This window comes from Lactuca sativa, chromosome 8, assembly GCF_002870075.4.
Source record: "Lactuca sativa cultivar Salinas chromosome 8, Lsat_Salinas_v11, whole genome shotgun sequence".
In the NCBI taxonomy this organism is placed as follows: domain Eukaryota; kingdom Viridiplantae; phylum Streptophyta; class Magnoliopsida; order Asterales; family Asteraceae; genus Lactuca; species Lactuca sativa.
The window spans coordinates 193,059,827-193,127,433 of NC_056630.2; the positions used below are offsets into that span (position 1 = coordinate 193,059,827).

General features: G+C 41.0%; 4 protein-coding genes across 4 annotated transcripts; 2 read left to right on the forward strand and 2 right to left on the reverse strand.

Annotated features, from left to right (window-relative positions):
* The first annotated feature begins 39,205 nt into the window (after window positions 1-39,205).
* Window positions 39,206-41,335, forward strand: LOC111900145 (uncharacterized). The gene is made up of 3 exons (XM_023896015.3): window positions 39,206-39,580; window positions 39,701-40,103; window positions 40,364-41,335. The coding sequence occupies exons 2-3, from the start codon at window positions 39,723-39,725 to the stop codon at window positions 41,156-41,158; spliced, it is 1,176 nt and encodes a 391-aa protein (XP_023751783.1). The 5' UTR covers window positions 39,206-39,580; window positions 39,701-39,722; the 3' UTR covers window positions 41,159-41,335.
* A 401-nt stretch (window positions 41,336-41,736) lies between these two features.
* LOC111900146 (transcription termination factor MTEF18, mitochondrial) lies at window positions 41,737-43,911 on the forward strand. Its single transcript, XM_023896016.3, has 2 exons — window positions 41,737-41,893; window positions 42,021-43,911. The coding sequence occupies exon 2, from the start codon at window positions 42,050-42,052 to the stop codon at window positions 43,811-43,813; it is 1,764 nt and encodes a 587-aa protein (XP_023751784.1). The 5' UTR covers window positions 41,737-41,893; window positions 42,021-42,049; the 3' UTR covers window positions 43,814-43,911.
* A 121-nt stretch (window positions 43,912-44,032) lies between these two features.
* Window positions 44,033-45,207, reverse strand: LOC111900147 (peptidyl-prolyl cis-trans isomerase FKBP17-1, chloroplastic). The gene is made up of 4 exons (XM_023896017.3): window positions 44,812-45,207; window positions 44,595-44,717; window positions 44,396-44,512; window positions 44,033-44,245 (listed from the first exon to the last, which is right to left on the reverse strand). Exons 1-4 carry the CDS (start codon window positions 45,148-45,150, stop codon window positions 44,123-44,125), a joined length of 702 nt encoding a protein of 233 aa, XP_023751785.1. The 5' UTR covers window positions 45,151-45,207; the 3' UTR covers window positions 44,033-44,122.
* A 776-nt stretch (window positions 45,208-45,983) lies between these two features.
* Window positions 45,984-49,978, reverse strand: LOC111900148 (exocyst complex component EXO84C). Its single transcript, XM_023896019.3, has 7 exons — window positions 49,702-49,978; window positions 48,703-48,797; window positions 47,598-48,588; window positions 47,001-47,516; window positions 46,737-46,928; window positions 46,528-46,664; window positions 45,984-46,424 (listed from the first exon to the last, which is right to left on the reverse strand). The coding sequence occupies exons 1-7, from the start codon at window positions 49,795-49,797 to the stop codon at window positions 46,136-46,138; spliced, it is 2,316 nt and encodes a 771-aa protein (XP_023751787.2). The 5' UTR covers window positions 49,798-49,978; the 3' UTR covers window positions 45,984-46,135.
* Between the last annotated feature and the right edge of the window lie 17,629 nt (window positions 49,979-67,607).

Sequence of the window (67,607 nt, forward strand, 5' to 3'; positions counted from 1 at the left end):
TATCATTGGTCATGTAGCAATCATTTTTAACCTTGGATATGGTGATGTCAGGAATCGACGTATGAACCCATGCGGTTAGAAAAAAAGGTTGTTAATGCCACAGTGGCATGATAACTAGTGGTAACTAGTTCCAGAGAAGGATTTCGTTCGGAAGTCGTGTGAGGCGACCAAGTGGGAATCCTTTGGCTCTGCAGCTGGGCCGAAACCCGATATTTCAGATGATTGGCGAACGAGTAGAGACCAGGGAGGTCTCGGTAGATTTTGGAAAGCAGCCATGTGGCAGCATACTGTTTCAGACAGTTCGGTGTTTCGGGCAGTTTCAGCGTTTGGGCACTAATAGTATTTGTGTTTTAGGTTGCAGTTATGGATGGGTAACAGATTGCTTGGGTTATGCTAAGTCACTCACAGTGGGATTAAATAATCTTAGAGTAGTCGATTTGATCATGTTATGCAGCTCTCGTCTGAGTCTAACCGTAGCAGGGATGGATCTTCTACTCGAAGGATTATTTGAGCCTTCTTTAAAGAATAAGTGTAATGGATTCAACATCAATGATTCAATATGGTCGGTCTGTCATGGAGTCAGGCCATCTTGAGTCTACAGATTTCATATTGAGTAAATGTGATTGTTGCAAGGAATGTGTTCATCTGCGGATTTATAGAACCTCGTAAGAGTTGGTTTTTATTGTCTTCGGAAGGCTGGGGTTATGCTCGGAATTGTGGCCATATCGTTCAAGTTGTCGGGCGTGTAAAGAATGGTAAGGGATGATTTCGAGGACGAAATCTAATTTAAGTGGGGGAGAGTTGTAACACCCCATTTAGTAAATATATAAATAGATAAAATTAATATGAACTGTGGCCCTAAAATCCATAATATTTAGTGGGGTGTTGGTTTTGGGGAGCCAAATGTTATAACTTGGATTATTCGGGGGTTAAAGTGTAAATTCGAGATTTATTTTGTAAAGATTTTTAGAAGACAGGGAGTGTTTGGTATCATTTGGACCTAATATGAAAGGATTTATGGAAGCAGGGGCTAAAGAGTAAATTTTGGACCCAACTTGAAAAGGTTTTATAGAGGATTGGTAATATAAGGACTTCTGTTGAAAATAATTTGTAGGGGGAGGGGCTGCATGGTAATTATTAGGACTTAAGTTGAAGGGTTTTTGGATGGATGGGGTTAAAAAGGTAAATTACTCACTCGCTTTGAAAGAAAAGGGGAAGGGAGGGACCAAAGATGGTATTATGGAGAGAAGTTTATGGGGCTCGGGGTATATAAACCCATCACCCCTGTAAACCATAACCCTAGGAACCATGTTACAGCCGCCGCCACCACCCTTATGTCTCCCCACCGGCCACCACCCTCCTTCTTCGTCTCCGGCGCCGTTACCACTCGACTCCCTCTCGTTCTCTGATCTTGTGAAGCTCCGAGCGACCGCCGACATCCATGCCGCTATCTAGATTCGTTGCCACTCCATTCGTCAACGAGGACACGAGCAAGCGCCTCCTTCTCCTGCCACTGCTGTTGTTGTCGTGACTTATTGTCTCTGTCTCCGCCTTGCTACTAGTTCATTCCGTCAAGGTGCTACATCTGTCGCCACTCTTTTCGCCTCTTCTTCTGTCTTGTCGTCAGCCATGACCTACCACCGCTATCTCCGGCCGATGGCGTTGTTGCTGTTGTTTCCATTGAAGACGAGTTGTCATCGGTTCATGGGTTTTCTGCTCGCGTGTGTTTATGTGTTGATGGGCAAAGTGCCATCGCAAAACCGTCGTTGTCGCCGCCATGAGTCACCAAGTGGGTGGTTGGGTCCTTTGTGCAAATAAGAAACATATGTGTGTGTGTGTTGTAGGTGGTGTTTGATGGCTGGAAAACAAAGAAGATAATCACCATGTCCACCAGCTATGGTGGCTGCCACCATGTACCACCACCTAGGGATGAGAGTTAGAACCGGAAAACCGGACCGGAACCGGAACCGTTAGAACCGAAATATATAGAATCGGTTCCGGTTTCAGGTTTAAAAATTGGCTTTATCCGGGTTCCGGGTAATTCGGGTTTGGGTCCATCGGGTCCAGGTAAACCGGGACTAAAAACCGGAACCGGTGTTTGGAACCATAACGACTTTTAGGGTCAGAACCGGTTCTTGTGAAATGTTTAAAAGATGCATATCTCATTCATTTCAACTCCGATTGACATGCGGTTTTTTACAACATTTAGTTTAGAGTTTGTACATGATTTTAGACTATAATTTTTCCATTTTTAGTTTTATATTCACTTACTTACAGTCCCCCAAAGTCGAGATATCAAAGCTGGAAGTTTTTAGTTTTTTAGTTTTTTTGTATTCAATGAAAATTTTAAAACATGCATATCTAATTTGTTTGAAGTCGGATTCACATGTGGTTTTTTCCAACTTGTATTTTACAGTTTGTTCATGAGTTTAGACTATAATTTTGTCATTTTTGGTTTAATATTCAATGATTTACAGTCCTCTGAAGTCAAGATATCAAAACTGAAAATTTTCAAACTTTCAACTATTTGTTTTTGTACTTTGTATTCTATAAAAATGTTAACAAATGCATATCTCATTTGTTTAAAGTCGGATTGACATGCGGTTATTTCCAGAGTGTATTTTAGAGTTTGTACATGATTTTAAACTATAATTTTGTTAATTTTGGTTTCAAATTTAATGAGTTACAGTGCCCCAAAGTAGGGATATCAATATGAAAATTTTCAAAGTTCAACCCACTAAGTAATAAGTAATTACCAAAAAATTACGATTTTTCCAGGTTTTCCGGTTCTAAACCCACCTTGTCCAGCTCCAACCTACCCACTTTGATGTTTCTGGGTTTTCCGGTTCTAGACCCACTTTACCCGGTACCGTACCCGAAACTGAACCGAAATCGGTTCCTATATACCGGTCCGGTTTCTCGTTCTACAAAATCCCATTCACCTGTTTTGGGTTTTCCGGGTCCGGGTCCATCCGGTCTGGCTTTGGACCCACTTTCATCCCTACCACTGCCGACCACCACAAGGGTGGTTGTGTGTGTGTGTGTGTTTATCTTAGTGTGTGTGTGTGTTATTTGGGATTTTGCATTGTAAATTGTAATCGGTGTTGGAATAACAAAAAAGAAAACTCATAACCACAACTGTGAGGTGGTGGATGCCGCCATCAGCTGCCACCAGCTGCCGTGTTGGGTGGCGGTGTGCTTTGCATGTGTTAGGATTGCTATTGGGATGTTTGGACATATTTGAACTAGAACCATAACCACCACCGTGAGGTGGTGGCCGTCACCGTAAGCCGCCATTGACCACCACTACCCGAGGTGGTAGTTGGTGGTGCCCAACTTATGAAACCCTAGTGGGTCTAATGAAACCCTAAGTGATCTAAAGAATTAGCTTTTGGGCCTATTGGGCTGTGATTGGGTTGGAAACCCTAATTAGGGTTTAGAAAACCCTAATTTTTGATATATGGATTATGGATTGTCGGGACCTGTATTTTGGATGACCGGATTAGGATTACGTATTAAGCCCGGTTACACTACATGATTAACCTAGTAGATTTATGGACTTAATGTAACACCCCGATTCTCAGGTATGGGTTTAAATGAAAGTTATTTGGTTTTGAGACCAACTTGACGAGTTTGTTGCCCTACTCGTTGAGTAACAGCGAGGTGGGATCGCGTATTTCGTGGCCTACTCGCCGAGTCCATCAAGGGACTCGACGAGTAGGAGCTGGTAGATGAAGCCCTAAATCTCAGGGTTTTGCACCCTATTTAAAGAAGCATAAGCCCCCTTTAGCATCCTTGCAGTCCATTGAGAAACCCTAATTTGTGTGGTGTTCATCCTTGTGTGTCTTGAGCTTTAGAGAGGAGTTTTTGGGAAGGAAGAGCTTGGAGGACAAAAGATTAGGAGCAAGGAAGGTGTGGGAATCAAAAATCTACCTCAGTTGGCATCATTTGATGGTATCAATTCGCCACCTTTACTTCATTTTCCTCCTAGACCTCATTTGGTTGAGATTTAGGGATTTGATGGAATATTTGAGATGATAATGTGGAGTATGAGCTAGATCTGAAGTTGTAACTTCAGATTTGGACCTTTCTTGGGTTCTAGAGTCAGAAAGCTATGAACTTGGCCATGTATGAAACCTTCCTTGTGAATGAAACCCCATTGTAAGCTTGAATTTGTCATTTAGAGCCTTTGTAGCCATACATGCACGTAAAGTTTGCAACTTTACGTGAAATGCATGCCTTATAAGCTTGGATCTGTAATTTGGAGCCACTGCATGGCTTAAAAAGAGTCTGTATGGCTTATGGAGTGAAGGAACTCGGCGAGTCGCAAGGACGACTCGGCGAGTCATATGAAGATAGGCCTGGACTCGACGAGTTGGATGAACAACTCGGCGAGTCCGATGAAGATTGCCATAGAACTCGTCGAGTGGTATGAACCACTCGGCGAGTCGGATGAGTTTTCCCCAATTTATGTATGCGTGTGTAACCGTCGAGTTGCAAGAAGGAAAACTCGACGAGTGGCCTTAGATTTTGATCGTAAACCAAAGGAACTCAGCGAGTGGACAAGTACTTCAAGGAGCTCGGCGAGTAGTCGAGGGTACTCGGCGAGTTAAGGTTAACATGGACGGTTGACCTTGACTGATGACTTTGATTTTTGACCAGGGTTTGCTTAGGTAACTGTTGGGGTACCTTGAAAGGTTAGGAATTTATGGGTATAATTATATTATGGTAATAGGTGGTGGAGCTTTTGACAGTGATCCGAGAGTTGGAGTTCATCTACCGAGTCGACATCTGCAAGGTGAGTTATACTCACTATATCAATATGGTTTACGACACCAAGGCCAGCCCTTAAGTTGTTATTGTTATGATGTGCTACAGGTGGTTATGATCTGTTAGATCGAAATCAGGATAGACAGTATATTATGCTCTTATGATCCGTAGGGATTGGTATGTTAGTGACCTGATAGGTCGGTACTCTAGTTACGAGGGATTTCTATGATCGATGATCAGTGAGATAAATATGTTTGATGTTTGTATATGCCAGTATATGATAGTTATACGCACTTGGTTATTTGCTTGTTGGATGGGTTGAGGCAATCTTGCTTTGTGCTGAAGGCCAACATACCCTATGAGCAGTCCGGAGAGACTGTAGGCCCACGTGGCGGTCCAGTCATGCCGAAGGCTCGGGACAGATTCTGTTAAACTATAGGCCTTGCCGGGTGGTCCAGTCAGGCCGATGGCCTAGTATGCATGTTGTTAATTGTCTGTTGTGAATATGGTATTATCAGTATGGTATTGGTATTTTGGGGGTAGCTCGCTAAGCTCTCGGGCTTACAGTTTTCAGTTTATTGTTTCAGGTACTTCAGGAGATCATGGCAAGGCGAAGGCGTGACCATACTGCTCCTCATCCTTTTAATCTAGTTATTAGGACACTCTGATGAATAATTATTTGAAAGCATTTTGTAAACAAATACTAATTGGTTTTATTTATGATTGAAAAAGTTTAAATTTGGCGTAAAATTTTTCGATGTTAAAAGTTGGACTCAGAGTCTTGGTTTGAGTGAATTGGAGTAACACTCATGTGAATCCAGTCTCAAATCAAGAGAATTTTCGGAATAAATACTAAAATGGTTTTCAAAATAAGGATGGAGGATGCAAAGGGTACGATCAGTCGGAGCCTGTAAGTAAACCCGAAAATACCATACAGCTATTTGATATTATGATATGATAGAACAACAGCTAGTGCTAGGCTAGGAGTCTTCAGGAATCGCATGATAAGATTTGCCTGATTATATGATGCCTACTAGCCTAGGGTTTCTTGTGTATGGAATTGACATCATAACTGTAGATGTTTAGTGTGTGCATCACGGCTGTGTATAATCAAGCTCTTATAGCCTGAGAATGTCTGATTCGACCTTAGTGTAGGATTGGATATTTGAAAGTCTATTGGGTCCAGCGTTATGTGTGGCTAGCATACACTAGTACTGCTGGGTTGGTGAAAGTTCCATGGATGTGTGAGCTGTGAGAAGCTGTGAGACCAGTTGTGAGATAGTCGATATTCCCCTAGGAGCGAGGGTTGAGCGCATATTATGTTGATGATAGTGTTAGGGCGTTGTGATGATACTTAAGACAAATATGGGTAGGTGTGGAAGGTAGTATGGGCCTGTACTACTGAAAGCACAGGACCTATATGCGTTCCAAGGAGGTCACAACCCCTAGGGTTGTGAGAATTGGTCTCCCAATATCATGTCATTTATCGGACGTCTTGGTTATATTTTTTAGTATGGTGGTGACGATACGTTTTGCTACTGGATTCGGTTCAGGGTCAGAATCAGGATCAGGATCAGGAGACGGAGGGTCGGAGGTGCCGGTAGCACCTGAGCCCGTGATACAAATAGGGACAGAGGAGTTGGATGCCAAGATCCAGGAGATTCTGCACGATGAGATTGTTGCGGCGTTCCGAGCGTAGTTGTCGGAGATGTTTGGGTCGATTAAGAACGCGATGGTTGAGCACTTTGATGAGCGGTATGCAGCTCTAGCAGAGACAGCTGCCGCAGCAGCCACATCAGCTGTAACTGTGGTAGGGGTTGGAGGAGGATTCGTCAGGGCTTTCCAGTATTGGGACTTCGATAACACGAAGCCCCCGATGTTTGGTGGTACGCAGGATGCGATCAGGGCTATGAGGTGGTTATCTGACGTGGAGGGTTGTTTCTTCACGTGTTCATGTCCTGCTGACCAGAAGTTCAGGTGTGCCTTGAACCTACTGAGGCTTGGGGCAAAGGATTGGTGGAGATTGACAACAGGGTCGTACACTGATGATCAGCGAGCTGCTGTTACTTGGGAGCAGTTCCGGGATATGTTCTGCACCCGCTACATTCCACGCGTTGAGCGGGAGCGGCTTGCTCAGGAGTATTTGTCATTAAGGCAGGATGGGGAGTTAGTGATGGAGATCACTCGTATGTTCACGGAGAGGGCTATGTTTTGCCCGGAGTTTGCTTCAGAGTAGTCTCAGATGACTCGATATCTGAGTATGCTCAAGATGGATATTCGACAGTTTGTTGCTACGCAACGTTGTGAGACTCTTTTGGATCTTCAGGAAGCCGCGAGGCGGCGTGAGTTAGAGATAGAGCTGTAGTTGAGGGAGCAGCATCAGGTTCCGACATAGTCTCAGCCGGCACCTAAGCGGTCCAAGACTGCTGATACTCGAACGATCAGCACTGTCGCACTTGTGGAAAGTGTGGAAGGGGTCATTCTGGGGTTTGTCGAGCAGGAGGTGGTTGCCACAAATGTGGCAAGGAAGGACACTATGCCAGGGACTGTCGCCAATCCGCCCCTCCAGCAAATATGAGGATTTGTTACCATTATCATCAGGTTGGTCACGTGAAGACCAATTATCCGCAGCTCGTCGCCAAGCCGGTGTAGGGATCCACATCATCTACTTTGAGGATTGGGGATGGGAGGCCAGTCAAGGTGGAGCCTCCGAAGGCTCAGGGGCGCACCTTCCAGCTTACGGCCGAGGAGGCCAAGGCAGCACCGGATGTGGTTGCTGGTATGTTTCTATTTTCTATTTCAGTTATTATATCTCTAGTATGCTTATCATTTGTACCTATGGTTAGGTACATTTCTAGTAAACTCTTTTCCTACTTTGGTTCTATTCGACTCGGGGGCGAGTCGGTCGTTTGTATCTCAGGCTTTCAGTAGAGAATTCAGGGTGTCAGCAGATGAGCTTGAGTGTCCGTTGCGAGTTTCGATTGCCAACGAACACGGGGTTTCTGCTTCTTCGGTCTACCGGGGATGTGAGTTGGAGATTTTTGGGGTGCCCTTCCCGATAAATTTGATTCCTATTACCATGGGGGATGTATATGTGATCGTAGGGATGGATTGGCTTAGTCGGTTTGGCGCTATGATCGACTGTGAGGGACAGCGAATGGTAGTTCGAACCCCAAGTGGGGGAGAACTGGTGGTGTTTGGTGAGGGCACCAGAGTGGGAGCAGGGTTTTGTTCGGCCTCCATGGCTCGATAGTTTATTCAGCACGGGTGTGCCGGTTATTTAGCATATGTGATGGATACACGGATTGGAGATCATGCTTCAGCTTCAGAGGTTCCAATGGTTAGAGAGTTTGTTGATGTGTTTACAGAGGAGCTACCTGGAGTGCCTCCGGAGAGGCAGGTAGAGTTCAGGATTGATCTAGTGTCGGGTGCGGCCCCTATCGCTAAGGCGTCATACCGTTTGGCACCGGCAAAGATGCAAGAGTTGACATCTCAGTTGCAGGAGCTGTTGGGTAAGCAGTTTGTTCGCCCGAGTAGTTCTCCTTGGGGAGCACCAATCTTCTTCATCAGGAAGAAGGACGGTTCGCACAGGATGTGCATTCACTATAGGGAGTTGAACAAGTTAACGGTGAAGAATCGTTATCCACTTCTGAGGATAGATGATATTTTTGACCAGTTTCAGGGTGCATCTTGGTTTTCCAAGATCGATTTGAGATCCGGATATCACCAGGTCAGGGTGAGGGAGGAAGACGTGGAGAAGACTGCGTTTCGGACTCGTTATGGTCATTACGAGTTCGTGGTGATGCCATTTGGGCTCACCAACGCACCGGCAGTGTTCATGGATTTGATGAATCGAGTCTGCAGACCGATGCTCGATCGCTCGGTCATTGTGTTCATAGATGATATCTTGGTATATTCCAAGACTCGAGAGCAGCACGAGGAGCACCTCAGGGAGCTGCTGGAGGTTCTGCGGCGAGAACGGTTGTATGCCAAGTTCTCAAAGTGTGAGTTTTGGTTACGAGAGGTCCAGTTCCTCAGACATCTCATTAACCAGGAGGGGATTTTGGTCGACCCTTCCAAATTCGATGCGGTTATGCAGTGGGAGATTTTGAAATCTCCCTCAGATATCAGGAATTTCTTGGGATTAGCAGGGTACTACCGAAGATTCATTCGAGATTTCTCCAAGATTGCAGTACCCCTCACTCGTCTAACGAGGAAGGGGGTGGATTTTCGGTGGGGCCCTGAGCAGCAGAGGGCGTTTAAGACCCTCCGGAAGAGTTTATGCGAGGTACTCTAGTTACGAGGGATTTCTATGATCGATGATCAGTGAGATAAATATGTTTGATGTTTGTATATGCCAGTATATGATAGTTATACGCACTTGGTTATTTGCTTGTTGGTTGGGTTGAGGCGGTCCTGCTTTGTGTTGAAGGCCAACATACCCTATGAGCGGTCCGGGGAGACTATAGGCCCACGTGGCGGTCCGGTCATGCCGAAGGCTCGGGACATATTCTGTTAGACTATAGGCCCTGCCGGGTGGTCCAGTCGGGTCGATGACCCAGTATGCATGTTGTTAATTGTCTGTTGTGGATATGGTATTATTAGTGTGGTATCGGTATTTTGGGGGTAGCTCACTAAGCTCTCGGGCTTACAGTTTTCGTTTATTGTTTCATGTACTTCAGGAGATCATGGCAAGGCAAAGGCGTGACCGTACCGCCCCTCATCTTTTTGATCTAGTTATTGGGACACTCTGATGAATAATGATTTGAAAGCATTTTGTAAACAAATACTAATTGGTTTTATTTATGATTGAAAAAGTTTAAATTTGGCGTAAATTTTTTGGATGTTACACATAATGAATTAAGTCCTTAATGGGGTAAGTAAGAAACACTTAACCCTAATCGTTATTTTATGTGAAAACCCTAATTTCACTTGGGCTTTGAGTTGGGCCTTCTATTGGGCTTTGGTGATTGAGCTATTGATGGGTCATCCAAGAATAATCATATGGACTAAGAATTTATGGATGGGTTTTAGGGTAAGGCCCATGTGAGGGTTTGGGCCCAATTTGAAAAATTAGGCCATAGATGGGCCATAATTGGGCCTTTATGATTATGAGATATTGGGCCATTAAAAATGCCAAATGTTTGGACTGGACAAAATGGTTGGGCCTTAGGGTAAGACCATGTAGAGGTTTCGACCCAATTTGGAAAATTGGGCCATATGTTGGGCTTTGACTCATAGTTGACTTTTGGGCCTTTGGATTGGGCCTTGGACTTGAGTCAAGCTAAGTTGGGGGTAGAGTAGTCTTTTATCCTAGACATGGACTTATGGATATGTGTTGGAACCCAATTATTAATTGGGTGTTATATTTATCATTGACAGTTTGGGAATCTGTCATCCAGCAGCCAGGTTTTGTTTGCGGGACTTCAGCAGTGTGAGGTGAGTTACCTTCCAATAGAAGTGGCTCGAAGGCACCAATTCTGACCCACTAGTAGTTGAATATAGTTGAGATGATTGTCTTTGTGATAATTGTCTCGTATGCCACTATCTATTATGTGTTATGTGCTAGTATGCTATGTTTTATGTGATAGTGGTAGTGGTAGGAGGGGTAGGATAGACCCCAGTATCAGTTTTAAGGACCGACAGGGTAGGTCGGGAACCTAGATATGCCTGACAGTATGTTTATGTTATGTTATTATGTAGTAGTGGTAGGGGTGAAATAGTCCCTGTAACCGATTGAAATAAACCGGAGGGTAGGTCGGGCACCTAGATATGCCTGACATGATAGGTCGAGCACCCAGATATGCTCGATCGCAGCGCATCACACTATGTTTTCCGCACAGGAGATCTTTGGGATTATATTCTGGTATTGTTTTATGATAACATGTTTTGATTATTGACACTTTGGTTTTGACATTGGATGTTTTTATGGATGTTTTTATATTGTTGGTTTTATGAATTATTAAACTAAAAATGAAATTTTTGGTCTTGGATTTTAGGATTTTACAAGGGGTGTTACCATCACCAGGGGAAGAGTTTGGCCCAAGGCCCGACCCATCGTTCTGAGCGTCTTGGCAAAGGTCATGGAGCCCGTCTATGTCCAGACTACCCAAGCGAAGATAGCCAACAAAATTTGTTTCAATAAAAGTCACTATGGCATCTTCCATCTCTTGGGTCTTGGTGACCATATCCACCTTGCCCTCTGGATCAAACTCCCCGACGGTCACCAGCTCCCCACCATCTTTTTTCCCTTGCTCCACACTTGTCGCCACACAAGCTGCCTGCACATGAACTAAACCCTAAAGAAACTAAGGGCTCTCAATGACCCTGTCCACCACCCCGCTGAGCCCATCGCTAAGCATCCACAATATATCCTTCTCCAGCACTCCTTTTGCAGTGTTCTCCCCAACCAGATTGACTTCTAGCTCTATCATCCGCCCACTTAGGCCGACATTCTCCAAACTTTGAGCTCCCACGCAATCACTCAAACACCTCACCTCTTCCTCCAGCTTTGTCGCCTGCTCTTTCAAGCTTGCCTTTTCGAGCAACGCCAACTCCCGCTCGGCCTCCCAGCTACGCTTGTTAGCTTCCATCTTTGTCACCTAGTTTTTTAGCTCTACATATTCAACCTCCACCTTATCCGCTTGGGATTGGATGTTCTTAATGTTAGAGATGCGATCAACAGGAGCAACCAAGTAGGATGACACTTGGGCAACAACGTAGCGGAGACCGTCCGTCATGTGCTAATCCCCCAAAATAGATAAAGACTTGGATGTAGCAGGGGGAAAAGTCATAGTGACACCACTCAAGAGCGGTGTCATGGTCGGATACTGATGGGTTTTATGCATAAGAAACATTCCTATGTGCTCATACAAACCCTAATGCTTGGATCTAGGTTTCTCTATTGTACATGCTTTGAATCCAAGACTTACAAACCTAGATCTATCATATATAATTCGAAATTACCATAAGGAAAACAGATCTAAGTGGTTTACCTCTTCTAAGTAGCTTGAATCCTTGTAGTCTTCTTGATCTTGAGCTTAGAGTCACAAATGTAACTCCTCTAATGGTTCACAAACCCCACAAGCAAGAAGGAAATATGAGAGAGGGTGAGAGAGGCTAGAAATCGGCCTAGGGTTCTCTTAGAATCAAGTGGTAGCCGATTTCAATACCCTAGGGGTCTTATTTATACTGCTCGCTGCTAGGGTTTCAGTCAAAACCCTAATTGACAGCTTATTGACCAAGCAGCCCATAGAACCTTCTGGAATAAGGCCTATGGACTAAATTTTGATGGATCCCCATCATAATTTCGTTCACCCTTTGATCTATTAGGTTTCCTTAGTCCAAAACTTAACTATCATACATTTGACAGTTTATACCCCGTTATTTAATTAATCTCTTTTAGTCACCAAATTAATTCCTAATTAATTTATGACCAATACTAATTAAATAAATATGATTTCTCCTTTAATATATTATTCTTATAATATATTAATAAACCATAATATTCTCTCTTTCTCTTTAAATTACCTTGTCAAGTTGCTTTGGAGAAGGCAACCCAAAAAGACCATGCACAACCGGGTCAAGTACACACCGAATATAGTTACGGGCTTAGACACTATTCCAACAGTCTCCCACTTGGATAAGTCTAGTAACTACATCTCACATATGACTACAGAATCCAATTAGCAATCGTAGCTCTTATACTTTGCTATCAACTCTGATCAACTTGTCCTTCAGATAAGGGATCGTATAATCCTCCGTTCTAGATATCATGCTGACAATGCTTATTGTCCAGCATTTGTTCCTCGATTTCTGATTTGTTTGACATAGAATTTAGTTGAACACATCAACTTCATTCTGACTGGGCCTGACACATAAGTCAAACCAAATCATCAGGTGGACAAGATATCGCTTTTATTCCCATAGAACAAAAGGAACATATCAACTTCGACTCATATGCATCTATTATTCACTAATTGAATCATGCACAACAATGTGTTTTATAACATCAAGTTACTGATGCGTTTACACATCATCAATGCACAACCAACTAGCAAACAACAACCATATCTCTAAGTTTTAAGACTATATGATATTATCGTTTTGCGATCACTTAAGGCAAAACACCACGAAGTGATACCAGCAAACGCGGGTTTATTCCAATGCTCAAATCACATTCATAAGCACTCATGAACTTTGCAGCAAACCTTTGCTATGCCCAAAACCTTTTAGACAATCTACAACCAATTCATGACAGTCTTCATTCATATCTACTTCCAAAATATGACCGACTGTGGACGTTTGAATAATCTTATTATTCAGGAAGTCAAAACATGCAAAATGGAAACAATAGATAAATCACCAACAAAAGATAGTAGCTTTACTCATAAATAACACAATTTTATTTATTCATCAAATGTCAAGTACAAACTATCTATTACACGTTTCCTATCTAATCCAAACTTATATCATCCTTTAGCCCAATGCTCCTAGCGTGCTGCAAGTGTTTGACCCTGCTCAGTCCCTTCGTAAGGGGATCTGCTGGGTTTTCTTCTGATGATATCCTCTTCACAACGAGGAGTCCCTCTTCTACCTGATGTCTGATAAAATGGTATTTTCTATCAATATGTCGAGATTTATCATGATCTCTCGGTTCCTTGGTCAAGGCAACCGCTCCTTCATTATCACAGAAAATTTCCACCGGCTCCTTTATGGATGGCACAACTCCAAGGTCTCCAATGAAGTTCTTCAACCATATAGCCTCCTTTGACGCTTCGCTCGCCGCAATGTACTCTGATTCGCACGTTGAATCAGCTACAGTCTCCTGCTTGGAACTTTTCTAAGTCACTGCTCCTCCATTTAGGGTAAAGACCCAGCCCGACTGTGATCGGAAATTATCCCGATCCATCTGAAAACTAGCGTCACTGTACCCTCGTACCCTTAAGTCATCACTCCTATCGAGGACTAGAAACCATTACTTGGTCCTTCGTAGGTACTTAATAATGTTCTTTACTGCAATCCAATGAGCTCTACCTGGGTTCCCCTGATATCTGCTGACCATGCTCAAAGCGAAGGCCACATCAGGGTGAGTACAAGTCATAGCGTACATGATAGAGCCCACTGCGGAAGCGTAAGGTACTTGGCTCATATCAGCTATCTCTGTCTCTGTACTCGGGCTCTGAGTGTTACTCAACTTGGTATTGCTTTGGATTGGCAACTCCCATTTCTTGGAATTTTCCATACTAAAACGCTTTAGTACCTTATCCAAGTATGTATCCTGATTGAGTCCTATCAGTCTCTTTTCTCTATTTCTTACTATCCTTATTCCCATAATATAAGCAGCCTCTCTGAGGTCCTTCATAGCGAAACATTTCCCAAGCTAGGACTTGACCTCCAGCAAGGTTGGGACATCGTTTCCTATGAGCAGTATGTCGTCGACATACAATACGAGGAAGCTCACTATACTCCCACTGGCTTCAACATACACACAAGATTCATCTTCGCTTCGCAGAAAGCCAAACTCTTTAACCTTCTCGTCAAAACAAAGATTCTATCTGCGAGACGCTTGTTTTAATCCATAAATGGATTTTTCAAGCTTGCATACTCTATTTGGATGCTTCGCATCGACATAACCCTCTGGCTGATTCATGTAAACATCTTCAGCCAACTTTCTGTTGGATAAGGTGTCTAAGTCCATAACTATTTCGGGCCTGTACTTGACCCGACCCGGCATGGTCCATTTGGGTTGCATGGCACCATGCAATTGGATAGACTAAATGAGAGAAATAACACTTGGAGATTATTAATATATTATAAGTTCTAATATATTAATAATAATATTTGATTAGTTGATCAAAGAATTAATTTGGAATTAATTAAGTGATCAAAGGATAACTAATTAAATATATGGGTTGATTATGTAAATCATCCATATCTTGTATAGTGGGCTAAGAGGCTCCATGGATTATCAAGTTGGGTTCTACCCATAGGATGCTCCATGGATGCTCCATGGGAGTTACAAACCCATGGGTCATGGAAATGAAGAGTCATGACACATTAGGGTTTACATGGTGTAACCCTAGATGTGTCAACACTATATAAGAAGCATATTCTCCACCAAAATTGGCACTACTAAGAAACAAGAGGGCTTGGCCGATTTTTTGAGAAGTGTGTGTTATCTCAAGAGTCTTTCCAAGAGCATTTGGTGTTGTGTGAAGCATTTGAGGCATCACACTTGGGGTGCTAGGCTCACAAGGTTTCAAGGAACACAAGCAACAACAAGGTAAGTTATTCTATCTATGATTCAAGTTAAAATTGTTCCCCATGTATGCTAGATAGGAATATAACCTTGGAATTCAACTTTGCATGATAATTAGACAAACATAGATCCAAGGTTATTAGGGTTGCATGTACACTTAGGAAGTGTTAGAATGCTCAAAACCCATCACTTTCCATTAAGGAAAGCGGTTTTCACGCCCATCTGCCATATTTCATAATCATGAAACGCAGCTATTGCAAGCATTACCCTAATAGACTTTATCTTCGCAACTGGCGAGAAGGTCTCATCATAGTCAACTCCAGGAGTTTGAGTAAAGCCCTTCGCAACCAATCGTGCTTTATAAGTATGCACTTTCCCGTCCATGTCCGTCTTCTTCCATAAGATCCACTTGCACCCGACTGTCTTACGACCCGGTACATTATCAACCGAATTCCAAACTTGGTTGTCTTACATGGACTGAATCTCGCTGTCCATCGCCTCTTTCCATTTCGCAGACTCCAGGCCTGCCATGGCTTCCTTGTAGCTGCTAGGTTCATCCAAATTTACTAGTGTACTATCACTAATAAATGTATCCCCTTCAGTAGTAATATGAAAACCATAAAACTAGGGTGGAACACTAGCCCTAGTGGAATGTCGAAGAGGCAAGGATTCGTCAACAGGTTCAACAGGAGTTTCCTCCTCAAGTTGAGTGCTAGTGTCAGAGGTTCCTTCATCGCTTTGATCTTGAATCTCATCAAGTTCAATTTGCCTCCCACTGTCTTCTTGGCTTATCAATTCGCATTCTCGGAAAACTCCTCTTCTAGCAACGAAGACAACATTGTCACTCGGTCTATAGAAAAGATAGCCAAAAGACTTCTGCGGATAGCCGATGAAATAACACTTCTCACTATGAGGTTCAAGCTTGTCGTGAGTCTCTCGTCTTACGAAAGCCTTGAAACCCCAAACCTTAATATGTGCCAACGAGGGAGCTTTCCATGTCCACATCTCGTGAGGAGTCTTGGAAACCTTCTTGGTGGGAACTAAGTTAAGGATATGGGTGGTAGTCTCTAAGGCATACCCCCAGAAAGCTATTGGTAACGAAGTCTGACTCATCATAGAACGAACCATGTCAAACAAGGTCCGATTACGTCTCTCAGCCACACCATTCAATTGTGGCGTCCTCGTAGGCGTCAATTGCGAAACAATTCCGCATTCTTTTAGATAGTCGTGAAACTCAAGACTTAGGTACTCTCCTCCACGGTCTGACTGAAGTATCTTGATTTTCCTGCCCAGTTGATTCTCCACTTCATTCTTAAACTCTTTGAACTTTTCAAAGGTTTTCGACTTTTGCTTGATTAGGTAGATATATCCATATCTGCTATAATCGTCTGTAAAAGTCACGTAGAAGCGGCAAGCATCCCTTGTGGTGGATCTAAAGGGCCCACACACATCGGTGTGTATGAGATCCAATAAAACCTTGTTGAATCATAAAAATTGACCCTCTTAAACTCAACTACCGCAACCTTCTCTTTACTACCGCAACGGTTCAGCTCCCGCAGCCAATCCAGCACCCGGAGTCAATTCTACAACTGTAACCGCAACCAGTTCTTTTTCCTACCGTAGTCTACTAGATTAATTTTACTTGTCTTTTATGTAATTCACTCTATTATCCAGTATGCCTTGCACGGCTGCTTATAGAGTCTTAGTCTAGTTCAGAGTCTCTATAAATAGAGACTCATTTTCTTGTATCGAATACACTTCTTACTCCTTACTGATAACTTATGAACTTATTCTGAATATATTTCTCTAAGTTGTCTTCTTCATTTCTCTATCTTTCTACTCTTCCTACTCTCAACTGCTACTTAAACATATCTAAATATAATCTCTCTCCGGAGCAAGTCTGTAAGACTTAATCACTAAGTTTGATCTTCCTTATTAACTTGGAGTGAATGCATTCCTTGTTATGAATCAGCTTAAGTGTATTCTTGATATAACAATTGTTGTCATTTATATTTCCTTAAATTCCGCAACTAACTTCCTAACTCTAACTATATTATTGTTGAGCTTTTAGATCCTTTGAGATTAACTCTATTCCGCAATATACTTGTTCTAACGTTTGTTCAAGTGTGTCTCCAAGTTTTTCTCTTAACAATTGGTATCAGATCCAAAGTGGTTGCTTTTTGAATATCGGAACTCTGATTTTTCTCATTAAGCCTTCTATACCACAAAAGCTCATTTCTCAAAAACAAAAAACAAAAACAAAAAAAAAACAAATGGCACAATCGCTATCTCTGAATGTCTCCAATAGTGTTGGTGGTTCTAACCGAGCTCCGATACTGGTAACAAATGAATATCATCACTGGTCACAAAGAATGGAGAAGTACTTAAGAAGACTGGGTAGAGATGTATGGTGATCCGTGGAAGAAGGACCACACGTTCCAATCCTCACACCAGTTCAAACTGACGATGCGACAACCAGACTAGGAGGAGGTCAACCAACCATGAGCCGTCCCACCAAGGATGTCTCGATAAAATGGAAAATGATGCTGTTGCTTTTTATGAAATTTCTTGTGGTGTTGCTCCCAACAACTTTGATATTATCAAAAACTGCAAGTCAGCAAAAGAGATCTGGGATGCACTCAAAAACCTGTACGAAGGCTCAGAACAAGCACAAGATAAGAAGCTCACTACCGCACTCAACGACTTTAACAACTTCAAAGCGCATGCGGGTGAAAGTTTGGAAGACTCCTTCAAGAGATTCAACCTGATAGTCACAAAATTATCAAATGTTGGTACCATCCGCAGCAACCATGAAACCAATCTCTAGTCCTTAATGGATTAGGACGACACTGGACTACTGCCAAAATGATAGTCCAAGGTGACAAGAAGATTCACTCTTTATCACTCTACAAACTCTATGGAGAACTCCAAGCACAAGAATCCACTGTACTCAAAGACTGTGCTGACTTCGGAGGACCACTTGCTCTCATAGCACAAGCTCCACCGCAGTCACCCTACTCTTCATCGTATGATACCCCACCACAGTCATACGAAGTGGATTCTGAGTATGATGATGAAGAAGAATTTCAGAAAGCTATTGCTCTGGTTAGTCAACAGTTCAACCGCATACCACCTTCTTCTTTCCGCAAGAATCAACAATTCAACAAACCTCCTTTCAACCATAACTTTGGTTCTCAGAATAACCATTCTCGATATCCTAAAGGCTCTCAGAACAATCAACCAAAGGAGGTACTGCAGTCTCCTCAGAACAATGACTCCGGTACTCAATCAGAAGACAAGACAGATGTTGTGATTTGTCACAAATGCAATAAAGAAAATCACTTCGCAAAAGACTGTAAGGCCAATGTAGTCAAGGACAGAGCATTCTATCTTAGAATGGCTCAAGAGTTGGAAGAAAAAGAAAAGGCAAGGGCATATGTGGCTCAAGTTAAAAGAGACCATCAATTTTCGTCATCAGGAGATGAAGAAGAGACCATCAGCAGTGTTATGGGAAAAGGGAAAATCTGCATGCTGGCCACTGCGGATGATGATAGGTCAACAATGTTGAACAAAAACTACTGCTACATGGCAAAGGATGGAACTCTAAGCATCGTTGAACAGGTAAAACTCATGATCCAAACTTTAAATTATAACATGCATGACTGTCAACCCTACATAGATGATCTTAATGACACTTGTGTTGCCGTCCTTACAGACTATAACAAAGCCCTAGATGAGAAGAATATTGTGTCCCAAAAGATGTTCCATGTGAGAGGAAGACTGGATAACAAGAGACTTAAGATGGAAATGTTAGAGAGGGATCTAGAGTTAGAGAAAGATGCTAGAATGTTAAGTGAAACCCAATTAGAAATAGCTTTGAACCAGAGAGATTTAGCTCAGAAAGAAATTGTACGCTTAAATCTCTTAATTGAAAAATTGTTTAATGAAAGTGAAGCTATTGAAAATTTGGTAAATAATGGAACAGTGGACAATACATATAATTGGGGTTGGTCAAATGGGTATCCTACCGCAATGGATTCCTCACCCCGGTTCAACAAAGACGGAGTGTATGTCCCTCCTGATAGAGAATTTCATTTCCCTGTCAATGACAAGACTTTTCCCGAAGATATCAAAACTCACTTCGGTAGATTGCACAATTTGAGCAATAATTGTGTCATTGAGGAAATTATGTCCGAGGATTCTAGTCACACATGTGATCAAACTCCCATCAGTGGCACCACTCATTCAAATTCTCAAATTTCATCCGTAGTTGATGAAGAAATTGTTGTTGAAGGCCCCGAAATCTCAAAGGACTTTCCATCTTTGTCCTCAGATCATAGTGTTCCACACTATAGTCAATTGTCCCAGAAGTGTCCCACCGCAGTCTCATCAAAAACCTACTTTGCGGTAGTCAAATCATCTTTACCAAAATCATTAGTTCAAGAAACTACAACTCTTCAGCCGATTTCTCATGAGTTACCTATAGATAATTTCGAAGTAGGCCAATGCTCTCAAATTCCAGAATCCTCAAGTTCTGATGATTCCAGTCCGCGTTTTCAAAATTGTTCAAAAAATCTCAGGAAACCGCAGTTGAAGCACAATGACTGCGGTTCACCAAAATCTTTGACAAAAAGAGCTTTCAAAGAAGAAATTAGATCTCGAAACAAAAGCAGACAAAGTTTTTCAAAAAATAAGAAACATGTGAGAATTCCAAAATCCAGGAGTCTAGAAAAATTTGTTATCACAAATTACATTTCAAAAAACTCTTCTTTCATGAAAACGAACAAAAAGGAAAGTTCAGTTCCAAAAGTCGTTCCTGCTACTTCTGACACAACCCAAAAAGTTGCCAAATTTGTAAGAAACTACGTTTTTCAGGTCTATTCCCAAAATGACCCTAAATGGTAAGGAATTTTACCCACTCCAACAATTTTAAAATCACATCAAAGCAAGTGGAAAGGAATTTTGCCAAATCCACCTGAAAAGACTCAAAGATTTACACGTGCTAAACCTCGTTCAAAACAAACTTTTCAGAAATCAAATGTCAAATCTTTCAAAAGTTACCCACCTCGGACCAATACCAAATCCAATTCATCCTATAAACCGCTGACCAAGCACAATGTCATATTTAATGACAAACCCTCTTTTTGTAAATGTCAGTGCAGCTGTCAAAAGTTTTTATCTCATGTCAAGTCAAATAAAAGTCAGAAATCTCGTACTTTTCAGAAACCTCATAATAATCCAAATCTAGACAAACACCCAGGATTAGGTCTAAAAGTTGACAAAAGACCTGTCCATGCAACCTCGGACCATGCATCATTTCAGAATACATCAATCGTCCCTGGCTCCAAACTTGTTTGGATGCCTAAACTAACCGTGTAATTCTCAGGCTTTGTGCAAGGAGGAACAAGAAGAAGAAGAATGGTTAATTGATAGTGCCTGCTCCTTGCACATGACCGGAAGGTTAGAATACCTTCGGGATTTCATGCCTATATGCAATGGTGGAAATGTCACGTTTGGTAACAATGCAAACGGTGTCATCCGAGGTTACGGTGTTCTCACTACGTGGAAATTTTCCATTCAGAAGGTTGCTTATGTAGAAAGCCTTAAACACAATCTTATCAGTGTTGGCCAAATATGTAAAGCAGGACATCGTGTTGAATTTGATGATCAATTTTGTTACAAAATGACGAGTGATCGCAGCACTTGCTTAATCAAATCTTGCCCCAAAGGCACGATGTATCCTCTGGATGTTTCTCTCATCATTGGTAAACCGCAGCTGTGTTTTCTGTCCAAAGTTGTATCCGAAGTCTGCTGGCTGTGGCATCGCAAGCTAGCTCACCTCAACTTTCGCTACAGCAACAACCTCGTCACAGGAGAACTAGTCCGTGGTCTTCCCATTCTCAAATTCAGCAACGATACTCTTTGTCCAGCATGTGAATGCGGTAAACAATCAAAAGCAAGCCATCCTCTGATAATGGATTCTTCTATCTCTAAACCACTGGAGCTATTACACATTGATCTCTGCAATCCCTCAACCGTAGCTAGTCTTCACCACAAAAAATATATACTGGTTATTGTTGATGACTACACACGCTTCACATGGGTCTTCTTTCTTAGACTCAAATCAGAGACACCGCAGATCTTCATTAACTTCATCAAAGAAATCGAACTTCAGATCAAGCTTCCAGTCAGACGCATCCGCAGTGATAATGGAACTGAGTTCACTAATCATCTTCTGAACAATTTCTTGGTTTCCAAAGGCATATCTCACAACTTTTCAGCACCATATACACCGCAACAAAATGGTGTAGTAGAAAGAAGGAACTGCACACTCGTTGAAGCAGCCAGATCCATGCTTAACTTCGCCCAATTTCCTCTCTACTTCTGGGCTGAAGCAGTAGCAACCGCATGCTTTGTTCAAAACCGAAGTATCGTATGCAAGCGTCTCAATAAAACACCATATGAAGGTCTCAACAATCGAAAACCCAATGTTCGTTTCTTTCATATCTTTGGATGTAGATGCTTCGTGATCAACAACAGAGACCAACTCAACAAGTTTGCACCAAAGTCTGATGAAGGTATCTTCCTTGGTTATTCTACTAACAAGGTTGCATGTCGAGTGATCATCAGAAGAACAAGGTTGATCATCGAAAGCTTTGATGTGAAATTTGATGACTCTCACATCTGCATTGCACCTCCGTCCATCGAAACAACTGCAATCATGGAAAGTGACATTCCAGTCACTTCCGGACCTCTGAATCTAGGTTAAATCAACTATGATGATCTTTTTGATCCCATTGAAACGGTGAAACTATCCGAAGTTCTAGTGTCACCCGCAGCTCAACAACAACATGCCGACGTATCTGGACCATCTCTATCTGAAGTAGTAACGCTCAATACTTCCACCTCTCCGGTTGAGGGGGAAAGCTCTACTCCGGATCTTATAGCAACCGTTGAGGTTCCAGTACCTGTTGTTGCTTACATTCCTGCCTGAAGTGAAGCTCCACCATCAAACGAACCTTCGGAGGACTCAGATGAAGAATTCATAGAGAATATTGACACTAGATTTGATCCTAGAATTGTCACTCTCCCATCTGCATTCCAGGGGGAACCTTCTCAGGTTCCAAAGGAACTCCCATCCACATTCCAGGGGGAACCTCAACCTCTGCCTATTCCTCAAGTAAATTCTGATCCATTAGATCAAGATGATTCAGTAGGATGTTCTCAAGTCCAGGGGAACTGCCATCTCCAACCGAAGATTCCTCTGACATCCAAGATATCCCTTCTACCGCAGCTGCTGATCATCTGATGCCATGACTTCATGTATGGACAAAAGACCACCCACCAGGTCAAATTCTTGGCAACCCATCCATAGGTATCCAGACTCGGTCGTCCAAGGACTTATCTGACCACTGTCATTATGCAGCATTTATGTCTACAGTTGAACCTCGAACGATCAAAGAAGCTTTGCTTGAACCAGACTGGATAGCCGCAATGCAAGAAGAATTGGAAGAATTTGAAAGAAACAAAGTATGGCAACTTGTTCCTCTTCCACAAGGTCATACTATTGTTGGTACAAGATGGGTTTTCAAGAATAAGCTAGACGAATCTGGCTCAGTCATCATAAACAAGGCAAGACTTGTTGCCAAGGGCTACAGTCAACTAGAAGGCATTGACTACAATGAAACGTATGCTCCGGTAGCACGCATGGAAGCCATCCGGATCTTTCTAGCATACGCAGCACATAAAAATGTCAAGGTACACCAAATGGACGTTAAAAGTGCTTTTCTCAATGGGGAACTAAAAGAGGAGGTTTATCTTCAGCAACCTCCGGGCTTTGAAAATGTTGAGTTCCCTAACCACTGCTATAAGCTTGAAAAAGCAATCTACGGTCTGAAACAAGCCCCAAGAGCTTGGTATGAGACACTCTCTGAATTTCTTGTCTCATCCAGGTACAAAAGAGGAGTGATTGATCCCACATTATTCAGAAAAGCAAATGGTGACCACCTTATGTTAGTACAAATATATGTGGATGATATCATCTTCAGATCGACTGATCAAGGAATGGTGGATGAATTTGCTAAGCTCATGACCAACAAATTCAAAATGAGCATGAATAGAGAGATTAATTTCTATCTAGGTCTTCAAGTCAAACAAATTCAGCAAGGAATTTTCATTCATCAAGAAAAATACACCATCGAACTTCTGAAGAAATATTCAATGGACAACTGCTCCTCTACTAAGGTCCCTATGGCTTTCGGTTATAAGGTCTCTGCTGATCCCTCCGGAGAATCTGTGGATCACAAGACTTATAGAGGTATCATTGGTTCACTAATGTACCTCACCGCAAGCAGACCATATATTGTCTTTGCAACTGGTGTATGTGCAAGATACCAGGCTGATCCAAAAGTGTCACACATGACCAAAGCCAAACAAATTCTTTGGTATCTTAAAGGAAGCAAATCAATGGGTTTATGGTATCCCGCAGGCAACGACTTCTTTCTTCAAGCCTTCACATATGCGGATCATGCAGGTTGTAAGCTCGATAGAAAAAGTACATCCGGTGGATGCCAATTCCTGGGAGGAAGACTTGTAAGCTGGTCCTCAAGAAAACAAACATGTGTATCCCTATCTACTGCAGAAGCAGAATATGTCGCCGCAACTAGCTGTTGTTCCCAAGTTCTTTGGATGAAGACACAATTGCTAGACTACGGGTACAGAATGTTGCGGATACCTATTTACAGTGACTCTGAAAGTGCTATAGCGATTTCTCATAATCCTATTCAGCACTCCAAGACAAAACATATTGAGTTATGGTATCATTTCATCAAAGATCATATTCTGAAAGGTAATATTGAACTCATCTTTGTTCCTACTCATGAAGAGATTGTTGATGTTTTCACAAAAGCTCTTGACTCTACAAAACTCAATGCATTCTTACAAATGTTGGGAATGATGAATCCGGACCCGTAATTCTTTATGAAGTGTTAGCTACCACAGACCATCATTGGTCTCCATTGCGGTTATAACTGAGAATTACATATGATAGATGGTTTTGGTACCGCAATCTAGGTACCGCAACCATATGTCATACGTATCTCTCATGGGTTTTAATGATCTTTTATTTCTAACCTTTGTACAAGTGTTTTCTCACAGATTCTCTCTGAAATCCTTCTTTGCTCATCCGCGATGAAGTTTCTCAACCGCAATGATGTTTTCATCCGCAATCGTCTTAAATAAATTCCAAGAGTATCATTAATTCTCGAATCTTTGTGTGCTATTTAATGATCCTTCATTAAATAAAATACAAACATTCCCTTTAGAAACTGTCACATTCCCTTTCTGAATAAACCCCGGATCAGACCTATTTTAGGGATGATGACAAAAAGAACGATTCCCAAATCAATCCATTCTCAACTTGTCTTTTCCTCTCCCAACCACGTCCCATCAGTTACAACTTTCTCTCTCATCACCCCACGTTTATATGACGTTGTACCATGCGTCTAATCCGCCATTAAATGCAAAACCCCTTTTAAGATCTCTCAAAATCTCTCCAAAACCCGTTTCATCTTCGTGTGGCTGAGATTCAATCCCAGAATCATTGATTGCCCCCAAAAACCCCATTCAACTTCTTACCCCTTCTATCTTTTACCTAGCATTAAAATCCTTTTACCTCCTTTATAAACCCATCTTCTTCTCTAAAATCGTTTACGCTCTCTGTTAAATGATTATTCTCTCAAAACTCGCAAAAGCTCTCAAGAACTCCGATTTCTCATCTCTCAATGGCGAAATCAGGTGCATCAAAGAAGCAATCCAAAGCTTCAGGCTCCATGAATCCAACTGGTTCCACATCTCCGTCGATCGCCTCAAGCAACGTCGGAGCAGTGTTTGAAGATCATCAGTCTTACAATGCCCCAACCAAACTAATGATCAACTATCTCAAGAACCATATCTTGTTTGGCCCATTTGACGCATTCACTGATGTTGTTCCCGTTTCTACACTCTTCAAGTGTGCTCTTTCTGCATACAGACCACTGGAAAACCCACAAGAAGTGCATCTTAACCTCATCAATGATTCTTTGGTCATCTTGATCAAAGAGATGTTCTTGACTGCCATAAACCTTTTGATTCATCCCTCCATCAAGATCTTCACACCATCCTTATCTGACATCACCACCGCACTCTACCAAATGGGTTATCAGAAACTGATCCGAGGGATTGGTGAGCTCAAGAAGAACCAACTGCCTGCGGTTTGGCAGTTCGTATGCCACTTTGTCATCCGCTGTCTATCCGGCAGAACCGGGGGCATCGAAAACATGAGTTTAAAGCTGCTAGAATTGGTATGGAGCATCTTCACAGGCCACGATGTCAATTATGGCCAGATTCTTTGGGATGACTTCCTCCAATACATTCCCAAAGAGCAACCCAGAGAGAACCCAACCGAGCTCACCTTTGCTCGATTCTGGTCTTTGTGTATTTCTGATCTACATGCGGACGCAGGCATCAACATGGGCAGTGACATCAACTTCTTTGTCACTAAGGATCTCAAAAGGTACAATCCCTCTTCTGATCAAACTTTATTTGGACCTATCCGCAGTTTCCCTACTCATATTCTTACCTTACTTGGTCTCGAGACTGCTGATGTCTCAGATCATATAGAGGCCACGGAGGGTATTATCCCATACCCTTTTACCCCACCTCTTCCTTCTACAACCATTCTCCCTGAGGGTACCGCGGCCCCCTCTACCACTACACTTTCTAACCTTTCTCAATGAAGAAAAACCGTGGCATCTAAAAAGAAAACTAGCACACCTAAGAAGAATGCCCCAAAACCAACCGCACCATCAAAGAAACGAAAAAACAAACCCACCACTGTATCAAGCAATGATTCTGAGGAAGATAGACAACCTATAGCTATCCTCAAGAAAAGAAAGACAACCGAAACCACTGGCCAAATGCATGACCGGACTGATACTGCAGCCTCTCAACAGGCTCCAGTAGTCCTTGGGATGGCCACACATCCATTCAATACCACACTCGAATACCACTCAACCTCATCATGTGAGATTGTTTCATCCTCTTCTTCATCCGAACGTGGAGACAGCCCCCCAGTTTTATCTCAAGTAGATAAATCTGGAAATCGCCCTAAGGTCTCCAGGGCTTCCAGACTGCATATTTTTTCTTCTGAGGAGTTAGACTCCATCCTTTTGCATGTATCCCAAACACTTCAAACACCACTCCATCCGCAAGGAATCTCTTTCGCCCATGCCAAAACTGGGCCGAGGCCAGACTTGACCACGGGTCAAGGAGACCGAGGAAGCCCAGGAAATCCTACTCTGCTTACATCTTTATCAGGTGGTTTAGGCACGGTGAACACTAATGTGCAAGGATCCGTGAACCCAAGGGACACCTTGGTGCGAATAGAACGAATTGACGGCGAAGATTCAAGTGACTCTTGGAGTCGGTATCAGCCAACTACTGATGCCGAAATCAAGAAATATGTTGCTTTTAAAAGAGCATTCCAAGCCCTCAAGGAGTAATAGGTCAAACAACAACAACAGAAGGAACAAGAAATTATGTCTGTGGCCAAGTACTGGGCAAATGCCATCAGCAATGCCCATACTGCTGCCACAATCCAAAAGGTTCAAACCTAGATGGATCAAATGGCAGACGCCTTACTAAAAGCTCAAGTTACAGCCGCAGCCACAGCTACTTCCAAGGTTCCTCCTACTTCAACTCCTGTTCCACCTACCGCAGTCAACCCATCTCAAGACGAAGAGCCAGCTATTGAACTCAGCTCAGCCCCAACCTTCGGTTTTGATGATGAAGACATCCAAGAGGTCAACAAACCAAATGCTTCCGATGACGGCCTTATGATGTTCGAAGAAGAAGAAGAGTCCAGCGGCACTCAACACTCCACTTCTAAGCCCAAGGAAAAGAAGAAGAAGAAGAAGAAGGATGCGGTCACTAGGAAGGAATTCCTCAATCTCCAAGCCAAGGTTGATCAGATTTTGGCTGCAGTTAAACCCACCCAACCTCCATCTGAAGATATTCCAGGACCACAGTCCCTAATTGAGCGAGTTGAAAGACTTGAGACGAGAGAGCGTATGGTTGCTGAGCGCATCTCTCTCAAAGTCGAAATGAGGATCCAATCTCTTGATAACAATCGCAGGGCCGATCATCAAGACTTTATGGCTGCAGCGGAACACCTCATTTCTGAAGTGACCGCAATTAAAAAGGATCTTCAAGCAGCCATCGCGGATCAAGTTGCACAGTCTCAGAAAGTGATAGATGAGACTCATACTGCTTATGAGTCCACTATCTCTGTTCTTCAAGCTACAATTAATAGACTGCAGAAATCCCTTACCTTCAACTTCCATGGTCCTGAGATCCTCCAGCTTACAAAAGACATACACAAGCTGCTCTTTCACCCTACCATCTCAAATAATTCCCAATTGGCAGAAACACTCAAAGCTCAATTCCAAGAAGTTTTTGCCAAGGTGGATGGACTAAAGCAATGGTTGAGGAAGCACCGGGGTTGCGTTCCTCAAGAGGGGGAAGTGAAGAAAAAGAAGAAGTCCACCACTCTAATGCCTCTTTCCATCATAGTCCCCCCATTACCACTGAAAAAATTCCATCACCCCGGCCTTCACCGCAACCATCTCAACATACTCCAACTCCCCCCCTCTTCACCTCCTAAAGACATATCCAAAAAGCCTGAGACCCCTCCTCACTTCAAAACTTTGGAGGAGAACATGTCATCCGAAAGCTCCATAGACTCCCCTGCCACAACTCAAAGAAAACAAGACTGGAAAGCAGCCAAGTCAGCTGAACTCATCTGGAGAGAGTGCGGATTCGACACCATGATTGATGAGTCACTAATTAACTCATGGGTCAATCCGCACCGTAGGCTGCTGGATGAAGACTATACACTGCATCTAACATATGATGAACCCCCCACTGATGGTTACTGGGACATTCCAATTTCACCAAATGCCAAATACTTTGCAGTGTTTGAGCCATTTGACAGTAGCCTTCCTACCCACAAAAGACTGCCGATGGAGTTTGAGAGATTAAACCGTTTCTATGCCAAACATTCCACCTCCATTGACAAAATATGGTCTAACGACAGACCATCCGCAGTCAAGAACTACAAAATGCGGAAGTTCATGAAGGCTGATTTTGTCCAGTATAGTCTCACCAGAAGGGAGCATGACTACATCCGCACCCAGGCAGACTTCCCATGCATGAATCCAGAAGAAACTTTTCTCATTGCCAGAGTGTTCCAGAACAAGGCAGAAAAGCACCCCAAGATGCAAATAGCACTTGAAAAAGTCAACTCTTTCTTAAGGGACACAGTCTATGACTTTGCGAAGATTGACGCGGACATCCATCCCACCATCCTCAATAAATTTGACCTTCCACCACTTGAACCTGTGCCAATGCCTATCGAAGGCTACGAAGAAAGATCTCTAGGCGCAACCAACTTCCCGGAACTTGGCATCATATTCAAACGGAAGACAGACAATGTCAAATACTTCATTCCGATGAATGTCATGCACCGCCTGCCCAACAAACAACTTGACATCTGCAAGACCGCAGTAGAAAGATCAAAGCACACTACTGCTGAAGTCAAGTTTGAGATTACAAGGAGAATTACATGGCTGGAGAATGTTAGGAAATTTTGGTGGATTTTGATCAAGTTCCTCAAACTTGATAACTGAACCGGAGTTAAAGAGGTCACTTAGGGGGAAATTGTTGAATCATAAAAAGTGACCCACTTGAACTCAACTACCGCAACCTTCTCTTTACTACCGCAACGGTTCAGCTCCCGCAGCCAATCCAGCACCCGGAGTCAATTCTACAACTGTAACCGCAACCAGTTATTTTTCCTACCGCAGTCTACTAGATTAATTTTACTTGTCTTTTATGTAATTCACTCTATTATCCAGTATGCCTTGCACGGCTGCTTATAGAGTCTTAGTCTAGTTCAGAGTCTCTATAAATAGAGACTCATTCTCTTGTATCGAATACACTTCTTACTCCTTACTGATAACTTATGAACTTATTCTGAATATATTTCTCTAAGTTGTCTTCTTCATTTCTCTATCTTTCTACTCTTCCTACTCTCAACTGCTACTTAAACATATCTGAATATAATCTTTCTCCGGAGCAAGTCTATAAGACTTAATCACTAAGTTTGATCTTCCTTATTAACTTGGAGTGAATGCATTCCTTGTTATGAACCAGCTTAAGTGTATTCTTGATATAACAATTGTTGTCATTTATATTTCTTTAAATTCCGCAACTAACTTCCTAACTTTAACTATATTATTGTTGAGCTTTTAGATCCTTTGAGATTAACTCTATTCCACAATATACTTGTTCTAACGTTTGTTCAAGTGTGTCTCCAAGTTTTTCTCTCAACAACCCTTACCCCTTTCACAAGTGCCAGTAAAGGGTGACTTGGTCATCTTCCCAAGTAAACAAGATTCACAGGTGTCATCGTCCCTAAGGCCGAATGACTCCAACACTCCATCCTTTTGGAGTTGGGCTATGCGTTTCTTGTTGACATGGCCAAGGCGACAATGCCACAAGCATGCTTTGTCTAGACTAGTAGACAAATCAATATTCAAAACATTATTTCCTAAATTATCAACAACCATCACAGATTCATAAATCCCATTACAAGGTAATGCATTGAAATAAAAGACACCATTCAAATAAACGTTAATAGAACCATTACTGTTATCAAAAGAATATCTGAAACCTTGTCTAGACAACCCATGAAATGAAATAATGTTTCTTGCCATATCTGGAGAATAACAGCAATTGTCTAAATCTATCCCTAACCCATTACTCAACACTAAAGAATAAACACTGACTTTGGTCACAGGCGACGATCTTCTATTCCCCATAATCAGGTTCATCTTTCCATGTTCCACCTCCCTACTTCTTTTTAGGCCCTGCATATTAGAACAAATGTGGTAACCACACCCTGTATCAAGAACCCATGAAGTATCAAATGAAGATTTATTAGATTTAATAGAATACACACCTGCAAAGGTGGGCTTAATCTTCCCATCTCTTATGTCTTGCAGATATTGTGGGCAACTTCACTTCTAGTGGCCCTTTTGGTGGCAATAGAAGCACTCTGCTTCTTTTGGGATCGGAAGAGGGTTTAGCAGGGCCTACTTTGGTCCCACTTGAGGACGAACCATCTCGGGGTTTCCCCTTTTGGTGGCTCTTACATGGATCCTTCCTCTTTTTACCTTTTCCTTGACCTATTTCCATCACAGGAGCGGCCACAGTAGGGGACGGTGCAACGGATTTGTCTTTGAGGTTGCTCTCAGCAGTCCTCAAGAGTCCTTGGAGCTTGGTCAAGGAGACCTCCTCTTTGTTCATGTGGTAGGTCATCCTAAACTGGTTGTAGCAGGAGAGCAAAGAGTGGATGATTATGTCGATAGCCAAATCCTCATCAAACTTAACATTAAGTTTGAGAAGACGATCAACATACCTCTGCATTTTCTGCAAATGAGAGGTTAGGGATTCTCCACTCCCCATCTTAGCGGTGATCATGTTCGTAATGATCTCATAGCGCTCTTGCATCGCGCTTTGGTGATACATGTCCAGCAAATCCTGATGCATTTCATACGGATACATGTCCTCATAGGAATTTTGGAGTTCGAGGTTCATGGTGGCCAGCATGATGCAGTGAACTTTCGTAGCATTACACTCGTGGGCTCAAAGGCGACCAACTCTTCAGAAGTAGCAACATCTGGGATGATCTTTTCAAGCTTTTCATCGAGGACATATTCTTTGTCCTCGTAGCGTGTGATCATGCGAATATACCTCATCCACTCGTTGAAGTTTGACCCATCAAATGTCACTTTCTGACATAGGTTCATCAACGAGAATGACCCAGAAGCGTTGTTGTTGCTGTTGTTGTTGTTTGCAGACATCTGAAAAGGAAAGGAACAAAGTTTGATTAGAAATGAATCCCTAATTAAACACCCAAATGAGAAATCAGGGCTAGGATCCAACAACATTATTTACAACCTAGAAAGGGATGCCGTACTCTAAAAGTAAATAATTTGAAGGTGAGTGAATGACGATTCACTAATTCTCATCATGAAAAACGAAAAAGAAATTTAGGTTTTAAACGTATTGAAAACTCCTAGATCTTTGAGATTCATTGAACTTTTCAATGGCATGTTTAAATCTCGATATGCATTTCAAATTTGCGACTGGGATACCGAGGATCGCAAACAAATTGTGAATAACCATGTGAATCAACATGGTGCACTTAATGTCTCTACCACCTAATCAATGTGTCGGTAAACCAACCACACACGCTCCATTGATCTATGACAAACATCGAGTCACCCTTTGCTACCAATGTCATCCCCAAATTGATGTGTCGGTTAACCACACGCGCTCCACCAACGTTTGACAAGGGTACGAAGTGTAATTCCATGGATTAGCATCATTTTCACATTTTACCCTAAAGTGACTAAGATTGGGAATTTGTAAATGTAACATCCAAAATTTCAAGCAAATTTAAACTTTTATAAACATGTCAAGTTCATCAATATATTACAACTTTGTTTTCAAAACATTGATTATTGGAGTCTTTTCCCAGAAACATGATATAATAGGAGGAGCGGTACGATCACGCCTTGGCCTTGCCGCGATCCCCTGAGGTACTTGAAACAATAAACTGAAACTGTAAGCATGGAAGCTTAGTGAGATACCCCAAAATACCGATACACATACAGTTCACATAGCAATATCAACATTGGCATATTATATCAATAAAACAGAACATCATGCATTGGGTCCACAACTTTACAAGTTGGACTACCCCTGGGCCCTCAGTACGAGTCTGGAATGCCTACCGGGCCCTCAGCTCGTAGCTGGAATGCCATCGAGCCCTCAATACGAGTCTGGAATGCCTACCGGGCCCTCAGCTCGTATCTGGAATGCTCTCGAGTCCTTAGTATGAGTCTGGAATGCCTACCAGGCCCTCAGCTCATATCTGGAATACTCTCGGGTTTGTTGGCTACCGCACGGAGCAGTACAACCTCAACCCACCCCACATAACATGTCAACATGTAACAGATAAATGCACATACAGGTAATCAATCAGTATCACAGGCAATCCTACAGATCTACCCGACTAGCATATCAACTGGCACACATTACTAACTCAACTCAACATATCAATAACTACTAGGATATGAAATCCAACGGGCCGGCCTTGGTGCCTTAGACCCCTTAGTATAGTGAGGATAACTCACCTTGCAACGTCGACTCACAAAAATAAGCTCCAGCCCTCAGGTCACTGTCATGAACTCCACCACCTATATTTATCACGAATTGTATACGTAAGTTTCTAATCCTTCTAGAACTGTCCTCAAAAGTCAAAGGGTCAACCTGGTTCAATGGTCAAAGTCAACAATCAAGGTCAACAGTCCATGTTGACCTGACTCGTCGAGTTCCCTCGGCTACTCGCCGAGTTTCCTTGGCTTCCGGTGCACTCGCCGAGTCATTGAGTGACTCGTCGAGTTTCCGTCGTTTCTCGACTGACTTCTAAAGCCACTCGTTGGGTTTGCTAAGCGAAATTCGACGGGTACACACGTGTGCATAACTTTGGGGGAAATTCATCCGACTCGCCTAGTTGTTCATCAACTCGCTGAGTTTCATGACGATCTTCATCGGACTCGCCGAGTAGTTCATCTAACTCGTCGAGTTCACGGCTTTCTTCATCAGACTCGCCGAGTCGTCCTTGTGACTCGCCGAGTCCGTTCGGTCCTTTTTCCATATAGACTTATTATGAGTCATGCAGTGGCTCAAATTCATAGATCTAGGCTTCTAAGGCATACTTATCACGTAAAGTCACAAACTTTACGTACATGCATTGCTTTTAAGGCTCTAAATGCCAAATCTAAGCTCTTAATGGGGCTTTATGCCCAAGAGGGACCTCATACATGATCAATTCTGCGACTTTATGTTGCTAGAGCTTGGAGAGGGTTCAGATCTGAAGTTACAACTTCAGATCCAACTCATTGTTCAACTTATCAACCCTTAAGGTCTATAGAAAACCCTAGAACTTCATAAAAAGGAAAACTCACAGAAGAGATGGTGATTTAGGATACCTCTGGAAGATGACAACTGAGAATAGTGCTGATTTCCCCACCTTACTTGCTCCAACCTCCACTTCCTTCAAGACTTCTTCTTCCACAATCTTCAAATCAAGCTTCACACACTCACCAAGGCACACACACTCGAATCAGACCTCTCAGGGACTCTCTAAGACTGTAAAGAGGCCCAAGGGAGGCTAAGGCTCCTTTAAATAGGGACACAAACCCCGGGAATTAGGGTTTCACTTGCCAGCTCCTACTCGCCGAGTCCCACTAGTGGACTCGCCGAGTCAGTCACTTAATTTGTGATCCAAGCCCGCTGCTAATCGACGAGTAGGGCAACCAACTCGTCGAGTAGGGCCAAAACCAAGAAACTATAATTGAACAATACCTGAGAATCGGGGAGTTACAGTAAAAAATTATAGTTACTTTGTATCTTACATTATACTTTTAATGAGGAGAGTGTTGCCATATCCTACCCGTTCGGCTAACGACCCTCCACCAGTCAAGCAAGCGGTAGATGTGAGTGTACACCCATTAAGCGTCATTTTATAGGCAGCAACCTTATACTCACCTTATAGACCGGCTTCGTGAATGAGGCCTACTAACGGTAAGACTAGCAGTTTAAGTTTTATATATATATATATATATATATATATATATATATATATATATATATATATATATATATATATATTAATTAAGCTTGTAATAATATATAATAATATAGGGTTGAATTTTAAACTTGTAAAATTCTAAGGGTTTGAAATTTAAATTATTCAAAATTAAACTTTTAATCACAAAATTCAAATTTCAAAACTTGAGGGAAAGTTTTGAACATTTCAAAACATAAGGGATCGAATAACAAATAATTTAAATTAAGCAATTAACTTCATAATTATCTATATTTGACCTAATCTTATTTTAGTCATTAGATAATTACCAAATAATTTTAAATATCCATATTTATAATATAAACAACCAATATTCAAAAGATTTGAAATTATCTATTGTTTTGGCAAGGATAATCATTTAAAATAGATAAAATTCAGATTTTAACTTCAAAAAACAATTTATGCATCAAATCCAAGTCAAAACAGCAGCTAAATCCCGAAACACCCTCTGTTTGACGCTCAAACTCGCCGAGTCAGACCTGGACTTGCCGAGTAGGGCCAACTCACCGAGTCCAGATACTGACTCGCCGAGTTGAGTCGGGAAGAGGCAACAAAAAATATTTTTAGCAAACAAAACAGTTAAGCATCACATACAATTGAAACCAATCAAGGCTCTGATACCACTGATGGGTTTTATGCATAAGAAACATTTCTATGTGCTCATACAAACCCTAATGCTTGGATCTAGGTTTCTCTATTGTACATGCTTTGAATCCAAGACTTACAAACCTAGATCTATCATATATAATTTGAAATTACCATAAGGAAAACAGATCTAAGTGGTTTACCTCTTCCAAGTAGCTTGAATCCTTGTAGTCTTCTTGATCTTGAGCTTAGAGTCACAAATGTAACTCCTCTAATGGTTCACAAACCCCACAAACAAGAAGGCAATATGAGAGAGGGTGAGAGAGGATAGAAATCGTCCTAGGGTTCTCTTAGAATCAAGTGGTAGCCGATTTCAATACTTTAGGGGTCTTATTTATATTGCTGGTTGCTAGGGTTTCAGTCAAAACCCTAATTGACAGCTTATTGACCAAGCAACCCATAGAACCTTCTGGAATAAGGCCTATGGACGAAATTTTGATGGATCCCCATCATAATTTCGTTCACCCTTTGATCCATTAGGTTTCCTTAGTCCAAAACTTAACTATCATACATTTGACAGTTTATACCCCGTTATTTAGTTAATCTCTTTTAGTCACCAAATTAATTCCTAATTAATTTATGACCAATACTAATTAAATAAATATGATTTCTCCTTTAATATATTATTCTTATAATATATCAATAAACCATAATATTCTCTCTTTCTCTTTAAATTACCTTGTCAAGTTGCTTTGGAGAAGGCAACCCAAAAGGATCATGCACAACCGGGTCAAGTACATACCAAATATAGTTACGAGCTTAGACACTATTCCAACAGATACTAGGTCTATGGGGGTTATATTCCAAGATGGTTTGTAAGCATCCGAGTGAGCCCCTGCTAAAGGAGGAATAGTTCATGCCTTCCTAGAAGTAGTTGATACGAGACATTGGGAAGTCGAAGGCCCGGTCTCTGCCTCATCTCCTCCAAAAGAAGGATCGGGGTTGGTCATGTTGATGTTTTCTTCCTCTGAATGACTGGGTGGTTCAGTTGCCCTGTTGTGCGCTCCCTCCATCAGTTCCAGAGGACTTCCATCTGGGGCACGGGTGGAACTCTTGGAACCCCCTAGCAAGAAACTCAGATTACGCTTCTTGTGGAAAGGGGGCTCGACGCTAGCTGTCTTGGCACAACCATCAGAAGAGGCTTCCAGAAAAGTAAAGCGCCTCTTGACATGGCGGAGACTCCTTGGGGACCCGGAAGGAGCAGGATCTTTCTAAGACGCGCCAGTAACAATGACGCCCTGCAAGTATAGATCCTCGCTGACACCAGTAGTACCTTCTAAGTCGACGGTAGCCTTGATTCCTTGACCATAAATAGGGGGTGGAAGAGTCTCTACAAGATCGACGTCGTGAAATTGAAGTTCACCGTCGGATAGACCTTGAAGAGCTTTCTCCATGGATATAACCTCCTCCACACCTGGTAACAGATCAAAGATAACAACGGTTAGTAAAGATTACCCATTTTCAAGGGTTACTCCAACTAAAAAGAAAAAAAGGGGGGAGGAGGAGGACAAGAGAAAACAGAAGGACAAACATTGTACCTTCTTTCTCGACGAAAAACTCAGGCATTTTCCCTCAAACCCTCCAAGCGGCGCTCATTCTCCCGGTAGCCAAGAATCAGTCGATCCAGTCCTCTTCATTAGTGCTGATCTTCTCCAGGTCATCGGCCATTTCTTTATCAGCACCAAAAAGTGTTGGAGCATGATCCACATACACCTTATTCCTTCGGTAGCTAAGCACCACAAGGTCGTCATTCACCCACATAAACTTCTCCTGCCAGTTCTTCTTGGACTTTTTGTCATGAATAAGGGTAGGGACTCCCCGCCGAAAAGAAAAGGGTATGAGTCCCCGACTGAGTGGAAGCATTAAAGAAGTGCTTGAATGTCGGAATAGTTGGCAGGTGCCCTAGGACGTAACAGAGAAGTTCAAAACCCACTATCTTGTTTATAGCAATAGGGGTCAACTTTCTCACGGAAAACCCATACTCCCAGATAACCAAATTGAAGAAGTATGTAGTAGGAAAACGTAGAACCGCTTCAAATAGGGTGATCAGAATACCGACTTTGCCCTCGAGAAGGCTGTAAAGTAATGCATCAGAAAGGGGGATTTGCACTCCGTGTTCGGGGACGAACCCGAATCGGAACTGGAAAGATTCCCACTCCTCGGCAGTAAGATCTCATCCCAAGGAACGTGCAGTAGCCATTGAAGAGTGTAAAGAAAAGGTTAAAAGGATTCTTTGGGGCAAGAAGACAAAGAAAGAAAGGCAGAAGGTAAGGAGGGAATGCAAGGAATGACAGAGGTTTAAATGCCACTAAAGTGGTAGTAAACGGTTTCATGATGAAACTATCGAAGAACGGTAATTTCTCCCTGACAACCGCATACGATATCAGTAGCAGCCTGCCACGTGTCTGTGAGTAGACCAGAATGACTCTGATATGTCATTAACGCAAAAGCCTACTGGCCTAAGGGACTTGTTAACGTTACCTTGTGCGGCCACATTAAATATAACGAAAAGCATAACTGAGACGTTATCACGCCAGAACCCTGGCGAAGACCTGGCCTTGGCCCAAGTGAGCCAACATTGGGGTGACAATTCACTTTCCCTCACGAGGAAAGAATATTCCCTGTGATCTTCTCATTCACTCACGACCAATTAGGGCGTGACAAAAAGACTAGGTGACACCCATAACTAACGTCACCTGGCAGTTAGTTAGCGTGGGCATAATACTCCCAGTGAGAGGAGGCCACGTATGACACTCACTGGACAAGGTCCCTACGATCTATTAGTAAACAGGTATAAAAGGATCTCTTCCAGCTGAAGAAAAGGATCCGTCTTCTTCCTCACTAAATTTACCATAAAACTCTCTCTCTCGAGAAAACTAAATTAATCGTCAGAGCGACATCCTGGGTGAACACCCGGATGTCCTTTAACGATCTTTTTGTGTTGTGTTCTCAGGAAAAACATCGAGGTACGATCAATCATCTAGCATTCTATTTCCATGAAGAGCATGTCACAACACCGACCCTCGGATCTTTCGAAACATCTACCTACGCACGATCCAACACCGTTTCTTTCACCGTCGTCCATTGCTTGAGAGGTGTTTTTCATGTTTTATTAGGTTCTGGCCGAGTCGCTTCCATATCAGAATCCATTTTGGGTACAACTTCGGGTTGTGATTGAGTTTGGAATTAGGTTTGGGTTTGGAATTGGAATTGGAATGGCGAGTTGGGAAGATAATAAAATTGAAGTCATTTTTCATTTGTGATTGGACTTGAGATTGGAATTGCATTTGAGGTTGGGATTGAGATTGAGGTTGGAATTGTGGTTGAGTTTGGAATTATGTATGGTAGTGAATGATATTTACGTAGGTTGAAAAGAAGGGTAAATTTTGAATTAAAAAAAATGTCAAAAAATGGGTAAAAAACGAATAGTGTTTTGAAATTGATAAATGGCTCACACACACTCTCTCTCTCATTGGCTAGATGTTACCAATTTTGGCCACCGAACTCAGCATGTCGAGTTGGCGTGGGCTTTTGCCTAGTCTCACCGATGCCACTCCGCCTACTTTAAGGCGCTATTTGTTTTTTCTGAGGTAAAATGTCTGCAGTTTTGCGGACCACATCTGCAGTAAAAAAGGTGGATCAAACGTTTGTAGTATGAAAAAAGAAGACTTTTTGTTTTTTAACATCTTCAGGCTGTTAGAGTAAACTAAGATCTAATTAAACTTATTAAAAAAACTTAAAAGAGTTTTTCAATAATTTAATTACTACATTATAGATAATTAATATGTGGATCAACTTTTATGTATTATTATATAAAAAGTAAAAATAAAATGGTACGGATTAACGTATATATTTTATAAAAACCAACAAATTATGGTCGTAAAGGTATAAATAAACTAAATGAAAATTTTCTAAATTTTTATTTTACCTTTTCAATTAAATCAATTAAAAATTTAGCATAAATGTTTTTCCTAAGAAATGAATAATACTATATTAAATAATGTTTTATAAAATTTGGCATAAAAAATATAAGATAATATTAAGATTTTTTTTCATGTCTATATAAATAGCTCCAACGACCTTATTGTAATTAAATTTTTATTTATAAATTTATCAAAAATGTCATGATTGTGTCGTAAATTTTTTTTAGTATAGTAACGTTTTTATTAAAAATTGTTTATAATAGATAAAATTGGAATAAATCTAAGTTTAAAAAAAAGATATATATGTTTTTTAGACTAGAAGATGTCTGAAGAGATTTAAAGACTCTGGTCCATATCTGCGCAAAAAATAAGACGCACAGATTGTTTTAGGTATACCATCTTCACTTTTTGGGTTTGTACTCTTAAAAAAAATAAAAAGTCTACAAAATCTAATGTCTAAACGTGGTCTGTTTACAGAAAAGACCAAAAACATCTGAAGATAAAAAAAACAAACAACCCAACTCATATCCTAAGAAAACTCATCCGACTATATCTTGGCAAAACATAAGGAAAAAAAGACTCGATTTGTCCTTTATTTTCTCTCATAAATAATTGATTTAGCTTTAAAATATATAGGTATTTTTTGGTATATGTTAGGGCGAGGTCACTATCGTTTCTTTTTCTTTTTAATTAAATTTGCTAATTATTTTTTTTCCAGTATTCGCTACAAATTTAATACTTCGATTACAAAACACAATTTGAGCTCACTTATTTTCACATAAATGAGATAAGATATTGCGATTTATATACATGAGCTGTATGGAAGTAAATATTCATATCCATAAAAAAAATGGAGCATATCATTTCGCTTCCATATTACGCCAAAACTCTAACAGTAATCGAGGATTCTATTCCTTTCCCCAGCGCGAGAAATCGGATTTTGAACTTTCTGATTTGTTTATTCTTTGTGGGGTTTTATTATGATTATACAGTAAAAGTGGTCTGTGTGTAGCCACAAGCAACAGATTTTGTCAGATTAGGGTTCTTATTATAAACAGATTATCCGAGTCCAGTGCTTTGCTGTGAATCAGATAAAAAAATTATTCTTCAGCGAACGATTAACGATTTGTTTATGAATTCAGTACCAAATCCATCATTACACATGTATGGAAGCTTCACTTTACTTCACCTTCTTTCTAAAATTTTATATGTTTTCAAATCATATATCCTTTGCATGTTACTGATCATTAACTTGCTTTGATTGATTCTGTTTATATTTTACAGAATTCGAACTTGACAGCTGGAAATGGAGGATAAAATTGTGTCGAAATTCGAAGACGATGAAGATGAATTTCGAAGTTGTTGTTCAGATGAGGAGAAACTTGAAGAAATTGCGGAATTGGAGTCAAAGAATGGTGATTACGAGCTTGATGAATTTTCGGTTCGAATGTTCTTCAAGGGTGTATCGATTTCAAAGCCTGGAAATGAATCGGGGGTTTCTGGAATTGGAGTGATCATGGAACGACCTAACAAGCTTCCTTCGATTCATGTTCAGAAAAGACTTGAATTCTTTGTCGTTGAAGAAGTAGCTGAATATTTAGCTTTAATGGATGGTTTATCTGAAGCAATTCGACATAACATCAAAGGGGTATATGCGTTTACCGATTCCCAGAACTTATTTGATCAGGTGAGCAGATTCTTTTACCTAAGAACAACTGCTTTTGAAAAATCTTCCCAATTATAGCGTTGTACCTATAACTTTTTTCTTAAGGACATTATTTTTTGAAAAATCTACCCAATTATAACAAAGAAATTTGTTGTGTATTTGGATAACATTGCAACAGTTTATAGATTTTTCAAAGTACAGTGCTATAATTGGAAGCAATGATAAACAAATCATTGAAAGTAGATTGCTATTTCCGCATCTAACCCATGTTTTTTTGGCAGATTACAAATGATTCTACCCTCAAGAATCCACTTCTCATGGCATTGAAGCAAAAAATACTTGAACATGTTGAAAATCTTGAACATTTTGTTCTAAAACATGTTCATGATGTCAATCTCAAGTACCCTTTGCATCTAGCAAAAGTGGCAATCGGGATTGTTCATGATACCAAAGATGATCAAACGGTTGAAAATTTTGTACTTTGTTGTGAAGATAAACCAACACCCATGATGATCACATTGAAATGTTCACATAAATTCTGTTCTTGTTGTATGAAAGCACATGTTGATGAAAAAGTTCGGTCATTTGAGGTTCCCATTAGGTGCCCAATCCCGAACTGTAGGAATTACATTTCTACCCTTGAATGCAAAGTGTTTCTTCCCGTTGCCTTGTACACATTGTTAGAGGAGATGGATGCAAGTGAATGTGCAATATGGGGTGAAGAGGAAGAGGAAGAGGAAGAAGAAGAAGAAGAAAATGACGAAAATACCCTCACCCCAACTTCTCATTCCGACCCTTCACAGCAGTTTGAGGAATGGGCATGGGAGTCTTTTGGTTCACTTTCAAACATGACAGATGCTTATTCTGATCAAGAAAGATCACAACTTGCATTGATTCAAAGATTTCTTGAAGGTGGTGGTTTTAGCCTTGGTGACCACCATGAACCGCCATCTTTGCCGCCAGATGATGGCGGCTCGTATCTTGATAACACTATCAAGGACCTTGACCAGCTGCCATGGCTTGAGAGATTTGTTTCTGTTATAAGTGATGATTGTTATAATGAATACACTCGGTGAAGCCATTTTCTTTTAGTGCATTTGAAATTGTTGAAAAAAATCAAAGGTGAATGTATGATCGGAAATTTTCCTGTCGGGTGTTTGTTTCTTTAGGGAAAATATAGAAGACATGGACAATGAGAATCTAAAAAATTGAAGCTTTATCAAGTCTATAATGGATGATTTGCTTTTAATAAATGATTAAATATAGTGTAGAATGGTAAATTTGTATGGAAATTGGAATGTTGATAAATGAAACATATTGCAAAATATAAATGCCTACATATCCAACACCTATGGTATTTTTTTTAAATGTTGATGTTATATATTAGTCTTGTTATTTTTTTTTAAATTAAATGTTATTTGAAATTTATGATTTATATTTTATTAGTTTTATATTTTCCAATTAGTTTTATAATTATGTGAGTTTGTATTGCCATATCACACTTATATTGAATAAAAGTAGAAAATAATCAACAAACAAATACAAATGAGTTTTCAAAAGAAAATCTTTTAGTGTCATAATGTAAATTAAGAAACGTTAGGGGTCCAATACATAATTTGGTTTTTATAAAGGGGTCTTTTAAAGTAAGCCATAATGTAGAGGGTGCGTGCGTAATTTTAGTATATAAGCCGAAAAAAACCCCTAAAGAAGGGCTTTAGGAGAATCCTCCATCGCAACTCTTCTCACCTCATCAGATTACGCAATCTAATGGGCATTACATTCGAGATTCAACTGAAGAAACAAAATGTCATGTAAGTGATCTTGATTCCACTGCTTTTGTGCTCTATTAATTTGAATTTGCCTACTTTTTAACTCAAAACCCATATGAGAAAGCTAGACATTGAATAAATTTGTGAATACCCTCTTGTTCTTTTACAGAATTATTTCTGGGTAGTGTGAACTTTGCTATGCTGATTCGCGGGATAAGTAATCGTCGAATTTGGAACTCCGACATGATTTCTGAACTGCATCATCTGCTTTGCTCACCAACTGTTTGTAAAAATGCCTGTACTGGAACCGGGCTATCTTTCGTATCATTCAAAAGACGACACTTTTGCATATCAGAACCCACAATTCGAGTAAAAGCTAGCGTCGTTTGTTCACATCCATCACAAGCTCCTGTCAATGGAAATCGAATTTCACGGGTGGTAAGAACAGAGGCACAAACTGCACTTTTTGATTATCTACATTTCACTCGAGGCTTCCATTTCACCGATGCAGAACACATCAGCAAGAACTCCCCTAATTTCATCCAAAACCTGCTATCAGTGGTTGACAACGATCAAGATGTATCACGAGCATTATCAAAGTACTTTCGGTATAATCCCATCAATGAATTCGAACCTTTCTTGGAGAGTTTAGGTCTACCCCCTTCTGAGTACCCATCATTACTTCCCAAATCATTAATCTTTTTGGGAGATGATTCTCTTCTACTTGACAATTTCCATGCTCTTTGTGGCTACGGGATTCCCAGAATCAAAATTGGCAAAATGTATAAGGAAACAAAAGAGATATTCGAATACGAGCATGGAGTATTACTGAAGAAACTTAAATCCTATGAGGAATTGGGATTGAGTAAATCAACTGTTATCAAACTCGTAACATGCTGCCCTTCACTTTTAGTTGGACTTACTGATAATAACTTTCTTGTTGTTCTTGAAAAGCTCAAAAGATTTGGATTTGGAAGTGAATGGATTGGTACTAATATCTCTGAAAGAACAACTTTGAATTGGGACAGAATGCTGGACACCATGAGTTTTCTTGTTCAAGTGGGATACAACGATAAACAGATGGAAATTTTATTCACAGGTAACCCTGCATTACTCTTTGAAGGCTCAGGTAAACAAATTTACATCCTTGTAGCACAATTACTTAAACTAGGGCTCAAAATGAACCAAATATACGACCTTTTCTTGAAAAACCCCCAAATTCTATCATCAAAATGTGCCAAGAATCTATGGACAGCTGTCTGTTTTTTAACCGAAATCGGAATGGAAACAGAAAGAATCGCGGGAATCGTGACTACCCATATGGAAATTCTCGGGTCCACTTCTTTAAAATGTCCGATTACTGTAATGAACAGTTTGAAGCTACAACAAGATGAATTATGTCAAGCAATCAAGAAAGATCCTATGAAACTGGTGACTTTGGGTAGTAATAGTAAAACAATCGATAACCAAGATTCTAACACGATTGTGGAAAGGAAAAACTTTTTGTTGAGATTGGGGTACATTGAAAACTCTGATGAATTATCGAAAGCTCTTAGAAAGTTTAGGGGTAGAGGGAGTCAATTACAGGAAAGATTTGATTGTTTAGTGGAAGCTGGACTTGATTATAATGTGGTCTCCAGTATGATCAAAAGGGCACCTTCAGTATTAAATCAGACAAAAGATTTACTTGAGAAAAAGATTGATTGTTTGCAGAATCGATTAGGGTATCCATTGGAAGCTGTAGTGGCATTTCCCTCATATTTGTGTTATGATATTCAGAGGATTAATTTAAGATTTTCAATGTATTTGTGGCTTTTGGAGAGAGGTGCTGCGAAGCCGAAGCTGTCTTTGAGCACTATTTTGGCGTGTTCGGATGCGAGATTTGTGAAATATTTTGTTCATATTCATCCTGAAGGTGTTCTTACATGGGAGAGTTTGAAAAATTCATTGAATTCGAGATGATATTTAAGATTAAGACACTTGTTTTGTTTTTGTACTTTTATATGGCATTTTAAAGTATTTATTCCGCTCCAATCCAATAATATTTGCTTATTTTCTCATGGTTTGTTGATTGTATATCTATGATTTTTTTTACCAGTAACATAACATTCTTTTCATGGATGTCCTTTATATCTATATACCACATATTGAAACCTACGTCTACACATTGAAACTTACGTATACACAAACATACAGTTTTTTAACAAAATGCTCCCTGAACTTAGCAGGAATATACATAAATATACAATTTTCAAACTAAATTACAACAATTTAAAGGTGCTTTACATTGACAAGTTCAATGTCAAAAATGAGAATCCCCAAGGTAGAGCCTTCTCCATTTGCAAGGCGTGTAGGATTAAAAATGGTAGTGAACAGCCTTTGCCTATCAAAAAACTTTAAACAAAAAAAAAAGATAAATAAGTCAACATACTTACATTTTTTTATCAATAATAGCAATGTATTTTATTTCTACTTATAATAATAACAAAGTAGAGATGTAAAAGAAATGTAAGTATATTGCTATTATGGGTTTGGAAAGCTTACATCTGGTGGAACGGGCTCCTGAGACATGTTTTGATATCCTTCTGATGGGGGGATGATGACACGACGAATACCTCCCGCTTTCATGGATCTAACAGCTGCTTCAATCCCTGCTATCACCTGAATTAGGTTAACAAATCACTGTTGAAATCACAAGTAATCGAACAGAATCAAATAGAAAGAGAAATCGACTGATACTTACTTTGCCTGAACCAACAGTGAAGATGAAGGGAAGTGGTTCACCGGTTTCATCTTTGTGGTCGTATGTTGAATCAAACCGCCATCCCTGCTTAGCAGCTAATCGTCCGTAGTAATGAATCGCAACCTGTGTAGGAACTTTATAAGCAGTTTGAAAAGAAAAAAAAAATCTCGGAATGAATTCAGAAAAAAAAAAAAAAAAACAAAGTGAAAAGTGAAACCTGATCGCCATTGACGGGAGAATCGCCATCACCAATTCGAAGATCCAGCGCCTTCACACCTCCAGATTCAGGTAGTTCGGAGAATTGAGGAGTAGCTGCGGCGGCGGCGGATTCTGAGCAACGAACGGAAGAGTCGCAAAACAAAATTGGAACTGAAAACGCTGCAGCGGTCACCGTCGCCGTTGCTGTTGCGAGAAGAGATAAAGTCCGTCTTGTTACCACCGGATGCGATTCACCACCGTGTGTGGTGGTCGGATGATGAGAGTTGCTGTAAGTACAGAACGTCACGGTTTGAGGAAGACGGAAAGATGACGTAGACGCGCCGTAGCTTAGCATCATCCTTTCCTTCTTTGCGTGTGTGGTTCTTCCACATTTTTGTTTGACTTCGCACCAGATATTTATTTACTATTTAGCCCTTTATCAAATCCAAATTGCATTGAAGATGAACTTTATTGTTAAGATAACAACAAATATGCATCTACCAGTATTTTTTCAAAAAGTTTTAATGTCAAATTGTCAATATAGGATAATATGATGTGAAATGCATATCTATGATACCTAATTTTATACTTAAAATATGCAATAACCACCCATTAATATTTAATGCCAAGGCATTTAGAGTTCTTAAGATTGAAGCTTGTGAGATTTAAACCAGAGACCACTATATTTTGTGAAATGCACATCTATCTTGTGACTTCTTTTCAAATATATTAATTTGAATATTAGAGTTTATTATGTTTTCATAACATGGAATGTGATGTTTTACCAATATCCAAATTATTTAACATGATATTCACATTATTTTTTGAACGACATGTCATCTTAAGGTTGAAGCTTGTGAGATATAAATCTGAAACCACTCTATTTTGGAGTGTTAAGATGGGACATATAATTGCTCTTGATTTCTAGCAAATGCAACTAACATAGAAAATAGCACTAGAAGTTTGTATATTCTCTTAGTTGTCTTTATCGCATATAAAAAACACATTTTAAACATCCTGAGTCTTACATGAGAGAGAATCGAACATATAGTAGTATGTTTTGTATCTATTTGACCATGTCAATGGGATAATAAGTGCAATTATTTATCCTACCAAAAAATGAGGAAAGAGTTGGGACATGCACTCACTCTCAATCTCTTGCTTCTACAAAAGACATTAATGCCCTCCTGGTTCGCATAAATGAAAATAGCCTTAATGAGATGTGTTCTATGAAAGAGCATAATAACTTGCTACCATGGAATTTCCAAATTAAACCACAACTTACTTTTAGTAAAATATTACACTCAAACTTCAAATTCTAATCCTAGACATCACTAAATAATTCATGATTCAGGATCTGTAAAGTCCGAGAGACTATCCAACATTTGACTTTCTGCAGAAGCAAACGACTCGGATGTTGTAATTGTGGACAAAGAAGATGGAGATCCATCAGAATCTGAGATCACTTCATCATGTAACTCATCATCATCTTCATCATCATCATCCTCATCATCATGTAAGATTATATGGTCTTCATCGATTTCAGAAGTATCAGATCCATCACCTCCCATCAACAGTTTGTTTATTGCAGCCTTTGCAGTTTCAACAAACCATTCATCCTCAGGCAGTGCACTGGTGAGATTAAAAAAATTAGGGTTGTATGCAAGAAATAGCAATGCACTTACAATAACTGGGTATATTTTTCAAAGTAAAATTACTTATATACCCTTATTACCTTTGTTGGTTTAGACCTCTGCCTGAGAATGTTCTGATAGCACGAGCAATTATAGATGATGCCATTTGGTGCACATTTCTTGAAGGGTAACCAGCAAAACGCGCAATTTCAACAGTAAAATGCATATCAAGAATCAACTACAAGAAAAAAAAAATGTAGAATTAGTTATTTCTTTTGCTATTTCTTGCATTTAGCCCTTAACTAGTTACCTGTTGCAATCCTTGTGGTTGAAGTTTTGCCACTTCATTTTCTAAAACACCCCAAAAATCCTCTTCATTAGACATCACCCACATCACAACAGTTTCAGTTAGCCTTGCAAGCAACACTTTCTGTATCTTTTCTTTCCCAAGTAACACATCTCCAGCAACTGTTGCTAACTGCTGCAGCTTTCCAAATAATGCCTGCATAAATCCATGTTAACACCACAACTCAAAAGAATGTGACAAAAATGTTTCCATTAATTACAAAATTACCTGGAAGGGCAAGGAAGGCAAAGGATCAGAATTCCAATTAAGATCATCACCTTCACCACATAAATAAATATTTGCATCGGGGCGTGTTTTCCCATCTCTTGAATATATAAAATTCAACACATATTGTCTACAGAAATGATCTCTAAGCTTATCCAGTGAATGCTGAAGCTGCTTTCTCCAGTCCTTATAATCTATAGCATTATTCAACAGAGGGGCAGTATTGTCATTTCCTGCTTCCTTGCTTTCATTTAAAACACTCCATATTCTTGACATAACCATCGGTAACAGCTCTTCTGCAATGGTGAATGCAGTTCCCAAAAGGGCAAGTTGTTGGGAATCTGTTTCGGCTTTAAAAGGCACTGCTTCTTTTAACTCCACTAAACTGTCATCTTCAGAAGGTTCAGGTAAAGCTTTTATGAGTTCATCCATGTATTGATCAAAAAGTTTTAGAATTCTTGTTAAAATATTTCCTCCAAAGTGTAGGATGACTAGGCGTGTTAGTTGCTCCACTATATCCTGTAAAAATCATAAACAAATAATATAATGAAAGTAAATTAGTGCATTGATATTTCTTGCATTCAAATAAAGTCAACTCACTTTGACCATGAAGATGAAACGGGTCCCACTATCAACAAGCATTCCATCAGAAGATATAGCAAAAGTAGACAAAGGAGAGGCAAGGCGAGGTGACAATGGCAACATCTCATCATTTCCTGAAAAATCAAAAACTAATTTTCTTGCTCTTCTAAAATTCAATTCAAGAACCTCTTCAATGTAAGGCTCCAAAAGCACTAAAAGCACTTTTGACAACTTTAGCCCTTGTGATTCCAACACTGAGCAGTGATTCAAACTAGCCTGAACACAAACACTTGCAGCATGTAAAGCTGAAACAGTTTCTGAAGAAGGGGCGTTTTCTTTAACCAATTTCACAAATAATTCAATTTCCCTTTCTGCCCATTGAACAAGTCGGTTGTTGTAGAGTAAATCATCTCCAAATATTGTTCCCATTTCTTTGGTTGTTGATGAGATTGTGGAAAAGATAATGTTGGATAAAGTGGCCGGAAATGTTTCCGGGTAGCACGGGCAGGATGGGAGAAAGATTTGGATACTTTTTTGAAGTCGGGCAGCTTTTGATTTGAGAAAAAGATTATGTGCAAGAGGACCTTTTCCTAGCTTTAGTAGACCCAAAACTGCTACTTTTAAATCGGTTTGTTCGATGATGTCAACAAGTTGATTTTCAATTAAAGATTTTCGTTTTGAAAATTCATTGGATAATGAATCAGATGAGGTTTTAAGGTCAGGGTGTTTTCTTTCTTCTGTTTCTAGTGCTTCTATGGCTTCTTCTACTTTATGTTCAGCTAGAAGAAGGTCTATATTTTCTAAAGATGATCTTTTTTCATCTTGTGATTCATTTGGGAAGTCGAATTCGGTGTCTTTTTGAAGTTTCTCAGTGTTGTTGGCTTTACTCCATTCACTCAGTTCATGGTGGACCCCACTTAGTAAGTCTTGTATGAGGATTCCTTGTGCAGAGATGTTCTTTCTTAGGTCGTTGAGTTCATGCTCCATTTCCACAACCTCATCGGATAACCTTTGAATAAGTGGAAATTAGAATGAATGCTTAAAAGATTTTGAATTTATGTTAAGATGTGTTTAAGATAAGAGGGAAAAGGAGAGAAACAAAAGGGAAGTGAGGGAATATTACCTCAGAAAAGCTAAGTATTTGGATTGAGTGTTGCCACATAGATTCTCTACTGCATCCTTCAAATCAAGAAGCTCAAAACAGAGCTTTCTAATGCCCTGCAAATAAAAGAAAAAAATGTAGCCAATTACAAAACTGTATAAAGAAACATGTAGATTTCAAACTGTAAACATTCACAAAACAAACAATTATTACTTAAACAAATTAATTTTTCATACATGTAACATACTTGAACTGAGTAATTCAGCAAAGATTTGAAACCTTGTTTACAATTTAAGCATCAACCTCACCAAAAGCTATTCAGCTTGATCAGACAATTAATAATGTGTTGTTTCCTAGATGGATTAATAACTGAAAATGCTAAGAGTTCAGAAGAACTTGGATCTTACAAGTGGTAGTCTGAAAATAAGATATGATCTGTTTATAAACTAAAATGCCATGTGATTCATCTTCATATTAAAAAATACAGAGAAATTCATCGTTTAACTTTACCATGATTCTTGAATATATACATATCCTACTTCTGTCATTGAGGAGTACCACCTTTAAGTGTTGCACAAATGTGATACCTACTTGCCTCTTAAACTCCTAAAGGAAGTTTTACATATTTATAACAACATTTAAGATTGCAAAAATCAGAAATTTAGTAGGAAACTCAATCAGTAGAATGCCAAAGGATTTCACAAATCTGCACAGAGCTTCACATATATACGCATAAGAACTATTAATCCTTCAAAAATGATTGCGCTTGAGATACAATAATGATGCATAAATATAATGTAATCATCCTACGATCAGAATCAACTCGAGGCTTCTAAAATTAAAGCCTAAATGTACTCACAATTCAAGTATTAACATAAGATTTCTCCGTTTTTAGGTTTCCTTTTGTCGTTGTAACGCATTCGACTGTAACAATTCTAACAGATTGTGAACTTACAAGGAAACATTTAAAAAAAGTTGAAAATATGTAAGGATAATGATTCACAGACAAGGATTTGATACCTTTTCGGTTTTAGATTGAAAGACGGTGTCGATCTTGGATTGTGGAGTGACCGATTCAATAGATGGGAAATCGTCTTCTTCTTCGCTGCTGTCCATTTCCAGTTCTGTTTTGACGAAACTCAACTTCAGTTGCGTCCTACACTCCTACTCCACAACGGCTGTTGTAACTTTACTGATGCTTTTCTTTTCTGCAGCTTTCGATTTCAACTTTCGGTTCCAATGGTCCATGGAATGGACTTAGGTCTTTTCTCTCGAACCCGACCATTTACCCAACAATTTACGGGATCATGTATTGTATGCTATTGTTTTTTCGATATGATTTGTATTTTTGTTGTAAATAAATATATTGTTACTATTAATTAAGAAATAGTAATAAATTTTATTTCAAATTAATATAAAAATAACTATTTTGTCCTAATAACTATTTCGTTGTCTAGATCAGGGATGAAAGTGGGTCCAACTCGGGCCTGATGATCAGGACCCGGAAAACCCGAAAACCGGAATTGATAGATTATAAAAACCGGGAATTGGACCGGTATATAGGAACCGGTTCCGGTTCGGTTCCGGGTATCAGACCGGATAAAATGGGTATGGAACCGATTGGAACTGAAAATTGATAATTGAAACCGGAATTGTGTATTAGACCCAGAAATAACTAGCAACCCGGAAGTGAAACCGGAAACCCGGAATAGTGATCGCGATACTCATGGAAAATCAAAGAAAAAATAAATTGTGAACCTATCATATTATCAAATTATTATAAAATAAACTTCAAATTTATCATTTATGTGGTTTTGAAAAACATTTATTTATTTTTCTGTACTATTTTTTTTTACCATATCTTTCTTATTTTTAAAATGAGACAAATATGTACAAACTAGTCCATTTTTGTGATTTTCAAACATAAATAAAACATGAACCAATAACTATGTCATATGTTGCTATATAATAAAAGTTAATTAGATCCTACAACCAATATATGTGAAGGTTTTTTACTACTAAAGTTTTAGTTTTCTTCCATCCAATATTTCTATGAAACCAAATTTAACTTTTATCCAGTTATCTATTTAGTATGTAAAACATAGTTTTTTTTTCTTTCACTTTCTTTCTTAACTAGTTGAAAAAGTCCACTTATCAAACACTTATTTTTCACATGTGAAAACCCTTTCCAGTTACCTACATCTTTTTTTAATTTCTTTTTTCTTTTTTATGTACATGTTTTGTTTTAATACAACATATGTAAAAAACGAGATTGGTTTTGTGTTTCTAGTTGATGTCGATAGCAGGAGAGGATCATATTTTTTTTAATAGCCCTTATCGTCGATCAACAATTCATCAGTAGCTAAATTTTTTGAGTAACTCTCAAATTCCAGTTCCCTAGTCCACTAAATCGGTTCCGTTTTTTTTCCACAAATCCGGTTCTAATACCCAACATACATGGACCCATTGGGCCCGTACCCGGAACCCGGATAAGACTATTTTTTTAAACCCAATATCCGGACCATTTAAGCATTTTCCGGTTATACCGGTTCCGGTTTTCCAGTTTTATAACTCATCCCTAGTCTGGATCATTCATGGTCTTAACCAAATCTTATGTCCACCTTATCACTAATAATATTATTTAATTTCATTAAACTCCATATCATCTTCGTTTAACTCAAGTAAAGGTGTCCCTTGTGGCTATGGAGGTTCGCTTACAGAGACTCTAGGACATGAGGCAAAGTCTCATGTTTACAACGGTGATTAGTCGGTATGCAAAAGTTGGCCCGAAAACCTTCGTTAGGGAAGTTTCATTTCAAAAAAAAAAATGAAAAAATAAACAAATAAAGGTGTCCTTAGACTAAATGCAAAAAGTTCATCTTATCTTATCACTCATAATATTATTTTTTATTGGATAATGACAAAATTAAATTAAAACGAAGGGCTATCACTGTTTGATCATAGTTTCAAAAATGGATAATGTTATCGTAGCATTAGGTTGATGGAGTTTAGATGTCTTTAGCTTAAGAATAAAAGAATTCAAATAAAGCTGGCTGGGTCAAGTCACGTGGGGATTTGCACACGTGATAATACCGAGTCTTAAGTTATTTTCGTTTTTCTAGCTTTTCCTTGTTACTAGCTATAGTTTGTTATCTCTTTGTAATTTCTAGTATTTAATGCCACTTTGGCTTAGTTTAATGATATTGAAGTTCAATGATTACCAGTGAATAAAATCTTTCATTTGGTATCAAAGCGAAATTCAGATCACTAAGAGGAGGGAAGCGAGATGAATGATGATAAGTTGAAAAGTGCCTGTCTTGGATGGTCATTACGGACATTGGAGTGAGATAATGGAAAATTTTGATGCGTGCAAAACAGGTTTGGAACCTAATCGATCCAGGCATTAGAGAGCCAGTAGTGGGTGTTGCGCAGAGTGAGGCGGAGAAGAAGAAATTGGAAGAACTGAGAATGAAGGACTTGCAGGTTAAACATTACATGTACCAAGCAATTGACCGTGTCACGTTTGAGTAAATCCTCGACCGAAGAACATCCAAGGTTGTCTGGGAATCAATGAAGAAAAGGTTTGCAGGGAATGATCGTGTTAAGAAATCCATGTTGCAGAAGCTCCGTAGAGATTTTGAAGTCTTAGAGATGAAGACAAATGAAACCATACTTGAATACTTTGGTAGGGTTTTGACAATCTCTAATCAGATGAGAAGCAATGGAGAAGAAATGACAAATGTCAAGATTATGGAGAAAATTCTTCAAACCCTAACTAAAAAATACATGTTTGTAGTGGTGTCTATTGAAGAATCAAAGGACATTGAACAGATGTCTATAGAAGAATTGCAGAGCACTTTAATCGTCCATGAGCAAAAGTTCAAGAAGAATGAAAGGGAAGAAGAACACGCACTAAAGGCTGATATAGGGAGCAGTCCTAACTCTAAATGGCGTGGCAGAGGTCGATCAAACTTCAGAGGAAGGAGCCACAGTAGAGGTCAACAGTCAGTAAACAAAGAAACAATTGAATGTTACAATTGTCATAAATTAGGGCATTATTCTTATGAATGCCCTAATTCAAAAGAAGCAAACTATACAGGGTTCAAAGAAAATGAAGAAGTCATGCTTATGATTGAAGGAAGTGAAGAAGAACAGGGCGTGTTCATGGTGAAATCAAGTAATGAAGACAAAGGACTATTGTGGTTCCTAGATTATGGATGTTCAAATCATATGTGTGGAAACAAAGAAAGGTTTGTGGGCTTTGATCAAGGTTTTTCAAACACTATAAAGCTAGGCAACAACACTCGGATGACTGTGGAAGGAAAGGGAGATGTAAAGCTTGGGTTGAATGGTGCAACTTATGTGATAAGGGATGTGTACTAGGTTCCAGATCTAAAGAGCAATCTCCTTAGCATTGGGCAATTGCAACAAAAGGGTATATCCTTTATGTTTCAATCTGATGTTTGTAAAGTATTTCATCCAGATAAAGGCTTGATCTTTCAATCAGGTATAAGCACAAATCGTATGTATCCACTCAGTGAGGATACAAATGAAGATGAAGAGCAGAATACAGAAGGTTGCTTATACTCTAGTGATGATGATGTGGCCAAGCTATGACATGAAAGGTTGGGGCACATAAGTAAAACTAGTTTAAAGTTTCTTCAAAACAAAGGCATGGTGTGTGATCTAGCCAAGTTTGTCATTGATACTTCAGTATGTGGAGATTGTATGATGGGAAAACTGACAAGAGAGGCCATACCAAAGATGAGCTCATGGAGTGCGAAAGAAATCCTAGAGTTGGTACACTTGGACGTTTGTGGACCAATCACTCCAGCATCCCATACAGGCAAGAAGTACTTCTTGAGTTTTATTGATGACTTTAGTCGCAAAGGTTGGGTCTATTTGCTAACAGAGAAATCACAAGCCTTCGAAAGCTTCAAAGACTTCAAGAACAAAGTAGAAATTGAAACTGGGAAGGTGGTGAAGGCTCTTAGAACGGATAGAGGAGGAGAATACCTTTCTAAGGACTTTGACAAGTATTGTAGTGAACATGGTAACAGAAGACAGATAACCACTAGTTTTACCCCACAACAAAATGGGGTTGCAGAGCGGAAGAACAGAACAATAATCAACATGGTGGTAACTCTTCTTTCAGCCAAGAATATGCCTAAAATGTTCTAGGCTGAAGCAACATGCTGGAGTTTCTATGTGCTAAATAGAAGTGAAACTAAAGCTCTATCAAACATGACACCACAAGAAGCATGGAGTGGTGTTGTAACACCCAGGATTTTGAAAGCCAAGAAAGTGAAGGAAACCCTAAATTTAAGGGGGACTCGACGAGTCAAAGGAAGGACTCGGCGAGTCGGAGCGGGATCCGGGTCGATAAGAAAGTGACCAACTCGACGAGTCGGCCAAGTGGACTCGGCGAGTCTGGTCTGTGCGAGGAAAACCCTAAATCCGGGGCTTGGAGCCTATTTAAGCATCTTAATCTTCTTCCTAGGGCTCCTTTACAGCCTCTTGCACCCAGAACGCCGCACCTTAAGCCCCCATTGTGTTCATTCAAGCTTCTAGCCATTTTTGAGTGGGTTTAAGGAAGAAGAAGGAGTGGGAATCCTTGAAGCATCAGGGAGTGGCCTTGGATCTGAAGTTTGGGAAGCATTTCAGAGCATTGGAAGGTATCAATTCGTTGCCCTCCTCCATATTTTTCCTTGGTTATGAGTTTTGGGGCTTTTAAGCCATGTTTAAGACCAATCTTGAGCTTGAGGTCCAGATCTGAGGTTGCTACCTCAGATCCATGTTTATTTTGGTATGTAATCCCATAAAGTATCAGCCATTGGGTGGAAATTGGAGTCTCTTGGTCCTAAACCCTAGCTATGGGTGTATTTTGCCTAGATCTCACTCTCTACACGTAAAGGTTTCAACTTTACGTGGGAAGTAGGCTTGGGGAGGGTAGATCTATAGTTTGGAGCTCATGCATGACTCGGAAGTCCTCTGCATGTAGGTGGATCTCAGTGGACTCGACGAGTCCTTCGAGTGGACTCGGCGAGTAGCTTGAAGATGAGGAGGAACTCGACGAGTGGGATGAGCAGCTCGTCGAGTCAGATGAAGATGGGCATGAACTCGGCGAGTTGGATGAACAACTCGTCGAGTTGGATGAAGTTTGTCGTGTGCTCGGCGAGTCTGTTCTTAGACTCGGCGAGTCAGGTCGAGTGGTCCCAAACCCTTCGAGTTAAGACTCGAGTCAGCGAGTCAAGCCAGGACTCAGTGAGTTGGTCAGGATAGGAATCGAGAATCAGTAAACTCGGCGAGTCAGGGGCTGACTCGGCGAGTAGAGTCGCGAGTGGAAGGACTCTGGATTTATGGACTCGGCGAGTCAGCAGGGTGACTCGGCGAGTAGGGTTGACCTGGAAGGTTGACTTTGACCAGAGTCGACTTAGTTGACTGTCAGACTAAGTGTTATATGTATATTGATAGCTCGGAGAGCTAGAGGAGCAGCGGTTCAGGGGATTGTTGAGTAGCAGCCAGAGGTTTATCAGCAGAGCTCAGCAGTTCAGGTGAGTTTCCTTCCAGTAGGAACGGGTCTAAGGCCACAATGCCGGCCCGTTTAGCTAGCAGTAGTTTTCGGATGTTGATCTGATATAGTAGTTAGTATGTTTGATGCCTTCGTGGCTCAGACAGGATTTATGTGTTATGTGTTCCGGGCTACGGCCCGAAGTAGTATGCAGTATACGTGTGTTCATGCTAGTTGATATGTTTATGTTATGTTCTGTTCAGTTAGTCCGGACTTCGGTCCGATGCAGGGGGCAAGGCCCCAGTTAGCCCGGACTTCGGTCCGATGCAGGGGACAAGGTCCCAGTTAGTCCGGACTTCGGTCCGATGCAGGGGGCAAGGCCCCAGTTAGCCCGGACTTCGGTCCGATGCAGGGGACAAGGTCCCAGTTAGTCCGGACTTCGGTCCGATGCAGGGGGCAAGGCCCCAGTTAGCCCGGACTTCGGTCCGATGCAGGGGACAAGGTCCCAGTCAGATTCCGGACTTCGGTCCGATGCAGGGGGCAAGGCCCCAGTTAGTCCGGACTTCGGTTCGATGCAGTGGGCAAGGCCCAATATGTGCTTTATATGTTTTTGTGAAGTATGTTGTAGATTGGGGGAGCTCACTAAGCTTAGTGCTTACGGTTTTCAGTTTTGGTTTCAGGTACTCGGTTTTCAAAAGAGGAGCTCGGGAAGATTGCAGAGCACACACCATAGTCAGTTAGCCTGGGAATGTTTGACTCTGATAATGATATTATGTTTTGAATTTAATACTCAAAAGTTATGTTTGACTTATGATACGTTGTTATAAATCTATTTTTAGTAATGTTTAAAAGAAAATTTTTAGTCATGATTTTTGGGTCGTTACAAGTTGGTATCAGAGCCTTGGTTTGAGGGATTCGGGCGCACTCCTGAGTGTGTCTGAACTCAAACTAAGGAAATGGTATATAGTTTTCAAAAGAAAAATCGTAATTACAAAAGAATTTTGAGAAAAGAAAACAATTTTAGAAAAGGCAAAAAGAGTTTTGAAAAGAGAAAAAGGTGTGGTGCATGCAATCAGCCGAGCTCAAGTAAGTACTCCCAATTTACCCATACAAGTTATATTATGATTATCAGTATCGGTTTCAGTTTCAGTTTCAGCTCCAGCTTCAGTAGAACAGCATGCTAGAATAGGACTAAGGATCTAGGATGATGCCTTATGTGCCTGCTTTATGTGTTCAGTTTTATGAGAATTGCATGCTAGTATTGAGTAGACAGCAGTAGGATAGCCTGTTTAGGTTATGCCTGGTAGCACGAGCTTAACATTGTATGCTAGTGTAGTTTCTCGTTATGAGAATAGTTTTGCCTGAGTATGTCTCCTTTATCCGAATGCTGCTTGCTTTGTGCTTTGTGAGACTCTGAGTGATGGGAGTTAGCCATTAGGTGAATACATCACATCACATATGATCAGGGTTGAATAATCTCAGAGTGTTGGATTTGGCCCTACTGCGCAGCTCTTGTCTGAGTCCAACCGTTGTAGGGACGAATCTCTTCCTTGAAGGATTATCCGAGCCTCGTCACATGTGATGGTATTCAGGTGGTGACTAATTGGCATCACTAGGGGGCCTTCAGCAGCTGAGGACTGTTTGGGTAGAGTCAGAGGTTCCCTAGGGCAAGCCTAGGATGAGAGTAGCAGAGATCAGTAAAAGAGTAAAGGGGACTGTGTGGAGTTGAGGTAACTCTTGAGGAAAGTATGGATAGATGTGGAAGGTAGTAGGGGCCCATACTACTGAAAGCAGAGGATCCGTACTCGATTCAAGAGGGGCCAAGACGAAACCAGGAATGGGGTAGTGAGTGAGAAATTCCTCAGCAGTAGTATGTAAATTGATCAGGATTTTGTTATATTTTCAGCATGGTGGCGTTGCGCGAGATACCAGTTAGCAGTTCAGGTGTCGAGGAGGGGTCTGGCTCGGGCTTCAGAGCCGGGCAGCTTGATGATCAGATGAGGGATTTCATTTCCGCAGAGATTACGCACAACATCATTGATCAGACTCCAGTGATTTTCGGTTCGGTTAGAGAGGCCATTGTGGAGCTCATGGACAGTCATCTTGAGGCCTTTAAGGCCGGGTTAGTTTCAGGACAGATTGGGGCTCGTCTAGGTCCCGAATCTTATGGAGTTCAGGGATCCATCAGGGAGATCGGAGATCCATCCGAGGAGGGGGATTCCATTTCTGACTTTTGCCATCAGGGGTCAGGAGTGAGTGGGGCACCCTGCCTCCGGGAGAGACCCTTGCATGATTGGGTGTCTAATGAGGTTTCGCTAGTCATTCGTGAGGAGTTACCCAACATCATTGAGCGGGTCACTGGTCGTTTGGCCGTTAAGTTCCAGGGACAACCAGCTGCTCTTCATGCGGTTGATGGGGTAGTCGGGGTCACTCAGGAGCAGGAGATTGGTTTGGTTGGGCAACTCGGAAAAAGGAAGCGAGCATGTGCCGCAGGGAGATTGGGGAGAAGTGTGGAGTCCTACTCAGCTGACTTGGGCGCTGAAGGTCAAGAGGACCTAGTGGTGTGTGGTAAGTGTGGAGGAACTCATGGGTTTGCTTGTCACAAGTTCAGGTGTTTCAAGTGCGGGGAAAGGGGGCATGTGTATCGGGATTGTAAGCAGGATCAGAGATGTTTTCATTGTCATCAGCCGGGTCATTTCAGGTCTCGCTGTCCCGTCTTGGTGGTGGAGAGAGTTCAGGGTCAGGCACCCATCGTTTCACAGGAAGTCAAGATCGAGCCGCACTAGATCTCAGGTATGTTGTTGAATTCCTTCCTTTGTAGTAACTCTATGGTTATGGTATTGCATCGATGTTAGTAAGCATGTATCTATGAGTATTATGCTACCTGCTGTGAATGAGTTATATGCCATTTGCATACCTTGGTTTTAGATTGATAGTCAGCGGTTGCTCCCCAATAGAACGGGTTATCTAGGTTGCGGTAATTGTAGCATGCTTGGAAGGGATTTGGTGCGTCTCGCTAGTTCGGAGTGGCATAGTGTTAGAGATGGAATTGGTTAGATCCCTAGCTATGGCAGGCTTGGGTTCCTTAGCAGAATGATTATGGAATGGCAGCAAAGATCGGGATCTCTCTTGAGTGTGAAGCAGCAAGGGGTAAGCAGGATCGAAGTGGGGGAGAACCCTCCGGGTATATATGGATAAGAGTCTCGTAGACTCAGAATGAGTGCGCGACCTCTAAGAAGAAATGGTAGTAGCACAGTGATGGATGGATTGAGAAGTTCAGAATTAGGAGTTCGAGAACTTTTCCCAGCAGTTAGTTCATGTAATCGAGATGGTTAGAAGCTGGTTGAGAATCCAGGATTAGAGGACCACCTGTAAGGGCTCAAGTGAATCGGAATGAGGATCCTGAGAGCGGTTAGCAAGAGATGTTTTCGTACTAGTAGCCAATGTCAGAGTCAGCATGCAGGGTTGTGTAAATTCAGGAGTTGGGAGTTTGGAAACTTCCCAACGATAGCTTCTTGTATCTGGATTAGTAGACGGTTGGTTTGGGAACCAAGCCGAAGGATTCCTCAACGAAGCGCTAAGTATATCAAGGATATAAGATGTAGAGGATGATGCAGAATTCAAAGTCTAAGGACTGTCTTTTTAGAAATCAGGATGAGGAATCACTAGCGGGACTAGGGATAGTCAGGATGTTCTCGAGATAGCAGTAGTGGTGTTGTAAGTCTGCGGGGGTAGCCGTAGCATCCACTAGCAGCCAGATAGTATTAGAGAGTTGTAAGTCCGCGAGCGTAGTCACAACCTTTTATCAGATTGGTAGGTAGCATGAGCGCGTGTTAGACGCGGGAAAGCAGTAATACCCATCAGTTCGGGTGCAGCAGTGAGGATTTGGGAATCCACGGGTTAGATTTCGGATTTCCCAAATGGTTCAAATATGGCTAAGTCAGCAATTTTGGCTATAGATCGTTACATCAGTTATGAGATCAGAGTAGCAGTGGATCGTTGGGGTTCGGATATGTTAAGGGATACCGTCAGTCTGGGAGCCATCAGGTTGTTAGTCGTGGAATTGATGATGTCAGGATGTGACGTATGGACCCGATCGGTTGGATCGGAAGGTTGCTAGAGCCACAGTGACAGGATAACTAGTGGAAGCTAGTCCCAGAGGAAGATTTCGTTCAGAAGTCGTGGAAGCGACTAAGTGAGGAGTCCTTTGACTCCACAGTTGGGTTGGAGCTCAGTGTTTCAGTCAGTTCGGTGTTTCAGTCGGTTCAGCGTTTCAGGCAGTTTAGAGTTGCAGGCATGTTCAGTATTGCAGGCAGTTTAGTGTTTGGAAAGTTTCATAATTTTGGACAGTATTAGTATTTGTGTTGGAATGCAAGTGCTGATGGTATAGTTGGTCGATTTGGAAATGGCAAGTCTCTCTCAGCAGGATCAGTTGAGCCTTCTGCCAAGTGTAAGTGATCTGTAAGGATAGCTAGGCAGGTAGCTTTTCTTTCAGGACGGAAGGCTCGAGTTAGTAGGAGTTGAGTAATCAGATGGGAGATAAGCAAGTTGGTTCCGGCAGCATCGTTTCAGTATGAGCGGCAGAATGGATAGAACAGTTATAGATAGTCGAAGTATCTTCAGGAGTCGCTGGGAGCGACTAGGAGATTGTGATGGAGTGTAGTGACCGGTGGGAGTCCGGTAACTCAGATATCAGTAGATTAATTGGACCGGGTGGAAGACCAGCGCAGGTAGGCGGCTGGTGTTGGGAATTGGAGGCAGATCACAGGCGGTGGGCCATGGTAAACTTCGAGGACGAAGTTCAGTTTAAGTGGGGGAGAGTTGTAACACCCAGGATTTTGAAAGCCAAGAAAGTGAAGGAAACCCTAAATTTAAGGGGGACTCGACGAGTCAAAGGAAGGACTCGGCGAGTCGGAGCGGGATCCGGGTCGATAAGAAAGTGACCAACTCGACGAGTCGGCCAAGTGGACTCGGCGAGTCTGGTCTGTGCGAGGAAAACCCTAAATCCGGGGCTTGGAGCCTATTTAAGCATCTTAATCTTCTTCCTAGGGCTCCTTTACAGCCTCTTGCACCCAGAACGCCGCACCTTAAGCCCCCATTGTGTTCATTCAAGCTTCTAGCCATTTTTGAGTGGGTTTAAGGAAGAAGAAGGAGTGGGAATCCTTGAAGCATCAGGGAGTGGCCTTGGATCTGAAGTTTGGGAAGCATTTCAGAGCATTGGAAGGTATCAATTCGTTGCCCTCCTCCATATTTTTCCTTGGTTATGAGTTTTGGGGCTTTTAAGCCATGTTTAAGACCAATCTTGAGCTTGAGGTCCAGATCTGAGGTTGCTACCTCAGATCCATGTTTATTTTGGTATGTAATCCCATAAAGTATCAGCCATTGGGTGGAAATTGGAGTCTCTTGGTCCTAAACCCTAGCTATGGGTGTATTTTGCCTAGATCTCACTCTCTACACGTAAAGGTTGCAACTTTACGTGGGAAGTAGGCTTGGGGAGGGTAGATCTATAGTTTGGAGCTCATGCATGACTCGGAAGTCCTCTGCATGTAGGTGGATCTCAGTGGACTCGACGAGTCCTTCGAGTGGACTCGGCGAGTAGCTTGAAGATGAGGAGGAACTCGACGAGTGGGATGAGCAGCTCGTCGAGTCAGATGAAGATGGGCATGAACTCGGCGAGTTGGATGAACAACTCGTCGAGTTGGATGAAGTTTGTCGTGTGCTCGGCGAGTCTGTTCTTAGACTCGGCGAGTCAGGTCGAGTGGTCCCAAACCCTTCGAGTTAAGACTCGAGTCAGCGAGTCAAGCCAGGACTCAGTGAGTTGGTCAGGATAGGAATCGAGAATCAGTAAACTCGGCGAGTCAGGGGCTGACTCGGCGAGTAGAGTCGCGAGTGGAAGGACTCTGGATTTATGGACTCGGCGAGTCAGCAGGGTGACTCGGCGAGTAGGGTTGACCTGGAAGGTTGACTTTGACCAGAGTCGACTTAGTTGACTGTCAGACTAAGTGTTATATGTATATTGATAGCTCGGAGAGCTAGAGGAGCAGCGGTTCAGGGGATTGTTGAGTAGCAGCCAGAGGTTTATCAGCAGAGCTCAGCAGTTCAGGTGAGTTTCCTTCCAGTAGGAACGGGTCTAAGGCCACAATGCCGGCCCGTTTAGCTAGCAGTAGTTTTCGGATGTTGATCTGATATAGTAGTTAGTATGTTTGATGCCTTCGTGGCTCAGACAGGATTTATGTGTTATGTGTTCCGGGCTACGGCCCGAAGTAGTATGCAGTATACGTGTGTTCATGCTAGTTGATATGTTTATGTTATGTTCTGTTCAGTTAGTCCGGACTTCGGTCCGATGCAGGGGGCAAGGCCCCAGTTAGCCCGGACTTCGGTCCGATGCAGGGGATAAGGTCCCAGTTAGTCCGGACTTCGGTCCGATGCAGGGGGCAAGGCCCCAGTTAGCCCGGACTTCGGTCCGATGCAGGGGACAAGGTCCCAGTTAGTCCGGACTTCGGTCCGATGCAGGGGGCAAGGCCCCAGTTAGCCCGGACTTCGGTCCGATGCAGGGGACAAGGTCCCAGTCAGATTCCGGACTTCGGTCCGATGCAGGGGGCAAGGCCCCAGTTAGTCCGGACTTCGGTTCGATGCAGTGGGCAAGGCCCAATATGTGCTTTATATGTTTTTGTGAAGTATGTTGTAGATTGGGGGAGCTCACTAAGCTTAGTGCTTACGGTTTTCAGTTTTGGTTTCAGGTACTCGGTTTTCAAAAGAGGAGCTCGGGAAGATTGCAGAGCACACACCATAGTCAGTTAGCCTGGGAATGTTTGACTCTGATAATGATATTATGTTTTGAATTTAATACTCAAAAGTTATGTTTGACTTATGATACGTTGTTATAAATCTATTTTTAGTAATGTTTAAAAGAAAATTTTTAGTCATGATTTTTGGGTCGTTACAGGTGTGAAGCCCGCAATCCAACACTTTAGAATTTGGGGTTGTTTGGCACATGTTCATGTACCAAAGGAGAAGAGATCTAAACTTGAAAACAAGAGCATTTTTTGTGTGTTGACAAGTGTAAGTGAGGAATCAAAGGCTTACCGTCTGATTAATCCTGAAACAATGAAGGTCATAACAAGTAGAGATGTGATCTTTGAAGAACACAAAAGTTGGAATTGGTGTCAAGGTAAAGAAGAAAGCATAAAAAAAGAAGAACTCTCATGGGGTAATTATGACTTCATCGATAAAGACTATGTCTTTATTGATGATCATGGCGATGAACAACATGAAGTGACTGAATCAGATCAGTCAAATGATGAAGTAGGCCCGAACACCGCCACATTTAGGGAGGGAAGACAAAAAAGAGCCCCAATATACCTACAAGATTGTTGGAATAGTGTCTAAGGCTGCAACTATATTAGGCAAGTATTTGATCCGGTTGTGCATGGTCCTTTTGGGTTGCCTTCACCATAGCAACTTGATAGGATGATTTAATAAGAGAGAGTAAATATTATTAATATATTATGAGAATAATATAATGAATAATATATTTGTTATTTGATTAATATAAGTCATTGAATTAATTAGAATTAATTTGGTGACTTAAAGAGATTAATTAAATAAAGGGGTATAAACTGTCGATTGTTTGATAGTTAAGCTTTAGACTGTAAATCCATTGGGATATGCTTTGGACGAATTCTAAGAGTGTTAGGATAGCCAAAATCGTCCAAAGGCTTATCTATGGAATGGATTTAGATAGCCTTAAGAGAAGATTATCCAATTAGGGTTTAGGTTGTAACCCTTAAGGAGTCTACAAGTATAAATAGACCCTATGGCTGATGGAATTCGACACTTGACCTTAAGTAAGGAACCTCTGGTCGAATTCCTCCCCTCTCCTCTCTCCTAAATCATTCTTCTTGCTCTTGGTGTTTGTAAGCCATTAGAGGAGTGACATTTGTGACTCTAGAAGCTCCAAGACCTCAAGATCAACAAGGAACTCAAAGGTATGGTTCTAGATCTATTTCAATGTTGTTATTTAACCTAATTACTCATTAGAAGACTTGGATTCAAAAGCATGTTTATTAGAAAGCCTAGATCCAAGCATTAGGGTTTTGCATGCGCACATAGGAAAGTTCTTATGGCTAAAACCCATCAGTGGTATCAGAGCCTAGCTTGGTTTTCTTTAAATTGTTGCTTGATTAACTGAAACAAACCTACAAAATTTGATTTTTAGGTTTCTGAGTCATGGACTCGGCGAGTTCCAAGGTGGACTCGGCGAGTAAGCCTGACTCGGCGAGTCCCCTTGTGCACTCGGCGAGTCCAGGCGTCAGGAATGGCCAGATTCGAGATTTCTTTGTAATTATCTTATCTAAACCTTCCATAAACTAATTAGATCAATGTTAATTCGTTTTTCTGATAAATATAACTGCAATCTTGATCTAATTAAAGATATTTATCATATAATAAAATATTTAATTTCCTTATATGATAATTAATTAATTATTTTGATTATTTTGGTAATTATCTTAAAAGAAATCTTGAATAAATCAAATATAGATAATTAGGATATTAATTGTTAATTGGAATTATTTGTTATTTGATCCTCCATGTTTTAAATGTTTAAAACTTGCCCTCAAGTTTTGAAATTTCTATTTATGACTAAAAGTTTTAATTTAGACAACTTAAATTTCAAAACCCTAGATTTTAAAAGGTTTAAAATACAACCCTATACTAATATGATATTACTAGTATAATATATATATATATATATATATATATATATATATATATATATATATATATATATGTATAACTAAATGCTAGTCTTACCGTTAGTAGGCCTCATTCACAAAGCCGATCTATAAGGTGGGTATAAGGTTGCGGCCTATAAAATGGCGCTTAATGGGTGTACACTCACACCCACCGCTTGCTTGATTGGTGGAGGGTCGTTAGCCGAACGGGTAGGATAGGGCAACCTCATCCTCTCATTAAAAGTATAATAAGAAATATAAAGTAACTACACATGTTTTTTAAAATTTCCCAATCCTAGTTACTTTAGGAAAAGTGAATTGATGCAATCCCATGAAATTACACTTTGCACCTTGCTAAGATGTTAGTGGAGTGTGTGTGGTTTACCGGCACACTAATTGGTTCTAAGCGAAGGTGGCAAAGGGTGATTCATTGTTTATCATAGTTCGATGGAGCGTGTGTGGTTTACCGGCACATCGAATAGGTGATCGTTACAATGAAGGCACCATGTGAATTTGCATGGTAATTCACACCCGCTTTGTGATCCTCGGCATCCCAATCACAAACAAGAGGGGCATATCGAGATTTAAACATGCCATTGAATAGTTTCAATGAATCTCATCCGAACCCAGGAATTCTCAAAAACACTTAGGACTAATAGTTTAAGTTTTGTGATGGAGAATTAGTGAATCGTCATTCACTTACCTTCAATTTATTTGCATGTTAGATTACGGCATCCCTTTCTAGTATGTAAATGTTATTGTTGGATCCTAGCCCTAATTTTTCTTATTGGGTGATAATTAGGGATTCTTATTCTAATCTATCTTTGTCCTTTTTCTAATCGTAGATGTCGAACGCAAACAATGTTGCTGCTAGTTCTTTCACGTTGATGAGCCTTTGCCAAAAGGTCACCTTCGATGGAACGAACTTTAGCGAATGGATAAGATACATTCGCACCATTGCTCGCTATGAGGATAAGGAGTATGTCCTCGATGAGAAGCTCGAGAAAATCAACCCCGAAGTTGCTACTCCCGCCGAAATCACCGCCTTTGAAACTCATGAGCGAGATGCAACGAAGGTACATTGCATCATGATCTCCACCATGAACTCCGAATTCCAAAAGTCCTACGAGGACATGTACCCGTACGAGATGCACCAAGACTTATTGGAGAGATACCATCAAAACGCGAGACAAGAGCGTTATGAGATTTTCACCAACATGATTTCCGCAAAGATGGGTCATGGAGAATCTCTTACCGTGCACCTGCAAAAGATGCAAAGGTATGTCGACCGCCTTCGCAAGTTAAATGTTGACTTCGGTGAGGACTTGGCGATCGACATGGTGCTTCACTCTTTGCCTCCGACGTACAACCAATTTAGGATGACCTACCACATGAACAAAGAAGAGGTCACCCTAAGCAAACTCCAAGGTCTCTTGAGGGTCGCTGAGAGCAACTTCAAGGACAAGTCTGTTGCACCCACTCCCAATCCGTCCGCTGCTCCTGTCTTGGCTATTGGTCAAGGGAAGGGAAAGAAGAGGAAAGCTTCATCGAAGAACTATCGCAAGGTGAAAGCCCGAGATGGTGCCTCTTCTAGTGGGACCAAAATTGATCCCGCTAAGCCCTGCTCTAACCCGAAGGAGGCAGAGTGCCACCACTGCCACAAGATAGGACATTGGAAGAGAAGCTGCCCAGAGTACCTGCAAGCAATAAAAGAAGGAAAGATCAAGCCATCTTTCGCAGGTATATACACAATTAAATCTAACGATTCTAATCATGCTATTTCTTGGGTTCTTGATACCGGTTGTGGTTACCACATTTGTTCTAATGTGCAGGGACTAAGAAGAAGTAGGGATGTGGAGCAAGGAAGGATTAATCTAATCATGGGGAACAGAAGATCGTCGCCTGTGACCAAGATTGGAGTGTATTCTTTAGTGCTTAGGAATAGTTTGGTTTTAGATTTGAACAATTGTTGCTATTCACCAGAAATGGCTAGAAACATCATTTCATTTCATGGTTTATATAGACAAGGATTTAGATTTTCTTTTAATAATGAGAATGGTTCTATTTTAGCTTATCTAAATGGTGTCTTTTACTTTGAAGCTATACCATGTAATGGAATATATGAAACCGTTATGATTGTTGATAACTTAGGAAATGATGTTTTAAATATTGATTCTTCCACTAGTATGGATAAAGCATCCTTGTGGCATTGTCGTCTTGGACATGTCAACAAGAAACGCATAGCCCAACTCCAAAAGGATGGAGTGTTGGAGTCATTCGACCTTAGGGAAGATGACACATGTGAGTCTTGTTTGCTTGGAAAGATGACTAAGTCACCCTTCACGAGTACATGTGAAAGGGGCGAGGGTCTATTGGACCTAATACATATCGATGTATGTGGACCCTTTAGATCAACCACGAAGGATGGGAACCGCTTCTATGTGACTTTTACCGATGACTATAGTAGATATGGGTATATCTACTTAATCAAGCAAAAGTCAGACACCTTTGAAAAGTTCAAAGAGTTCAAGAATGAAGTGGAGAATCAATTGGGCAGGAAAATCAAGATGCTTCGATCCGATCGAGGAGGAGAGTACCTAAGTCTTGAATTCCACGATTATCTCAAGGAGTGTGGAATAGTTTCACAATTGACGCCTCCTAGGACACCGCAGTTGAATGGTGTGGCAGAAAGGCGTAATCGAACCTTATTGGATATGGTTCGCTCTATGATGAGTCGTGCTTCACTACCTATCTATTTCTGGGGGTATGCCTTAGAGACTGCCGCCCATATCCTTAACCGAGTCCCTACTAAGAAGGTTGCCAAAACACCTCACGAGACGTGGACAGGGAAAGCTCCCTCGTTGGCACATATCAAGGTTTGGGGTTGCGAGGCTTTCGTCAGACGAGATACTCACGACAAGCTCGAACCTCGAAGTGAGCGATGTATTTTCATCGGCTACCCGCAGACATCCTTTGGATATCTCTTCTATAGACCGAAGGACAATGTTGTCTTCGTTGCGAGGAGAGGAGTTTTCCCGGAGCGAGAACTCATAAGCCAAGGAGACAGTGGGAGGCAAATCGAACTTGAAGAGATTCAAGAGTCGATAGATGAAGGAACCTCTACCGCTGGCACTCAACCCGAGGAGGAAACTCCGGTTGAACCGATTGACGAATCCTTACCTCTTAGACGTTCCGATAGAGTTAGAGTTCATCCCCAGTTTTATGGCCTTCATATTACCACCGAAGGGGACACGTATATTAGTGATAGTACACTAATAAATCTTAATGAACCTAATAGCTATAAGGAAGCCATGGCAGGCCCGGAGTCTGCGAAATGGAAAGAGGCAATGGATAGCGAGATCCAATCCATGTATGATAACCAAGTTTGGAATTTAGTTGATTATGTGCCCGGACGTAAGACCGTTGGGTGCAAATGGATCTTCAAGAAGAAGACCGACGTGGATGGAAACGTGCACACATATAAAGCGCGATTGGTTGCGAAGGGCTTTACTCAAACTCCTGGAGTTGACTATGATGAGACCTTCTCACCAGTTGCGAAGATTAAATCTATTAGAGTGATGCTAGCTGTTGCCGCATTTCATGATTATGAGATTTGGCAAATGGATGTCAAGACCGCTTTCCTCAACGGGAAGTTGGCTGAGGATGTTTACATGGCTCAG

Bases quoted from the DNA above. Each gene is read 5' to 3' on its own strand.
- LOC111900145 (XM_023896015.3), top strand. From the start codon at position 39,723: ATGGAGGATAAAATTGTGTCGAAATTCGAAGACGATGAAGATGAATTT. The intron at 40,104-40,363 runs GTGAGCAGATTC...TTTTTTTGGCAG, and splicing joins CCCAGAACTTATTTGATCAG to ATTACAAATGATTCTACCCT.
- LOC111900146 (XM_023896016.3), top strand. From the start codon at position 42,050: ATGCTGATTCGCGGGATAAGTAATCGTCGAATTTGGAACTCCGACATG.
- LOC111900147 (XM_023896017.3), bottom strand. From the start codon at position 45,150: ATGATGCTAAGCTACGGCGCGTCTACGTCATCTTTCCGTCTTCCTCAA. The intron at 44,718-44,811 runs GTTTCACTTTTC...GTTCCTACACAG, and splicing joins CTCCCGTCAATGGCGATCAG to GTTGCGATTCATTACTACGG. The intron at 44,246-44,395 runs GTAAGCTTTCCA...TTTTGTTTAAAG, and splicing joins AGGAGCCCGTTCCACCAGAT to TTTTTTGATAGGCAAAGGCT.
- LOC111900148 (XM_023896019.3), bottom strand. From the start codon at position 49,797: ATGGACAGCAGCGAAGAAGAAGACGATTTCCCATCTATTGAATCGGTC. The intron at 48,589-48,702 runs GTAATATTCCCT...ACTTATTCAAAG, and splicing joins AAATACTTAGCTTTTCTGAG to GTTATCCGATGAGGTTGTGG. The intron at 46,665-46,736 runs GTAACTAGTTAA...TTTTTCTTGTAG, and splicing joins AACCACAAGGATTGCAACAG to TTGATTCTTGATATGCATTT.